The sequence below is a fragment of the Ambystoma mexicanum genome, chromosome 3p (assembly GCF_040938575.1).
Source record: "Ambystoma mexicanum isolate Mex_15411 chromosome 3p, UKY_AmexF1_1, whole genome shotgun sequence".
In the NCBI taxonomy this organism is placed as follows: domain Eukaryota; kingdom Metazoa; phylum Chordata; class Amphibia; order Caudata; family Ambystomatidae; genus Ambystoma; species Ambystoma mexicanum.
In genome coordinates this window covers 661,602,137-661,674,225 of record NC_090925.1, presented here as the reverse complement: position 1 = coordinate 661,674,225, position 72,089 = coordinate 661,602,137, and positions in this window count along the sequence as shown.

Here is a 72,089-nt window from a genome sequence, read left to right as displayed (position 1 = left end):
TGTTGGCGTTCATTGTCCAACATGTTTTTGTATTGCGTAAAGTTTATATCTGTTATGGTGCTTTCACTTGCATTGAAAGCATCTTCATAGGAGGCATGGGTGTCTAATACATCTTCTTCTTTTCTCCATGGCTTAACAAGTTGCAGTAGGGCCATGTAGTAAAGTTCTTTGTGTTGAGGAGTTTTTAATGACAGCTTGATATGAATAAACAGGCTGTGTTTGGTAAGTTTCACCAGGCTGCCCTCACAACTTTCGACTATGTATTTACCTTTCTTCTCATCTGGTTTAATGTTATTTTTGTATGAGAAATGTTGGGCTATGTGGTATAGGCACATGATTTCTAAAGCAGTACTCCTGTTTGGGTAGTATGTGTCCAATATGTTGTTTTTCAAAATGCTCTGGCTGTTGGGATTGTTTTTGGCTATTGTTTCTATGTCTTGATACGATTTGAGAACTTGTTTTCTGGATGCAGTAGGACCAAGGCTTAGCCAGACTATGTTTTCAGATTTCCCATATAAGGCGGTACCGGTTAAACAGTCTGCGGCTTCATAGAAGCCACATTATCTATGGCAGAGCATTTTTATGCCAACACTGTAAAATTTCTGTGACAGTGTTTTGTCTGATGATATGGCATCCCATCGGTCTTTGAGCTATGTTTTCTCTGCTTTGGTTAAGTAGGCTGTGACATGTTGTGCAACTGCAGTTGAATTGTCTGCAATGTACTGCACATCTATATATGCATTACATAGGAGGGCAATGATTGCATTGTAATCATTGATGTACTTTGATGCTTCAGTTCTTTTGAGGAAAGCATATGTTCTTAGAAGATTTGCCTTTTGCACTGTGTCTAACTGAAGACATGAGGCTGTTTACTTGTCCTGTTGCTGAAACGAGTCTAGGGAAACCAAAGCAGCATTTGGTGTAGTATTTGACTTTGTTTTTAAATTTGTGCCGCCAATACTTGCCACACTTGTGTTTTTGAAACTGCAAAATGTGTGCATGTAGGTCGCTATGTGTATTTTCTGAAGGGATTTCGCAAGTGACATATTTGTGAATTAACTGCAAAACAGTTGCATCACTGTCCTGGTCAAATTTAGGAGCATGTTCTATCCACACAAGCATGTGGATGTGTGGTGCTCCTCTGGCTTGATATTCTTTTCTCCAAATGAAGAGTTCCATTTCTCCAAGGGGAGGAAGTGTTTTATTACAAATGAAGTGCAGCATGGCAATAAAGCGATGATGGAAGTACCTTGATTTCATTTACAGTATCAAGAGAGCAGAGTTCTCCTGGTGTTTTCATGTCCATACCTGTTTTGTTTTTGTTTGCTATCCATAGGAAAGTGTGCAAGTCTTCTGATGTATACTCTGCACAACTTAAAGTGACAAACCATGTGGGTGGGCCAAGGTTGCGTAGCATACACTGTACATCTGCGTTCCATCAGAACCAGTATTCTTTCGTTCCATGCATGTTTGCCAAGAGATTTGTAATAATTGTCAGTAAAACTTTGTTTTTCTCTTGCACCTTTTGAAGTAGCTACGTAGCAGACATGTTTTGAAAATTGGAAGCTGTTTTTAATGTGTGTGCAACTCCATAACATAGAGTTGATAGTTTAGTTTCAAAGAGGAGGTGGAATATGTACTCCACATTTTGTCTGAACCTAGGGTCTTCAGAATACATTTGTAAAGAGCAGAATTCTTATGCTGTTATTTGTGTGCATCTTCCATTGTACCTTCCACCTTTTCCAGTAGGAAAAAGTAGAGGAAAGGCTTGTGCTTCTACACTTTTTTCCAATATACTGATTGGCGATCCTTTGGATTGCTGCATTTGATATGTTTCCAGTGCATCGTCTATGGTGTCTTTGGAGTGCAGTGGGTGAATTGTATAGTGGTCTAAATATTGGAGGCTGCAGTAGGATAAAGAAGTTCAAATTGGCCAGTTGTTGACGAGTCCTGAATGATTTTGGTTGTTTCTCTCAGGTTTTCTTCAATGTTTATTTCTTTGTAGTATTCATTGTTCTCTGTAAGATATTGCAGGGCTTTTCTAACTTTGTTTAAGTCCACTAGTTGCTGCCAAATTCGTTTGTCTTTTGTAGGTACACCATTCACCCGAATAATCAAAGATTGTTCTATTGGCTGTTGCACTCCTGGAGTGTCTACATTTTCTTTGAGACCTAATGGCAAATAAACTACTTTGCCACAAATGCCTCTCAGTAATTCAGTGGGAGACAAGTTTGCAGTTTTTGGTTGTAGTTGTATTATTGCTTGAAATGGGTGTGCTGTTTGCATTATAATGCTCTCAAACAAATTAAGCTGTTGGAGTGGTTTTGGGAGTGGCACTATTTCCAAATTATTACTGATAGCCCATGAAGGCATTTGGTTATTGTCAAGTTTTGCAGTGCAGTCTTTGCACAGTATTGAGGGTTTAGTAATTTCATATTTGTTTTCCGCTATAAGGTAGAGAGCTAATTGGAACCATTGGGATTCCTCATTGTCTTTTATGTTGTACAATATATCTATAGTTTTTCTGCTCTTTGTATAAAAAGTTCTGCAACAACACACACATACTTGGTTTGGTACTTCGGCAAATGTGCTTTTAAATCAGGCTAATTCTTTTTTGCGTGTGTGTAATAGAAAGTTGACATCTGCAAGTTGTCGCTACTGTTTTCTGAAGTTACTGGATTTTGTAAATGCTATTCAGTTGCAAAATATTTTCTTTGGATGTGGTCTATCTGTCCGAGCAGTTGGTTGGCTGTACCATGTAGGAGAATGTCATTTAAATGCTCCAGTGCTAAAGCAGTACTTTTTGCATTGTACAGTTTGTGAACAAGATTTGTTACATTAGAATGGTGTGTTGCGAACATTTTGATATGGTGCAAGGTGCTTTTGCAAGCAGGTTCAGAAATGCAGGCTAATGATTGTCCTCGTAGTCCTCTGTATTTGCGCACTGGACAGGAGTTCATAATTTGTAGTATTTTCATTTTTCCTTTGTGGTTGGCTTTCACATAGTAATTGAGATACTACCGCAAAGATTTAATAGAGTTTTGGCGTACGTTACACATTGATATGCATGGCCAATTGTAGATGGGGCGTATTGGTTCGGTGGAATGGAGAGATGATTCTAAGTTTGATGGGGATATTTGTGAAAGCAGTGTTTCTTCTTCCATTATGGTATTGTCTACCTTTTCATACCCTCGCCCACTGCTATGTTTGGCAATTTGGTTTGTTTGCTCTTGTTTGTATGATTCTTCATTGAAATATGGCTCTGTGCTGGTGGTGTGACTCCACAGACCTGTACAGATGTTGCCAAAGGTATCTATACTGATATTGCATTTGTTGTGAAGTACTGGTTGTAGGTTACTAATTAATTTTGTTAGTGGTTTCATTCTGTTTAAAATTAATATAAATAATGTCCTTTTGAGGAGCATTGCAGTGTCTACAAGAGCTTCCACGATCAGTTTTATGCGGTAAGTTTTAAGGGTTGAGCGTGATTTTTCCCTTGTATTTATAAGGTTCTAAAGAACTCTGTGGTGGAAAACGTTTTGTAAAATGTATTTTTTGGAATGCTTACTTGTGGCTACGTTACCATTTGTACGTGCTCTGTTAGCAGTAGTGGTAGTTGCAATGTTTTTAGTACATTTCTTTTTATTTTTTCATTTTGAAAGAGGAGTTAAAGTTTGTTTCCTGTTAGGTGCTTCCATTTTTTTTAGTGACTGTATTAGCTGTTTTGTTTAAACTTTATGTACAAATTCTGCTAGAGGCAGATGGCTATTTTGTATGCTTTTAGGTTGATCTGTTCTATTTCTGTGTTGTTTTCTACAGAGTCGCTTTTTGGTAGGCATTCTGTAGTGTCTGTTGGTATTAAACTGTATTCGTATAATACCGTCTTGTTATGAATATTGGCCTAAGCCCATTCGCGTTGCACAGAAAACTGCGTTTGAAAAGCTCTGATGCAAATCGATTTCGCCGCCGTTTTAAGAAGCATCCGTCATTTTGATTTTAACTCTTGCTTTGTGTCCTAAAATGGTGGATTGTGTTTTCAACTACAGCCGAGCCAAATGACCTTTGAGATACCTCAACATCTAGTCGGCCTAGAGCAGAATGTTTGTTCTATGCAAAGAAACCTTGCGACACGTATGAACTGCAATCTAAGTGTTGTCTGCGCCCACAAGACTCATCCTCGTATAACAACAAAACAATGTAGAACAAACTTAAACCGTGTGTTTTTGCTGAACTGCATTGTGTTCATTCTTGAAACAAGGCTTACTGTGGATTGGAGAATCAACGTTACCATTGAATTTTCATGGACAAGCAAACTTGCTAAATATGTTAAACAATATTGTCATATTTGTCATGTGACCTGGACACAAACCCTCACATGCAAATTATTAGTTTGGAGAGGGACTGGACAATGATTGAACTAATTTATAAAAGAGCCTCCATTGAGATGTCCAGCACTCTTACCCCTCACTGTGTCTGCTGGTACACACTGTGAGGTGTTGGGAGCCAGATAGCTATCTTTTTTGCTTTGAAATCTGTACAGAATTAAAGATACTTGTATCTTTCGACCCCTGATTGGCGTATTTCATTTTGTGGTACTAAGCCTCGATATTTATTTGGTCTTTCATTGGAGAAAAAAGTGCAGGTTGTGCAATGTATATGTGTGCACTGTGCATGAGTGTTTGAATATGAAGGTAGGCATACACATAGAGGTGTGTGATTGTGTAATGGGCTGTTACTTTAGATTGGGAAGGCTGCATTGGTATCTGTGTGTTACTATAATGGCTGGTCAGATGACAATAGGAATTGGGCACCTGTTGAGGTGCAATGAGTAAGAATGAAGCAAATACTGTTGGGTTGATGAAATTATGCATCCTACAATACAAAAACATTGCACTGTCTGAGTAAGAGGCAGAACACTACGATAGTATTGCACTTACTTTGTTGGATGTTGAGAGTAGGTTTCTTCTAGGTTGTTTTTTCCACTTGAGACGCCACTGGCTTTCAGAAGAGAGGTGTTCACTGCAAAAGAAAGAAGTAAGAACATATATTTGTTAATGGCATAGTGATTGCATTTGGAGAATACATTGTTTAACATTGTAGGAGAATGTCTTGGCAAGAAGAGTTAGTGTGTGTGTGAAATTAGATAGCTATGTACATGAATGGGGACTTGGGAGCATCAGCATTTTTGGTAAGGGGGTCAGTAGTTTATTTATAAGTGTGCTGTATGAGGTTCACTTTAGCAAGTGTGTTTGTTGCTGTAGGGCTATTTAGTTTGGAAATGGATTAGTGCAAGTTGTAGTACAGCGAGAAAAAGGTTCGGAAAATTGTACAGATTGAAAAGGAGAATGTTTTCGTGTGTGCAATTCCATTAACTTTTCTGCAGATATATCCTTGCTACATGAGTGGAGCAATCATTTCAGTTGTTTGATTTATTTATCCACATGTATGCATGGTACTATTCTCAAAGCACACATACTTTTTTAGCTTTTTAAGTAATGGTGCATTCTGTGAACTTTGCAAGGTAAGTGGCAGGCACCATGTTGATATGCATGCGATGTATGTACTTGGTATGCTTTGTTAAAATGCATTCAGTTTTCCTTTTTCTGTGTGCCTTTTAGGAATTTTATACGAGGTGTGTTAGTGGGGGAAGAGGTTGTAAAATGACAGAAGGAAAGAAGAAAATAACAGTTTGAACATTACAATGAGTGATATGGGTAAATGAAAACTTTCAAAGCACATTTCACTGTAAGTGCCACTTGATAGGTGATGGGACAAATGTCGGTATGCTTTTTAAGTAGGTTATGGAGGGTAAGTGGCAGGTACCCTGTTCACAGGCACTTATAACAGAGTTGCAATGTACTGTAAAACAAATATTCATACCAGTAGTTTATGTTGATGGATGGATATGTGGATGAATCTGGAAGCAGAAATCTTGGATAGTTTTACAGTACTTGACATTGTAGTAATTGACATTGCTGGAAGTGCTTTGCAATCACAAGAGACCTGTACTCTGACTGTTTAACGGTAAATCTGGAGTTTTGAACAGAGATGATACAGTTAGATATAGAGGTCTTGGATGTGATTGGTGGATGGTTGTGTGACTGCTTACCAGTAGCCAATGAGATAGTGGTGTAAAGTGTAAGTGGAAAGGGAAGAAGGGCTGCCCCTGTTTTACGAGATGCACGGACAACGTGGTAGTCCGCAGATCACACGTGCTGCATCTGGGGCTTGTTAGAATGATTGACATGGAAATGGGAGTGTACTATGGGGATTATCCAATCAGGTGTTCATGGTGTGCTTAACAGGAAAGGATGGCAATACTTTGTTTCATTGCTGTGTTGGTTGTGTAGTGATGATGGCTGGAGTTAATGTATGGATAGTGGTAGATTCATGTGTATGTGATCTGAAGAGCTATGCAAAGGCAAAAGGTTTTTCTGAAGATCTTGGTTTTCCGGGCATGGAGGCTTTATGGTGCAGTGTGCCTGGCCGCAATTCGCAGACACTGCTTGCTGTTTGTAGAAACATGGCTACTTTTGGTCATCCTGATGTTTTGGTGGTGCACTGTGGAGGAGACCATTTGGGCTACATCAGTGCCCCAGGTTTGGTTCCTGTATTGAAGTTGTTAGTGGAAGTGCTAATGGTGCTTTTCGCTAAAGCAAAGATGGTTTATTCTCAAATAATACCAAGAGCACTATGGAACAATCCCAATGTCTTCAATCCCCAGCAAAATGTTGCAAGGTGCCTTGTTAATGGCGGCATGGATGTGGTTTTGGAAGTGCTGAGATGTCTGTTTTCTCCAATGAGAACATTGATAATCTTAGTGCGCATTACTTTACTGGAGATGGCATTTAGTTGTCCTTCCTTGTAAATGCTTGTCTTTTGTGAAATCTAAAGGATTATTTGCAGAAGTAGATGTAAGGAGGAAAAGAAGATAACCCCCCCCAAAAAATAGAAAATAAAAGGTGTTTTCTTCAGTAGATCCTAAAAAAATTAATTTAAAAAAGGCTCTTTTCAGAGCCACCACTAAAGAGGAAATCCCTTATCATGGTTGAAATGTGTTCCCCCACCCCTACGCAAAGTATGATATGTCCAAGGAACCGCAGTAGTTCGAGGATCGCACGTGCCACATGCAGGGCTTTTGAGGATGGCAGACATGGAAATTGGAATGTGGATGCCAGGGGATTGGTCAATAAGTTTTCCTGGGTGTGGTGTGTAAGAAGAGAATGTGGAAGAAGGTATGTTTGAAGAGAGGAGTTCAGATGGCTATGGTTATGGCTGTGTTGTTCAGGAGGCAGAGTGTATGGATTTTGGGGGACTCCTAGATACATTGGTTAAAAGTGCATGCAGAACACTGTGGAATGGCTGCACATCTTGGATTCCATCACCTGGATGTCTACTGGAATAGAGTGCATGGAATGAAGTGGCTGAATTTGGTTCCTCTTTGAGCCACTTTGGTGACGATCGATCATCCAGACATTATTATTATTCATTGTGGATGGATCAGTTTAGGACATGTTACCAGAATTTCTCTCTAGTTTGCGATGAAGGAGGCACTTGGGCAAGTCATGGACATGTTTCCAAACTCCAGAGTAATTTTTTCTAGCATTGCCCAGAGACAGATGTGGCTGCGTTCTTCTTCATTTGGTCCACAAATCGAGAAAGCGAGACGCAATCTCAACAAGGCTGTTTGTGCCTTTTTGAGAGATGTTGGCATTTCCTCCTTCCAGAATGAAGATATTACGTTTCGTAGCACGAACATTTTTTGCAGAGATGGAGTCCATCTTACTGATGCTGGCAATCAGCCTTTTCTGCAAAATATCCAAAATGCATTGTATTCCTTTTTGCAAGTATAGAAAGCATTTTCCGATAGGTGTTAGCCACTTCAACCCTTCCAAAAACAAGCACCACTAAAATGCTATTTTCAGAACCACCATGGTCTCCCTGAAAGAGTGCAATGTTTTTGACGGAGCCACCCCTCGCATTATTTTGGATGTCCGCAGACTACTGCGCTGTCCGCGGACTTCACAGGCTGTGCAGCGGCCTGCATCATTTCATTGGCAATTCTATTTTTAAACCATGAAAGGTGGCTTTTTTTTACACACGAGACACAAGGAAAGGAAGGAAAGGAAGGGAAGGGAGGGTAGGGAAGGGGCACCAACCACAGGGATAAGAAAGGGCAAGTGGAGGGAGGAAGATGTTGGGTGGGCCTTACAGTGTTTCTCATGCTCCCGGACGGAAGCCTTGAAAGCACTTCGAAGTTGCTCCCCCCTGCAGAGTACTGCATCACAGTACATGCACAATACAGTGACCTTCGAAAGGTAAGGGTCTGCTGCAGTGCCTATGGCCTGCAAGGCTGGTTCCGGGATCTGCTGCCCCACAGGAGTGTCCCTTGTGGTGGCAGGAACAGAAACAGAGGATGCTGCAGAGGAACTCAACCTACTGCCTTGTTCGAAGGGGATGATGTCATGGGTGTTAGTCCTTACAGTGCACAGTGGTGGCGCGGGTTAATTGTTGCTTATTTTACCATAACTGGCGAATTTTTGTGGATTTTGGTTTTACTTGTAACCATAATATGGATAGGTTGCTATTAGGGCAAAGTAACTGTAATATCCCTTTAAAAAAGTTTTTGCACTGAATTTGATAGGTTGTTCTTAGGGCAACCGAACCTTAACTTCCCTTTAACAATATTTTTTAACTGTATATATATATATATATATATAATATATTAATTGAAAAAACTTTAGTTAATAGAGAGTTGTGGTGATCAGATTTAACACCAAAAAGCCCTTGAAATTTAGCAGTTGTGGGAAGGGAGTTCCATCTTAACTCGGTATGCCCAAGTTGCAAAGCCCATGAGCACATACATATTATGACAGAAGAAATTCATAATAACATAAAATGGCATCATGGATAATTAATTAATGAATTCATTGATTAATTCATGTAATGGGGGAAATATATGGGCAAACACCGAGTTAAGATGGCACACACTTCCCACATCCAATTTCAAGGATTAAGTTGCATTTAATCTGATCACTTTACATTTCTCTTAACTAATGTGTTTCCACTGAATGTCAAGTATTTTGTTTTACTATAGTTTCCATCGAGCAAAGAAAAAAATCAGCTGTTCTTTTCAGAAAATCCTCTCAGCCTCTCAGCTACAAAGTACCGCAGGATATATATCCATCTTTTTTGTGAGAAAGGGGCACCCTCTTCTCCATCAAATATTTAAAAAACTACTACACGTATTTAACCGAAACCATCCAAAAAATATTTGCAGTACTTTGTGCCTGCGTGGTCTATTATTTGGTACAAATCTGTCCATCGTTTTTTGCGAGACAGGTGTTCAAATGATGCACATTTTTGCTATGGGAAAATTAATGGGACTAGGCCGAAAAATGTTTTTCCTTTTCTTATTAACTTTTATTCTTTTGACACATTTCTATCAAAATGTCCAGTTTTGAGGGTCTGGAACAAACCTTTATTTTAGAAAATGTGATCCATATCCACCCAGGGAGTCAAATGTCATTTGTTTGCATATGAAATTACCATAAAACAACCTAAAATGTACTACAAGATTACCTTGGGAATCGCTTGCATCAATGGAAAAAGAAGATGGCGTTTTTCATTACTGAAAAGCCTCAGCTTCTGAAAAGCACCATAGGAGATACATAAATGATACAAAAATGTTTTTGGGTGCAGGGGGCACCCCGTTCTCTGGTGAATATTTACAAATGTACTGGATGGATTTACCCCAAACCAGTCATGGGAATTAAGTGAACGATCTGTGACCATGGGGTATCTTATTTGTACCAAATATGTGCTGCAGTTTTTGCGCTATGGCTTCCCCCAAATTGCACTTTTTCTCTATGGGAAAATGAATGGGAATAGTCCAAAAACTGTGTTTTTTGTTTTCTAAATAACTTTTACTTTTTGTAACAAATCTTTCCCAAAATGTCCAGTTTCGCAGGACTCACAATAACCTTTTTGTTTGGAATATTTCATCCTAATTTGTCCAGCACATCAAAGGTTATTAGCAATAAATACATTATGATTAAACAATCTGATGCAACAAAGCCCTTCAAATTTGGTCAAATAAATGTAGTTGAAGTGACATTAAGGTGCTGATTTAATGCCACAAAACCCCTGAAATTTGGCTGAAGTTGTGCCACCTTAACTATGATGCCCCCATTGTGTGACCCCTAGGTACACTGATGACATCATAAATTACATTACTGAAGATATCAAATATGACTTCATGGGCTTAAGGGTGCAGGGTGCCGCTGGAACTTCATTTTGACCCAGGTGGGCCTCCATCTATTCCACAACGGCCTACTGACCACATCCACTCTATTTTTGGCTGAAAAACCCTTAGGGCTGAAGCCCGCGGGGGCTCAATGGCCCGGGGTCCCACAGGAACTTCGTATTGGCCCAGGAGGGCCTCCATCCATTCCAGCAACAGGCTACTGACAGCGCCCACTTTACTTTATTCTCTGCTGCAAAACCCATCAGGGCTTAAGCCGATGGGGGCTTACGGGCCATGTGCCGCAGGAACTTTGCTTTGGTGCAGGATGGCCTCAGTCCATTCCAGCAACGGGCTACTGGCCACGCCCATTTTACTTAATTTTCAGCTGCAAAACCCGCCAGGGCTCAAGGGCGTGGTGTGTATTGGATGCTGCACCTGACACTGCACCTGTGGAACCCTATTGAAAGATCATTACGAGGTGAGGTGAGCGTTGAAATAGGCAGGGGGCTATAGTGTGGCGACTGTATGTTTTAAGGTCAGTGTGTGGGCCATATTGAATACATTGACTATCTTCTACAGAGGTTGGAGCACCCCTCCCCTCTCTCAGCCTCCCTATACTCTCACCACACATAGCCCACCCCTCAGCTAATTATGCAAGCCAGCACTGAGCTCAAGTGCAAGATCCTAACTGTGAGGTGAAAACTGGGAACTTACCCCCTCGACATGGTGTGAGTGTGGAGTGTGAAACTGACATCAATACAGTCTGCGCAGAGAAAGACCACAGCCTTATCAAGCTCGCGGGAGAGGCCTACTCCTTGATAAAAGAAATCCACCGGTTTCTGGGGTTAATCAGGAGGCTTTTGTGGGATAACAAATAACTAAGGAGTTTATCATGGAGGAGAGCCAAATAGCAGTTCAGGGGGTTCGATTGGCATATGCCCTGCAGAAAATCCAACAGATAAAACCCAAATTGATCCATTAATAAAGGCCTGTTGATCACCTGTGGAACCCCAACCTACTTTGCTAATGATAACGACAAAGACAAGAACATTGGCAGGGGAAATAGCTTTTTGTTAAAAACTTTGACTTAAAACCCCCCATATCTCAAACCTTTTGTTGCCCTCCTGGTCCCTACTAATATGACTATCCCCCATTCCATACCAGAGCCAACCAGCTATGAGACAGAGCCATGATTGGCACCAGTGGAGGGAGATGATAGACCAGCCTTTCCCTTAAGTTGTTTTCCTTCTTGGACTCTGGGGGTTGGGGGGTTACCACTCAAGAACACTTTTAAGAGCAATTGTTTGGCCCCTAAATTTCCATCTGTGCTTGGTCTAACTGAAGTCGCTAACACTTTGCCTACCCCAGCAGATAAACGTTGTCCCCTGGAACAAACGGCCCAAACGAACTTGGAGGCTGACGTATTTGAAGATAGATCCTCCTTTACTTGTAGCGCCTGGAGTGGGAATTTAATGAACATGTGCTCAGGAAATAGCTCTTTTCTCCGCCTAACCCTTTTTAGCGGACCTGAACAAACAAGCCAATGCATCCAACCTAATGTTATTAGCCAAGGAGGTTCACACTGTCCAAGGATGCAACTGCAAACAAGTGCTCTCATGACTTGCAGCAATCAAAACATTGTTATTGGTCCTGGTAGAAACTCAAGGGAGGGGAGGAGGGGGATTTATGGGTGGGGCACCATACTGGCCCTTTGGATGTTATGGGGCTTCAAAAAGTATCCCTGGAACTACCTGAGAAGCTAGATACATATGGCCCATTCACTATCCAACATTAGGCTGATTCCTGTGAAGGATTACAATTGGGCGTCACACACCAGACCAGGACCTTCGCCCTTAGCCTCAGATGTAGCGCGCAAAGAGAATTAATTTTGTTTATTTTCTACAAATTCGAATTGAGCCGATCCCCAACCTGTCTCAACCCCCAAATACCACGGGACACAATGGACCAGGAACCAGGCCGGTGGGTTGTAATACAATATTTATTTGTTTTAATTTAAATGAAAATCACACACTTTTTATATTGGCCAGCAATCACCAATGGGGTGATAGTTACAATGAAAACCACTGAAATACACTAGGGTAACCTTCTACAAGAACATATCCAAAGCACTAGTGAATAGGAACACTTTGTCAATTAGGATAGATAGCACCTGAGTTAGGATTTCCCCCTGCAATGTTCCCTCAAACCACAATTAATCAAATTCTGAGTGGATAGAAAGAAGCAGCAAGGAGTCAGGGATATGAGGCAGCTCGGACCCTCAAACACCTTTGCAATTGCTTAAAATGACACTCGGACTTAGACAAATAATTAATTATATGTGTGGTTAAATAATGAGATACCTATGTTTTATCACAGTATCAGGGATGTGATATCACTAGCAACTATAAAGCAACGTATCACAATAGGTATACAGTTAAAAAACAATTTGAAAGTGAGAACCCCAGTGCAGTCAAAATCACATGTGTAAAAGTTGCATTTTCACCTTTTTCCGTTTTAAACGTCAAAATGTTTTTTTTTTAAACAGGTGAAATACACTGAATTAGAATGCAGCTTTTAGGCTGGGGAATAGATCCACATCGCAGGGACAATATAGGAGTGAAAGAGTGACTCAAGCTAAAGAATTGGCTGAGGTTTTCAAGATGGAAGAAATTCGGGTTTTGGTAAAAAAAAACAGTTTCAAAGAGAAAATCAGTTTGGAAAGAAAGGCAAGTTTTACTTAAACTAGATTATCAAGACTATATTGTTAAACAAAGACACGGTACGCTCCAAGGTTAATTTTCAACTTAACCTTTTTACCCCGCGTTCAGCTTTATGTGGGAATTAATTTAAATTATTCAAAATATCACTAAGGATCTATGCAAGACAGAACTGAATAGAAAAGTGGTGCTAACGCTGGAAAATAAAGGACAGGATGCACAGAAAATTCTAACAATCTTAAACAAGTTACCAAGGTATGGAGAGGATTACTTAGAAAATAGGACAAAGACAAAGTAGCAAGATAGGGTAGACTATGTGTGGCTATGGGATGGGGAAATACTGACAATCTGCGCATGAATTTGGGATTTGCAACAGCCAACCGGGTTTTGGACTCCCAGGTTCTGGTCACAGCGAGGCGGGCGCCCCTTACCGCAAACAGCTGGGCAAGTCTGGTTACTGGATGGCAAGGGTACAGCGGGCATGCAGGTAGTGTGCAAAAAGCCGGTCTGGTCACAGGATACTTCCCAAAGGGTACCACAGCTTTTTCCCTTTGTTATTGGGATTTTAGTGGGGTTTCTGGATCAATGACCTTGCTGGGATAGGGTCAGCAATGCTTTGGCCTGGCAGTAAGGTTTGGAAACTTGCAAAGGTGGATCTGGAATGTCTGGATATGCAGGCGCTGGAAATTAAGGAGAGAGTCTGTGTGTGTGTGTGTGTCAGCCTCTCTTATTTATAAGACGGGTGACATCACAGAATTTATTGTTGGGCAGAACTCAGCTAGACCTACTCCCAAGAACCGCATAGGTAAGCCTATGCTGATCGCCTCCTCCAGGAGGGGACTCAGTTTATGGGGTTGTGTTTTTATGAGGTGCAAAGCCATCCCACAGTTCTATTTGCCAAAAATCAATCTTAACATAAATCACACATTTGTACAGTTGTGGCATTTTTACAAATTACATAAGCAGATTACATATTTCACGCAGAGCATAACAGTCCAACTTTCCAGTTTGTAGGACTTTGTTTCGTCCGTCTAATAGTTTTTCGTCCTTTTCAGTGAGAAATGTTATACCTACAATTCTATAACTTTATACATGTGTACATATTATCATAAGGCATGTTAATATTGAATTTCAAAGTGGCACCATATACACTTTCTGCAGAATATCCAATTATCTGCCATTTCTGTCCCTTATATGCCTGTGAAGGCTACCACGTCTTAATTTAAAGCCAACAAAAGTGCATCTTAACTGTGAAACTTTCGCAATTCTGCGTTATTCAATTGCAGAGATAACATTTTCAAAGTTTTATTAATAAACTAGTGTTTTGAGCCAAAATGGGCTGGCCTTTGTCCTCCAACCGGGACGTTTTTTTTCTTCAGGCTACCACCAAATGTCAGTTTAGCCCAGGGCTGCCCTGGAGTTTCCCCAGTTTGAGTAACTGGTGGTTGTCACTTCCAAAAGTCGCACGTAGGTGTCCCAGATCTATTGTCTCAAGCTGAAACCCAGACAGAAGTCTGATGAGCGTGTGATATTTCTTTATCTTTGTCAAACAAAGTTTCAAAAGGCAACAGTTAACATGTATTTGTCCCAGAAATCCCTTGTGGCTCCTGTTGGGGGAAGCCCCAAGGCCCCCAACTGTCCCTTGAGCAATAGTAGATCCCTGTTTGCTAAATGTCCAGTGTAGCCAATGCCTTTATTTCTTTATTTCATTTTGTTCTGGATGCAGCAAGCCTGTTGAAATAAAACATCCCATATGTGTTTCCCAGCAAAACCCCCTTTACATTGCTAGGCCAAGACAGGGCCTTCTTTCAACATTAAACTTTTAAAACAGGCTGTTTTCCTTATTTGCAAAAGCACATTTTAACACATGGTGAAGTCTGCTGGGCTGACCATTTCAAAAGGTTTTCTCTTCCTTCTTACTTCCCAACATTGTTTTGCAGTCCTAGTCAGTTTCACTTATAATGCAATCTGTTTAAGACACAGATCCACTGCAATTGGCATATGCCCTTATAGCTAGGGTTTCTATTGAAGTAATGATTTTTGACATTTTGTAGCACAAAGGTCAAGCGTTTTTCCGTGCGGCTGAAGTGAAGCTTCTGTTGATTTCCTGGATCTGGTCTGACACAGCCTGTTATTCAGGGATAATGCTCTCTTCTGCCAGAGCACAATCTGAATATGGATGGACATGGCAGGGCCTCACTGTTAAAAGCAGAGTAATGTAGAACAGATGAAAAGAGAATCAGAGCGGCATCATTTTAAATGTAAAATATTTCCTTTTTTCAATGGGAAACTTTGAACTCGCAGCAAAGCTGCGCTGGTTTTCACTTCGCTTCTTTAGTACACACAAGAACACACCCTAGCAGCCTTTCTCGGTGTGCTCCCTGTTCCAACTTGCCCAATGGTGCTTTGCAAAACAGTGGAGCCATCCTTTTGTAGCTGCAAAAAGCAGTTTTGATGCAAGGCAGTGGTGCTCAAAGGAGCCAGCGCAGCCATTTTTCTGTTACCTGCTGAAGTGCAGCTTGGTTATGGATGGGAATTCTGCCAAGTGGGTCAATGTATCCCACAAATCCCCCCCCACCCGACTCTTCTGAAACTTCTTGTAGAGGGAGAGTAGGGCAAAGTAGGATTCATCAGTAGGGCAGGGTGCGGTTCATCAGTAGGGCAAAGTGGGGTTCATCAGGTGGAGTCCTTCTTCCATCAGGGAGCGGTACGCCACTATCCTCCCGTTGTCTCTCGTTGGAGTGTGGAGCGACACCCACAGCTTTCCTTTCGGTCTTTATTTGTGGTGTGGAGCGATACCCCCAGATTTTTCTTTCATCTTTTCTTTCCAGGTCCCCGGGGAGTTCCTCCTTGTTCTCTGAATGGGTGGAACCCGTACAAATCTAGTAAATAAATAAGAACCGGATACTACATTTTCCCACTGACTGCCTTCCAGAAAGGTTGACAGCAGTGGGATACACATGCATTGAGATCATTAGAATACTTAGACGATAAAGACAATTAATCACTCACAACACATATAACAATTGGTTTTACTAGAATTTTTGGATCCCTTTCGTACTGACAATGAAGAAAAATACTCCCTGTTAAATAATTATACCTATACCTACCTGTTCCTTTCTGGTTCTTCTTTTTCTTGTTCTTATTCTCCAGATGTCTCCTGTATTTGACTTTCTCTTGGCTCCTCAATCCGCCGCAAAGTATATCTGGGGTGACAACTCTTTAACTGATTAATATGAACCCATTTCTCTTCTGCCAATTCTCCTTTGGTGATGGAGATTCTATAGGCAACAGGTGAAATGTTATCTACAATTTCAAAAGGACCGCACCAGCTGGGGAGAAATGTCTGCTCCTTGGTCTGGTTCCTTTGGAAATTGTACACGTAGACCCTGTCTCCAACTTGGTATTCCTTTTTAGTTGTTTTTAAGTCATATTGAGTCTTCATCCCCTCTGCAGATTTTTCCAGATTCCGCTGAGCGTATGCAAAATCATGTTGAAGGTGTTTTCCTAGATTCTCAACTTACTCATGTGTTGTGGAGGCGTTTATCAGTGTCTGCTCTTGTGTTCTATAGAGCAAATGCTTGGACAGCTACCAGGCTGCATGAAACTATTCAAGGCAATGGGAATGATCACAAAGGTGCTGTATGTTACCAATAAGTTGCCATCTCTGATCGCCCTAAGCCCTGAGAGTGTACATCCTGCTTTTAACCTGTGTAGTAATTGTATCTTTCCACATCTGGATCAATGGGAACATCTTTCCTCCATCTACCTCGAGTGAATAGGCACTGTCCTACTCTTCCAGGTCACGTGTGTATGTACCACGAAAATAAGCTCTTCTGCTTGTAATTATGAGGATTTTATGCTATATTCCTTTCAGGTGTCTTATTTCCTGGTAAAATGGAAACCTCCCATCTCTGCTTGTCCTTACCTAGGATGTTCACTGTGTCTGTGCTGGAAGTTCTGTCTGTTTGCTTTAGCTGATTCAGGTTGTCAACCACTCCATGTATTCAAAGTTCATCTTGCTTTCCCATTCACTTCAATTAATCTATGGCTTCCAGATGGAAAGGGAATTCGAGAGACAAAGAGGCTGTATTGCCAGGAGAATTCCACGAAGAATATGGGATTTCTGGTAATTAATAATGAACCCACAACCCCCCAAGGGAACCACCTAGACTGGGTTGTCACTAACAATCTGAAATCCCAAAATGTGGTCACAGAGCCATGCACATGGTCAGACCACTATCTGGTAACCCTAGAGATTCATCTTAATTCATTGATCAAACAGATAGAGAATTCCCATATCAAGGTTTGGAATAGAAACTTCAAACACTTAGGCCCTGAGGTACTAAAACCATGTCTACAGAAGATTTCAGAGTCTTTTAATGAAAAGGATGTTTGTGAGAGCATGTTACATAAGTACAACAAACCTATGCAGGTCATAATGGATGAAATTGCCCCTATGAAAATGAAATAGGTGAGAAAAAATAACAACCACCATAAGTGGTACAATGGAGATTTAAATAAACTTAAAAATAAAATAAAAGAGCTAAAGAAATAAAATGGCGCAAGAACCCCACCCAGGAAAATAAAGACAACTGGAAATGCTCAAATCTTAGCTACAGGAAAGGATTTAAAGAAGCTAAGAAAAACTATTATAATAAAGAAATAGAGGCAGCCTCTAGTACTTCAAGCAACATTTTGGAGATACTCAAGGGGATGGAAAAACCCAAGACGCTTTCTCCTCCCTTTACACCCACCAGGGTAGACTGTGATAAGGTTCAAGAAGCTTTTGCTCCCAAGATCCTGAAAGCTAGAAATAACATTATTTCAGCTAGAACTGGTGGAGATATACTAACTCTCCGAGGAGACTCTTCTAAAAGGGAAGAAAGAGAGAGTTTTAGTTTCTCCCCTATCTCAGAGGAAGACTTATGCCAGGTTATGGCCAAAATGAAGCCAACTACATGTGCAGAGAAAATTCTGCCCACAAAAATCATTCTTGACCATAAAGAACTCTTCTCTCCAGTCCTGACCAGGATGGTTAACGCATCTTTTAGAGAGGGTGTTGTGCCAAAGGAGATCAAGGATGTAACAATAACACTGTTAGTTAAAAAAGTGGGGCTGGACCCCAAAGATCCCAGCAATTTACGTCCCATCACTAACTCAAATTTCATACTGAAAATCCTTGACAAATTTGCAACAAATCAACTGCAAAAACATGTGGAAGCTCTAAAGCTGCTGCATGTGCAACAATCCGGGTTCAGGGCCTCCCATAGCACCGAATCCGCTATGTTGGATCTTCAGACCCACATGTTGGATCTGGTAGACAAAGGTAAAAAAGGGATTCTCATGCTTGTAGACCTTAGCGCTGCTTTTGACTTGGTGGATCATCAGCTTCTTCAAGCAGCGTTAGACAAAATAGCAGGATGTTCTCCAAAAGCTTTGGCATGGCTTGCATCATTTCTGAAGGACCGGAGCGCAAGAGTACACTGGGGTGACAAATTCTCTGAGGCTGCCCCCATCATATTTGGAGTCCCTCAGGCAGCAAGCTTGTCTCCTTTAATGTTCAACCTCTATATGAGAAGCCTCTGTGAGCTCTTAGAGCATATCAGTGTATTTTTTACGAATTACGCTGATGACACACAGCTCATCTTTGAATTTACAGGCGACACCATTGATAGTGCAAAAATAGCAGAGGTTTACCATATTATTGACATCTGGATGCAACATCACTGGATGTGTTTAAATAATACAAAGAATGAATTGATGATTTTTGGCTCCCGACAGGCCAGATCTAAGCTTGGGGTGGAATATAATGCTTTCACCATCAAAGAGGCTAATATCCCGGTAATGTCCCAAGTTAAAACCCTTAGGATGATGGTTGAAGCATCAGTGGGTTCTGAAGCACAGGTTAACTACCTGCACAAAAACAATGCCTACTACCTGTGCCTCCTGAGAGCTATTAGACCTTACTTCAATGAAGAAAACACTGCCACTATTGCAAGAGCGATCATACTGTCACTCCTAGACTATGGCAACACCCTATTGCTTGTGGCCACCAAGAGGGAAGTGGAAAGGTGCCAGGTAATGGTAAATGATGCAGTCCGTACAGTTAAGGGCATTAAAAAGAGAGAACACATATCAACAGGGAGAAGAGCCCTACACTGGCTCAGAGTGGAAGATAGAGTCAAATTTAAAGCTATGATGATTGTCCATAGGAGTTTATTTGGGGAGTCTCCGAGCTACTTCAAAAGCAATTTTCCTATTACACCCGTCAGAGATGCCTTAGATCAGCTGACACTGGATTACTGAATATACCGCGGGTAAACCGTGCACTAGGAGGAGGGAGATCCTTCCCGGTTAAGGCAGCACAATATTGGAACAAACTGCTGATGGCTCTTAGGCAAGAGGAAAACCATCTGACTTTCAGGAAGTCGCTGAAAACTTTCCTGTTCCAATAAATGCGGTAGCCCTTATCAGGCGGGTTTCTAACTGGTAATTTGAGATCAAATGTGAATTTGTCTTTTCTGGCCTTCCGCGCCCTGATGCCTGTGTGCTTTTGGCGTGTTAGAAGTATGCACATAACATAACATACTATAACATCTATGTTCTTATGGCCGCTCACTTTAGTTGCAATTTAGCATGGGTAAGCTGATTGTATGTTTTCTTTGCATCTTGCTGTTTCCCGCATAGCTAAAGATTTACTGGTGTAAGTGTGTCTGTCCTCTAACTACTATGAGTCATAAGCATTTGTTTCGTATCTAGCAGTAATAAACTAAAATGTTTGTGTAGCTACTTGCATGGATGCCTATATGCTTCATCTCTAAAGCATCTGTCATGATGTCAGTGATGGCGTAATCAGCTATTCGGGGTTATAGTTAGTCAACTTGTTCAATCGATGACAGCTGCATTTCTTCCATATTGTCAATTGGGTACGGCTTGAATGGCTGTCTAAGCGAATAACGTTTCTCACATCTGCGATGCAGCAAAAATGGCGATGAAGGACCTAAGAGTGATGTACATCTCTCTTCCTCTGCCTTAGGGCTGCAAGCCAGGTAGGGGTTACGAGGGTCAAATGTGAATATTCCACTTCAATATCATGAACAGTCAAACAGAGTTCAAAAAGTATGGCATGGCACAGTGCCACCACAAGGTCATGTTTTTTTTTTTGTTGCATACTCTAAGCACCATACAGTTGTTAATGGTGTTTCATTCAGACAAAAAAAAAATGTACCTTTTGGCACACCTCAGCACCACACCCTAATTTCTGAAATGTATTTTCTCTGTTGATGACTATGACATCATCAAAAGGTAAATGGAATTCAGAAAATACGTCACAGCACAATGCCACACTGCAAAGTCATATACATATTTTTTTAAACACACATTGCACCCACATAGTAAACTACAAAGGTGCTAAGAGGCGAGGGAGGAGCGGCAGGGAATCAGAGGGGAAGGGGGCTGGCCAGGAGCAGGAGCTGCAGAAAATACAGCCCTCATTCCAAGCATCCCGATTGGCTAGCGCCCCTGTACATAAATGTAATTATAAGTAGTGACACACAGCCGTTCAATACTCCTGTAGTTTTTTTCATATAAATATAAACACAACAAAGTTAACCCAACACCATCAATTTCTAATATACAAATGTACAATCTGAATCGAAAATCACAACTTCACTTTCAGAGAATAAAATTCACCTTTTTTACATTGTGAACTTGTCATTAATCGTGTCTTACAAATCGAGAAGTAATGTGAAACATTATAAATGTATCTCTGTGCCCACTGCCTCTTTGACAAAACTAGAAACATTACTCTACCTCCATTATACCCCTCACATCCACCCTTCAAACAAATCAACCTTTAAACAATTTAAATATAAAGCAACTTTTTAAACCTCTGATCAAATTGCGACTTTGAATAACACTCTGTAGCCCTTTAAACAAATTAAAGATTATACAATCCTGCAAGCAACTTTTCAAACTTCTGTCCAAATCCCAACTTTGAGAATCGCTCCTTAGAGAACATTGGATTGAGAAGCACCTTTTTTACATTGTATGCTCTTCGTTAGTTATGTCTAACAAATTGAGAAATCATGCAAAATAGTGCAGGTTTATCTCAGTGCCCACAGGCTCTTTTCCAAAACTGACAACACTAATCTGCTTCCTTTATACCCCTTGCGTCCTCTCTTCAAAGAAATCAAATGTTTAACAAACCTAAAATTGACTTTTACAACTTCTATACAAATCCCAAATTCGAGAACTTTTCCGAAGAGAACACTGAATCAAGAAACATTCCTGCAGATCACGTGAAACCTTACCCAATCAAAAGAAAACACAATGTAACTACGGCTCAGCCATGAACGTGTCTCAGTGGTGCACTTTATATTCATAAATCAATGATAAATAACACAGTTATGCATCTCAATACACAAACACAAGATGTTAAAACTACCTACTAGAACCCCCTACACATTTTAATTATTTTGGAAAGCATTTGTTTTTAAAAATCTTTTGTAAATTAATACATTTGCTTAAAATACACATCTTCCCCTAACTAGCAACAATACTGATTACCACATGTCAAAGTATTATTGTTTATGAGTATTTACCCTTTATTTTCCCTGTTAGTGCTACTTCTCGATCTCCGCAAAATGTTTGAAAACAAATCCTATGCTATCCCCAAACCCCAAACCTTCACCAATCAACCTTACTCACTAATTAACTCCCTAATTAACATACTTTATATCATTGTATGGCTCTTTTAAATGTTGATTCTGAACTTTATTCTCAAATCACGTAATCGCTGCCTTTCAGAACTGAAAAAACCTGGCAACAGCCATGCATCATGGGAGATATAACTCGAGGGGCATATAGCTTGAGGGGCACCCCACTCTGTGCCAAATTAAACAAAAAACACTAGACAGATTCACGCCAAAACAAGAAAGGATTTCCTTAGGGCACTTTGTGCCCAACTTCTTTTATTATTTGGCACAAATCTGTCCACCCATTTGGGTTGTGCATATGAGCAAACATAGGGCATTTTCATGAAAGTTCCATTCCTGGTTGGCCCGAGATCTAACGCCATGCCTATCTGTAGAATGGCTTAAAAGTTATTAACCATAGAATCTTCGATTTTCCTGTGGATGATAGGTTTCACCTTAACTATAGTCCACTATCGCCACCCTATAATCTATATATGGGGCTGATTTACAAGGGTTATCAGTTGTGTGACATGTAATAGGTGGGCAGTGTGGTCCGACAACTGTGCCTAGACTGAGTAGCCCCTACTGGAGAAAGAACCAAGTAAAGCCAAGACACAAGGATTTGTGTTATGATAAGTGCTGATCTGAGAGAAATCATTTGTTTGAACTATTAAAGAATCTAAAAGATTACAAAGTGAACCTGGAAGTATCATTGAAAGTCAAGAGACTTGAACTGGTTGTAGTTCTGTTGGAAGAGCTGCCTGCTTGGGGAAGGGAACGATGAGATATCTTTGAACTGTGTTGAACTTGGGGAAAGGAACCCTGAGACCTTTTTGAACTATTGTGAACTTGGGGAAGTGGAAGCTAAAACATGCCAGAGCTGGAAGAAGCTCAGAGCTTTATTTTGAACACTGTTTCTTTTGCTGCTGACATCCCAACACATTGTATATCTTCAGTTGTAAGGGCAAGCATAGGTTTTTGACACACACAGACTTTTAAGTTGAACTTACTGACACAGTCTATCCTTAGTTTCTTTAGGTAGGGAACTCCCACCTTGGCGTAGGGCAGGTTAGGCCTTACTCCATCCTGACAATGAAGACACATACAATGCTTTTTCTGTGAACTGAGGTGCTTGGAATTTGGGACAGGGAATCCCAGAGATTGGTTTTGAACTGTATCACCTTGAACTGGAGAAAGGCAATCTTGAGAACATTTTCATGGAACTTTCTTATACTTGGGGAAGTGGAGCTGAGAGAAAGCTGCAAGCTGAAAGAAGCTCAGGTCTTTCAGTTTTAGTTTTGACATCCCTACACATTGGTTAGCTTTTTTTGTGGGGGCAAGTGTAGATTTTGGACACGGACAGACTCCTAAGTTGAACTCTTTGACTCAGACTTTCCATAGGTTCATTCAGGTAGGCAAATCCCACCTCAGGATAGGGTGCGTTAGGCCTTCTTCCATCCTGACATTTCATTTGATAAAGTATGTTATTTTAAACGTTGAGGCTGTTGTGTGTGTCTTGCATCATGATGCCTTCACACTCCTATGCGAAAAAAGATTTTTTAAATCATTTTTCGTAGGTCAAAATGTACTAGTCCTGTCACCCACTTCAGAGAACAAACCAATATCTAAGTGGCATGGGCCATATGCGGTACTAGAACAAATGGGACCTGGTAACTATTAGATCTCTCAACCTGATAGTTGCCTATAAACACTAGTCTACCACATACATCTTCTAAAGGAGTGGAAGGAAAATCCTTCAGAATCTAATGCCACCATTTTGTCCTGTTTGTTACCAGTGGATTCTGATAATACCGCCCTAATTCCACCTGAACTCAGTAACAACCAAAAGCAAGATCTATATGATCTCTTAAGACAATTTACCAACGTATTTAGAGAAGTGCCAGGAAGGGTGAAGGATATTTATCATCATATCCTCACTCCAGAAGGCAAAGTGGTACATTTAAAACCCTACAGGTTCTCTCAGTCCTGAAAAAGAAACCATTATTCAGGAAGTAAAGCAGATGCTGGAGGCTGACCTCATCAAAACATCTACCAGCCCCTGGTCCTCCCCTATCGTGTTGGTGGCAAAGCCCAACAGGAGTTGGAGGTTTCGCATCGACTTTTGAAATGTAAATGCCTTTTCTGCCTTTGACGCTTACCAAATGTTGCGTATTGATGATCTTATCAATTGGCTGGGTAATGCTGTCTATTTTTCCACTATAGATCTTATGAAAGGCTATTGGCAGATTCCATAACACGGACCTGACAAAGAGAAAACTGCTTTTGCTACTCCTTGAGGCCTATTTCAATTCAAGGAAATTGCCACTTGGTCTGCATGGGGCTCCAGCGAAATTTCAAAGATGAATGCACCATATTTTCAATCCTATTTGAATTTTTCCGAGCTTATATAGACGATATTGTGAGACACAGTAAAACTTGGGATGATCATTTGTACCACCTTTACACTGTCATGTGGGCACTTAGAAAAGCAGGCTTCCAAGAAAATGCAAACCTCAGAAAATGCAAACTGGCTCAATCTGTGGTCAAATACCTAGGGTTCTTTGTGGGTAAAGGTACTATTTAACGCCAGCATGAAAAGGTTATGACTGTCCTGGATACCCCCACCCCGAAAACAAAGAAAGATCAGAGAGCCTGTTTGGGGTTGATCGGCTACTACCGCTGGTTCATCCCAAACATTTCTAGCAAGACCTCATGCCTCACTGACAAATTGATTTCAGAAAGTACTTTGCAGTTTTATTTGATATTCAATAGTCTTCCATTTGGCCTCCAAGCCCCATTCTTAGAAGTTTCATTTTGATCGCTATGAGTGCTCTCTTTCTCACAATCACCAGTGCTCGGTCACTCCTCCGGGCATCCTTCTGCTATTCTCCAGCTTCCACTTGCGTCCTGGGTATGCATCAGGAGTTCCAGTGAGCAGCGCTCGCCACCTGTGAACCTCGCTGCAGTGGCCCATGGCAATTCAGAGTCTTCTCTGTTCCCCCGCACCAGCTTGGAACACGTGGCTGAGGGGACTAGAGGGGCTCTGGCGTCCTCTTCACTGGCCCCTCTCCAGCCTGCGCCTCGCCGCGCAGCTGCATCCTTCTTACCAGGCAGGATCCCCCTTCCCCTCTGCAAATCTCTTCATTTATGCACATGTGGCCTCCCAATTGGTTGCAGGTGCATAAATGAATTACACCTATTAATGGGACATGCCAGAACCCTGCAATGCTTTTCCTCCATAGTCCTCTTCCTCGTCTCAGTACTAAAGTGGTGGAAATTGACTAGAAGTGTGCATCACTCCAAGTTGCCTCTTCCTGGTCCCAGTCTTAAAGGCATATCAGTGTGGGACAGTGGATGTGTACGGAAGGGATACAGACTGACAATACCCTTCGAAGGCAGGGGGAGGGGAGGGCTTATTCTCACAAGGGAAAGGGGAATACCATGCACCTGAAGACATCCTCTCCCCATTCCCGAATGTCCTTCCACCGAGGAGATCCTCCCTCGCATATCCATCCTCAGGGTCAGGATCTAAGCGCGATAGCCATTCCCTGGCCACCTGAGAGTAAGATCCAAGGGGAGTAGATGGGAGGATGCCCTCAGGTTCCTCACCCTTAGTACATCAATCCAATATATATTTAAAGTAAACATGATTTCACTAAAGATTACAGGTTAAACAAGCGAAAGCTTTAAGTCTGCAAACATCAGGAAGCAACATAATAAACTTTATTAATACATTTAAAAAATATTTTATTAAAGTCCAATATCATGATAACCTTAACTCACCCTGTTTTTGTTTGCAACAATTACTTTTTGCTCTAAAATGCTCGATTGTGAAATTATTCTGTGTTGTGTGAATATTTGTTTTTAATAAAAACGTGAAACTGTTATAATTTAATAATATTTTTAATATGTATTACATATGTGCTGCTTTTGCTAAATTTAATTTAGCACACGTTACATGTTTGCATTTTTATGCACATTGTAATGACTACAAATGTTGTGTATATACTGATATTTGTAAAAGTAAATGTTGTTAAATATTTACTCTATATGATATTGTGATATTTTTTTTTAGTTTAGTGTATGTTTTCTTTTTATAAAATTATGTTTATTTTGTTTAGTATATGTTTTCTTTTTATAAAATTATGTTTATTTTCTAATACATTATATCTATTAACAATGATTACATCAATCTTATTAATTAATATTTTTGTATATGTAGAGTATGACACTTGAATGCTTATCTATATTTTATTATTTCAGATTTCTTTTTAATATTAGGTATTTTTTTCAAATTGCAATTTTTTGAGAGAAATTATACTTGTGCATATTACATTTTAAGCTTGTTATAAAGTAGTTGTTTTGTATTTCAAACATATTGTATACTTTCTTTTGACATATATTATAGGTCTACATTTAATGTACTTTTGAATGATATTACATTTTATAGAATTACGTGTTTTTATGCGTGAAACTGTATCCATATTTGATTTTAATATATTTTTTTTTAATGTATTAATAAACTGTATTATGTTGATACCTTAACTTTATTATGCCTGATGTATGTAGATTTTAAGTTTTTGTTGGTTTAACCTTAACTCTTTCTCAAATTTCTTTTTACAAATAATTGCAACTTTTTTACAGTTAAGTCATTATTAATTTTGAATATTTGTTGTAATACTAGTGTGTGTTGTAAGAGTATGTAGTATAAGTGTTTGTGTGTTGCATAAGGACATGTGTCCGATCTAGGTGCATGCGTCATGAAGTGTGTGTCATAGGGGCACAGGTCATAGGAGTGCACATGATATAAGAATGTATTGTTGTAGCATGTGTTCTAAGAGGGTGCATATTAAGAGTTTGTGTTATTAGTGTTTTCGTATACAAAATGTTGATCTCACACATGTCCGTGTAGGGTTTTAATGTAAAATGGAGCTCCATTCTGCTTATTCATTGTACGCCTCCTATCCCTATAAAAGCTGAAATTAAAGTCAACTTGAACTTTAATGTCTGTTTTTAATACAGATGAGAGGTGTATAAGGATGTAAAACTCCTGAACGTAAAACAGCTGAACATCCGTTATCCATTGCCGTACGCGCGGGCCCTCAGGACATTTCCACGATATTGCTTGGTGCCGGTGTTGGAACTGGCTGTGGTACTTTCTGGAGGCAGTGCAGCTTGATGACCTACACATGCAGTGGTGCTTTCCTCTAGTGTCTTGTTTGCGCTTGCTCTTGCCATTCCACCAAGGAGATACGTGGAAAGACAGAGACACGGAGAGACAGCAGTGTTACGGGGGCTGCATGAAAAGGTGAGCAGGTGTTCCACGACCCAACTGGACCCCAGGTGGTGATGTGGTGTCTCATTGAACTAGTGCGAGGTAGCCTTTCAGGGCAATAAACACTAATAGCCTTGTTTCCTTGCAGCCCCAGGACTCTCTTCACTGGTGTATAATAGTGTCTCTTTGCCGCGAATTGTGAGCTGCGCATTGCAAAATTCAGGGCACACTGTTAAGCTCCTTGTCTTCCCCACTTCAGTGGGGGAGGTGACAGTGCTCGGAGCGTGAAGGGCTGAGAGTTGGTTTATAGCTCCCTCCAGTAAATGCTGGTGAGGACTGTAACCCACAGCCTCTGACACTGGCGAGAGTCCGGTGGTAGGCCATGTTGGACTGTGGGGCAAACAGGGTGACTGTCGAGGAGGACGCTGGTAATTTGAACCTGATAACACGCTGTTAAACCATATTCGCATAATACCGTCTGGTTATGAACATTGGCCTAAGCACATTCGCATTGTACAGAAAACTGTGTCTAAAATGTCATGAATAGAATTGACTTTGCTGCCATCTTAGAACCGTCCGCCTTTTTGATTCTAACTCCTGCTTTCTGTCCTAAAATGGTGAACTGTGTTTTCGGCTGCAGCTGAGCAGAGTGAACTTTGAGCTATGTCAACATTAAGGCTGCTGAAAGCAGAATGTTTGTTCTGTGCAAAGAAACCTTGTGACTAGAATGAACTGCAATCTAAGTGTTGTCTGCGCCCACAGCCTCATTCTCATTCAAACAATGGAACAGAATACAAAACAACTAAAACCGTGTGCTTTGGCAGAGACCCTTTGTGTTCAATCTTGAAACTGGACTTACTTTAAGCTGGAGAACCAACATTGCCATTGAATCTTCATGGACAAGTAAACATGTTAAATGTGTTAAACAATATTGTCATATTTGTCATATGAACTGGGCACGAACCCTTGTATGTAACTTATTAGTTTGGAGAAGGGATGGACAATGACCGGGATGGTGTATAAATAGAGCATTTATTGGGATGTCCAGCACTCTCTCCCATCACGGTGTCTGCTGGTACTCACTGCGAGGGGTTGGGAGCCAGATAGCTATCTCATTTTGCCTTTGAATCTGTACAGAAATAAAGATACTTGTATCTTTTGACCCGTGATTGGCGTATTTCATTTTGTGGTACTAAGCCTTGATATTTCTTTGGTCTTTCAATGCCTCCGCTGTGCTGCTTTTGTGTTTGGTGGATGCCGGTGGGAGACGCTGAGCACTGGTACCTGGGAGCCTGCAGTATGTTATCCTGCTTTATTTTTTGGAGGAGGAGCACAATTCACGCAAAACAACTGTGCCCACATGGAGAGCGGCACTGTGTGCGGCTTGTGTGTTTGGTGGTCGGCGGACAGTGTCAGGTGTTGGGGGAAAGCTAGAAGTTTGCTGTGCCAATGTGCCTCTTTTATTGTAAATACCTGCCCTAGTGCACGTGGGTCACCGCTTCTGCTGCAAGGAATGCTTTCCCTGAGTCATTGTTTAACCTTTTTCTGACCTGCTGCTACTATGTCTGCTTGTAAAAAACATTGTTACGGGCTGTGCAGTGCAGCTCCTAACAGAGGAAAACCGAAACACCCTGTGACAAAGACTGCTAACAATGGAAAGAAGGGTAAAGAGGCATGGGGCCGCTCAGCACAGACTTAAATAACTCGTTTCTTTGATAAGCCCATTTCCAATGTGCCAAATGGAGTAACATTTCCCCTGAATCAGGAAATTCCTGTTGGTAATGGAAATCAAGATGGTGGGACCATTGACCAAGCAGTTTGTCTTGGAAACTCAAAAACCATTGATAACAACAAGTCTCTTTTGAATCTTTGCCTTTCGCTAAAAAGAAACTCTTTGGGTCCATCTTGCAACATACTAAGTAGGGACTTGCCTCCTAATCTTTCGGCCTCCCCGGATTTGGAGACATCTCTATCCTCTGCAGACTATACTAGCACAAACAGTGAAGATGGAGTCCCTCCCTCGTCCATTGCTGCGGGTGGTCATAAGTCTTTTCCCTCTATCACTGCAGGCTTTATGCAGCATATAGAAGCTAAGATAAAATCTCTTCTGCAATTAAGTTCTAGCCTGGCAATGGGACAGTATGATATTGAAAACAGCATGGGTCAGCTGACCGCTTATGTGATTGGGTATACTACTTTTGGTAACCAGTTAAATCCAGGGCTGTCTGTAGCAACTCTCGGCAATCAGAGTGGGCCTGTAAATGAAAACACTGATCTCTCTCCTCAGGTACATTCTCTAAGTCAGTTTGATACTGTGAATATCATCGCTTCCACAGAGCACCAAGCTCTGGACGCATTATGCGTGAAACTATCTATGCTGGATAATGGAATTAAATGAAATTAAATTAAATGAAATTATATTTTATTTATATTGCGCTTATAGACAAGTGTTCAGAGCGCGACCAGGCAAAGGGGGGGTGGGGAACAGGGAGAACACTAACAACGATCTTACTAGGCCCGGAGACATTGAGAACACGCAAGTGCATGGGGAAGGGAAAAGTGGGAACGCGCATGAAAGGGGGGAGAAATTGGAAAGTGTGGAACAGAGGAGAGAACAGCATAAATAATAATAAGTAAAACAAATAAAGGCGATAAACAGTGGTAGTGCAGCGGGAAGTGGCAAAGTGCTAGGTTAGTCAGATAGGGTGTATCTGATAAGTGCAGAAGAAGAGTGGGTGGGGTGCTGTATGGGTACAGATACAGGCCCCAGTGCAAGGGGTGGCCTGGAGTCAGTGCAGGAGGGTGGCAGAGTGAGCAGATACCTGGGCCCGAAGGACAGAGGGTGGTCAGGTGCACAGTGCCGAGAGAGAAAGCAAATCAGCAGGGGAGAAGAGGGGCAAAGGCAGAAGCAAAGAGGAAGGTCTTGAGGTGCTTCCGGAACCGCAGATGGTTCTCCTCAAGTTTCAAGGTGGCAGGGAGCCCTCTGTCTCTGTGTGAGGAGTCTACAAAAGATCTTAGTGCGAAACAGACTTGCGAAATCAAGAAAAAACAAGGGCAGGTCGAAAGAAACATCCTAAGGTCAAGAGGGAAACCCATCCCCTTAAATACAGACAGCGTGCCCTCTCCACACCATCACCCCTGTTGGACGTTATACCATCACCAAGAAGGGGGGATATGGCAAGGTATGGCAAGTACTTTTGCATGGCCCTCTGGATAATTGGTTGGGCGAGGGGCATCCACTGGCGACAACACAACTGCCTACCATTGTTTCATCTGGTAAAGGCCCTTTGAATCATGTGCAGTAGTCTGAGCAAGAAAACGGCAAAACTGGGAGTCGCCCGTTGGGAGGCTTATGTATGGGGGTTAAAGTATCTTTGCAGCAAAAGAGATTATACCTGCTGGCCTTAAAGAATATTTATTTTGTGTGGACATCACTGGGCTGCCTCTCTGGGATGTGAATTTGCTGGTGATTACATTGTATGATCCACCCGATGGTCCGCAGACCGAAACATTGAAGAAGGCTCTCATCAACATCCTTCACTATTGGCAACTGCAGTATTTATTTTTCATTTGTTACACGCCCAGACCCTGGGGTATCACGGCGTGGTTACAGACATCAGATCATAAAAGAACTAATAAACAATAATAACAGATTTAAGCAGATATGGGTTGCACTAGTTGGGAATCAGAAGTGTACTAGTATTAGTTGAACAACCATGTTTTCTGCTGCTTTTTAAATTAACAAGGGGGGTCCTGGGAGTCCCTCTGCCAGATATTAGTCCTGGTTATGAGAGACTTACCCAGAGTCTTTAGCTCACTATCCTTCACAGAGAAGAAATATCCCAGAGAGGCACAGCTCCACCCTACTGATGAGGTTCAGCAAGAAAAGATTCCACCCACATGTTGGCATCATTAGAGAAGTTGAAATCATTGGCTAGTGATGTGCAAAGCTTATCGTGATCCACAAGGTCAAATGCTGCGGCTAGGTCTAACAGCAGGAGGATACGGAGATTGCCTGAGTATCTGATGGTGCCCATATGGATTTTGAGATCCAGGAGGATCCTGGTTATGTGAGACGTACCCAGAGTCTTTAGCTCACTATCTTTCACAGAGAAGAAATATCCCAGAGATGCAGAGCTCCACCCTACTGATGAGGTGCAACCAGACTGAAACACGTGACTGGGGTTGCTGTTGGTACTCTTGTTCAGAGGAGAATTGCCCAGCATTTCGGTGATGGACTGCTCCAGGGCAGGACAAAGACTGATATGTTTGGGATATTTCTCCTCTGTGAAAGATAGTGAGTTAAAGACTCTGGGTAAGGCTCTTGTAGCCAGGACTAATGTCTGGCAGAGAGTCTCCTAGGACCCCCCTTGTTATTTGCATATTTTAAGTAACTTTGGGTCTCACCCTAAGTTACTTGGGGAATTCAGACGTGGACACCTTGTTCACTATTCTTAGAGAGGCACAGCTCCACCTTACTGATGAGGTCCAACCAGACTGAAACACGTGACTGGGGTTGCTGTTGGTACTCTTGTTCAGAGGAGAATTGCCCAGCATTTCGGTGCTGGACTGCTCCCGGGCAGGACAAAGACTGATATGTTTGGGATATTTCTCCTCTGTGAAAGATAGTGAGCTAAAGACTCTGGGTAAGGCTCTTGTAGCCAGGACTAATGTCTGGCAGAGAGTCTCCCAGACCCCCCTTGTTATTTGCAGCTGCTTTTTAAAGCCGAGAAAGGAAGTCTCTTTTTTGATGTTGATTGGGAGGGAGTCCCAATGTTTGGGGGCTAAGACATGAAAGCTGCTGCCGCTTGCTCTGGCATTTTTGCAGCGGGGTATTGCTAAATGTTGGCTGTCGTTAGATCTCAGAGTTCTAACGTTTTCTTTTTTCCTTAGGACGTTATTAAGATAGATTGGGGCTTTTTTAGCAAGACATTTGTGCGCAATGCAAAGAGTTTTAAAGATAATTATGGCTTTGACAGGCAGCCAATGGGCATCCTTCCTGATCTTAGAGATATGATTGCACTTTTTTATCCCTATTGCTGCCCTTAAGGCTTTATTTTGCATCAGTTGCAGTTTTCTGAAGTTGTTGTTGGAAATCCCTAGTAGCAACACGTTGCAATAGTCCAGCTTACATAATACCAATGCTCTAGCCAAGGTGAGGCAGTTGGTCGGGGTCAGGAATTGTCGACTGAGTGCTATAAGTTTGGATGTGTACGCTGTGGAGGAGGAGAGGGCATTGATATGTTTAGTCATTGTGAGGTTAGCTTCTAGGTATATGCCTAGTGTTTTAACTTGCTTGAGAACAGGGATCAGGGTACCATCAATGTTGATGGAGGTGTAGTCTGAGTGAAAGGCTGCTATTTTAGTAGGTGATCCCACAATGAGAACCTCTGTCTTCTCATCGTTGAGACAGAGGCTATTTAGGGCCATCCAATTTTGGATGATGGAGTATATTTTGTTAATGTTTAAGGTGTCCTGGTCATAGTCACCTGTAATGGATATGAGGATCTGGGTGTCATCTGCAAAGTTGGTGTAGATGACACCCATATCCTCTAGAGCCAAGAAGAGGAGCTTTGTGTAGGCATTGTAGAGCGTTGGGGATAGGCAAGAGCCATGTGGTACTCCTATGGGTACTGGTATGGGATCAGCTGCTTCCTTACCTATAGCCACCCTAGAGGTACGTTCAGCAAGGAAAGATTTCACCCGCATATTGGCATCATTAGAGAAGTTGAAATCATTGGCTAGTGATGTGCAAAGCTTATCGTGATCCACAAGGTCAAATGCTGCGGCTAGGTCTAACAGCAGGAGGATACAGAGATTCCCTGAGTCTCTGATGGTGCCCATATGGATTTTGAGATCCACGAGGATCCTGGTTATGTGAGACTTACCCAGAGTCTTTAGCTCACTATCTTTCACAGAGAAGAAATATCCCAGAGAGGCACAGCTCCACCCTACTGATGAGGTGCAACCAGACCGAAAAACGTGTCTGGGGTTCCTGTTGGTACTCTTGTTCAGAAGAGAATTGCCCAGCATTTCGATGCTGGACTGCCCCATGGTAGGAAAAAGACTGATAAGTTTGAGATATTTCTCCTCTGTGAAAGATAGTGAGCTAAAGACTCTGGGTAAGGCTCTTGTAACCAGGAGTAATGTCTGGCAGAGAGTCTCCCAGGACCCCCCTTGTTATTTGCATATTTTAAGTAACTTTGGGTCTCACCCTAAGTTACTAGGGGAATCCAGACGTGGACCCCTTCGTCACTATGCTTAGAGAGGCACAGCTCCACCCTACTGATGAGGTCCTACCAGACTGAAACACGTGACTGGGGTTGCTGTTGGTACTCTTGTTCAGAGGAGAATTGCCCAGCATTTCGGTGATGGACTGCTCCAGGGCAGGACAAAGACTGATACGTTTGGGATATTTCTCCTCTGTGAAAGATAGTGAGCTAAAGACTCTGGGTAAGGCTCTTGTATCCAGGACTAATGTCTGGCAGAGAGTCTCCCAGGACCCCCTTGTCATTTGCATATTTTAAGTAACTTTGGGTCTCACCCTAAATTACTTGGGGAATTCAGACGTGGACACCTTGCTCACTATTCTTAGAGAGGCACGGCACCATCCTACTGATGAGGTTGAACCAGACCGAAACACGTATCTGGGGTTGCAGTTGGTTCTCTTGTTCAGAGGAGAATTGCCCAGCATTTCGGTGCTGGACTGCCCCAGGGAAGGACAAAGACTGATATGTTTGGGATATTTCTCTTCTGTGAAAGATAGTGAGCTAAAAACTCTGGGTAAGGCTCTTGTAACAAGGACTAATGTCTGGCCGAGAGTCTCCCAGACCCCCCTTGTTATTTGCAGCTGATTTTTAAAGCCGGGAAAGGAAGTCACTTTTTTGATGTTGATTGGGAGGGAGTCCCAATGTTTGGGGGCTAAGACATGAAAGCTGCTGCTGACTGCTCTGGCATTTTTGTAGTAGGGTATTGCTAAATGTTGGCTGTCATTAGATCTCAGAGTTCTAACATTTTTTTTTTCTTTAGGGCGTTGTTAAGATAGATTGGGTCTTTTTTAGCCAGACATTTGTGCGCAATGCAAAGAGTTGTAAAGATAATTATGGCTTTGACTGGTAGCCAATGGGCATCCTTCCTGATCTTGGAGATATGATTGCTCTTTTTTATCCGTAGTGCTGCCCTTAAGGCTTTATTTTGCATCAGTTGCAGTTTTCTGAGGTTGTTGTTGGAAATCCCTAGTAGCAACACGTTGCAATAGTCCAACTTAGATAATACCAATGCTCTAGCCAAGGTGAGGCAGTTGGTCGGGGTCAGGAATTGTCGACTGAGTGCTATAAGTTTGGATGTGTACGCTGTAGAGGAGGAGAGGGCATTGATATGTTTAGTCATCGTGAGGTTAGCTTCTAGGTATATGCCTAGTGTTTTAACTTGCTTGAGAACAGGGATCAGGGTACCATCAATGTTGATGGAGGTGTAGCACGAGTGTAAGGCCGCTATTTTAGTAGGTGATCCCACAATGAGAACCTCTGTCTTCTCATCGTTGAGACAGAGGCTATTTAGGGCCATCCAATTTTGGATGATGGAGTATATTTTGTTAATGTTTAAGGTGTCCTGGTCATAGTCACCTGTAATGGATATGAGGATCTGGGTGTCATCTGCAAAGTTGGTGTAGATGACACCCATATCGCCTAGAGCCGAGAAGAGGAGCTTTGTTTAGGCATTGTAGAGCGTTGGGGATAGGCAAGAGCCATGTGGTACTCCTATGGATACTGGTATGGGATCAGCTGCTTCCTTACCTATAGCCACCCTAGAGGTACGTTAAGCAAAAAAAGATTTCACCCACATGTTGGCATCATTAGAGAAGTTGAAATCATTGGCTAGTGATGCGCAAAGCTTATCGTGATCCATAAGGTCAAATGCTGCGGCTAGGTCTAACAGCAGGAGGATACAGAGATTCCCTGAGTCTCTGATGGTGTCCATATGGATTTTGAGATCCAGGAGGGCCGTTTTCATGCTGTAATTCAGCCTGAAGCCTGATTGGCTGGTACCTAAGAGTAACTTCTTTTCGAGGTGTGATCGAATTTGTGTATATGCTATTTTGTCTATGAGTTTAAGTAGAAAAGGGACCGTTTTTATTGGTAGGTAATTAGTGGGTACTGTGGGGTCCAGTGTTGTTTTTTTAGCAATGGGGTGGCTGGTACTGAGTTAGTATTGAAGGAAGAATTGACAAAGTTAGTGATGGTGGAGGCGAGGGTGGATGCACAATCTTTCACTAGTTTAGCTGGGACGCTATCTCCTTTACAGTTTGAAGCTTTTAATTTGGACATAGTGTTGAGCACCTGTTCTTGGGTGACTGGGAGGAAGTGGAATGGGGCGATAGGAATTTCAATGGGGGTTGGTGGTAGGGGCGTTTTTGTCTGCTAGTAATTGTTTTTTGGTAGAAATTTTGTTTTGCAGCAGAGCAATTTTAGCAGAGAATGCGTCTTGAATGGTGGTGCACCATTCCTTGCTGGAGCTGGTAATGGTCGTGTCAGGAATGGGGTTTTCTAATTCTGTAAGAATGGTGAAAAGTTTTTTAGAATCTGATGAAGCATTGCTGATACATGTATTGTATGCGTTTTCTTTGTGGGAAATGATGGCAGTTTTATAGATCTTGATAGCGTCCTTGAAGGCTTTGGCGGAGTCAGGGGTGGGATGTTTGATATCGGTATGTTCGAGGGAGCGTTTAGTCCTTCTCAGGGACACTATTTCTTTGTCAAACCAAAAGTGATTATTCTTTGTGTGAGGCATTTGTGATAATAGTCTGCAATGGTGCTAGGGTCATTGCTGGTGACTAAGTTAGCTTCAAGAAATGTGTTAAGGATGAGGGTGAATTTCTCTACCATAGGTTTACAGGGATTTCTGGCTTCGAAGGTGTCCGTTGTTTTAGCCTTACAGGCCTGGGGTTGATGACATGGCTCATGAGGGTGAACTTTATACAGAAATGGTCCGTCCAGACAAGGGGGTGATTGAATCTATGGTTAGATTTGTGTTCAGTGACAGTATCCAGTCCAGGATACTGCACTTGACATGAGTGGGTGCATTCACTAGCTGGGTAAAGTACATGTCCTTGAGTGCAAAATGTAGGTTTGCAGCTTTGTAATCTTGGTCATCGTTGGACCCTAGATTCAGATCTGCAAGGACAATGCATTTCGTGTTGGGTTTGATGAGAGGTGTAGGGAGTAGTGGGATATCTATTTCATGGTGGCTGTTGGCACTGGGAGTTCTATATATCACTACAATATTAATCGTGGTTTTCTCATTCATGGCGAATTTGACTAGCCGAAGTTCGTAACCTGAGATTTCATCAATGGGACTTGAGCTGAGTTGTAGATTGCTCCTCGCTATGATGGCTACACCGCCACCAGTGGTATGAGTTCTATCCATCCTGAAAACGCTGTATTCGGGTGGTATGCCCAGGGCTAGTAAGGGTCCCGAGGCTTGGTGCAGCCAGGATTCTGTGATTATCAGTAGGTCTAAATTATGTTCAGTGATTAGTTCATGAATTTCAATCGCATGTGCTCCTAGAGACCGGGAATTGATGAGGGCACTTTTGAAACTGGAGGGTGGCTTTGGTTTGGTTGTAGTGGCCATCTTGGGCGTCTGAAGTTGATGGGCATTTGGGGTTCTATTAGTGGTCAGAGTGGTGAGTGGCCTGTGTTTTTTCTTTTGCCCTGGGTCATTCAAATTGGATAATTTAGGTGTCCTGGTGGAGGGGGTGGGATGCAGGTGGAGAGGTTTAGTGTGTGATCTTAGGCGCAGTGTCCTATTGATGTCAACCAAGGGGTGGGTTTTGATGTCTGGTAAGATCTTGGGGGTTGATGGGTGGTCATTCAAGGATGGGGGTTCTCTCATGGGGATCCTGGTGGTCAAGCTAATGTTGTGTGAGTGGTCTTTGCTAATAGGAAAGGGTGAGGTGGGTAGAAGGAAGGGCGTCGGGCAAGGTATGGGGTGGTGACTAGGGCATGCCAGTCTTGAGAGGCCATATGTTAATACCAAAAAGTGATTGCCTGTGCAAAGAATGCTGTCTGGTAGGTTGCAGTATGGAAACATGGTGATAAGTACCCAACCTAGCGTAGCTAAATTCAGTGTAGGATGATACTGGAAAGGGGTATATAAGCGGTTGGGGTTGGCGGTCGTGGGCATGCTATATATTGAGATGCTCATTTGGATGGCCGATAGGCATGGGCGAATTGATACACGGCGCTATAAAGAAAGTGCTATCAATAGCACCAATGCTAAGTGCAGGGTGCTACCAATGCTAAAAGTTGGTTGGGATACTGTCAGTGGCACAAAAAAGGCATAGCAGGCTAGAGTGCAAAATGCTGACAATATATCAGAATGGCTGGGTGTGCTGAACACAATGGGCCTCATTACAAGTTTGGAGGCAGCCTGCTACCCCCAAACTCGGGTCTGGGTCTGGGTTCCCTGAATGGGGAAATACCGGGCCATTCCGTCCTTGGAGGGCCCGGCATTTCCCCATTTAGGGAACCCGGACCCGGTCCATCACCATTCCCATGGAGCATGCTAACAACGGGCCCGTTAATGACGGGCCCGTTGTTAGCATGCTGGGCCGCTCGTGGGATCCGCTAAGGACGTCTGTTAAAACCAGGCATCCTGAGCGGGTCCCGTGAGCGGACCTCGTGATAGGGCGATAAGGGGTTAACGGCTCCGACACCTTTACCGGTGCCGTTAACCCCTTACCACCCTCCTCGTAATGAGGCCCAATGTGTTTTCAATATCATAAGAGAAAACACAGTAGGCTAGATGCAAGATGCTGCCAATATTACAAGTTCACTGGAATGCTAACAATGGCACACAAGGCATAGCAGGCTAAATGCAAAATGCTAATGATATGGCAAAATAGCTGGGTGGGCTAGGCGCATGTGTTCTCAATAGCATGTAAAAACACTGTAGGCTAAATGCAGAATGCTGCCAATATTACAAGTTCACAAGGATGCTGATGGTGGCAAGCAAATGCATAGCAGTCTAAGTGGAGGATGCTAGCGATAAGTCAGTATGGCAGGGTGCACTAATCGTGATGTGTTCTCAATAACATAAGAGAGCACAGTGGGCTGAGTGCAGTAAACTGCCCATCGGTAACAAAAGGTGGCATGGTTGGTTTGGAGTAGTATGCTGCTAGTAATGCGGCATGGTAATGCGTACTAATAATAGTATGCTAGGATATCATAGTATGGTAGTATGGCAAGATACTGGTAAACGTACTCTGGCAAAGAGGTACAACAGACATTCGTGATCAGACCGTTAGGCAAATTAGGATAATCAGTATACAAAAGAGTTGGCCGTGAAAGGGATCCAAAGGGAGGGGTTCTGGTGGCAGGTTATTTTAATGCGGACTGTTAAGAGTATGAGCGGTCAATGCCCAAAGGTAATGTAGCCACTAGAATGAAGGCCCAAAATCAAGGTCGTAAATTGCGGGACTTGCTGCGTGAATTTGATTTACAGATTCAGTATCTGTCCATAAATGATGTATTTTATACATGGACTAATGGTCGACATTATAGTTGTCTCTCTTTTATGTTTGTAAATGGTCCACTATGTAAACATTTGTTGAATGTTATGCGAGTACCAATGAGTGACCATGCTATTTTGAACATGACCTTACAGGTCACTAAGACTGAAATCTCTCAGCAAATAGTAAATAAGCCCGCAGTCAATGCCCAGGGAAACAGACTTCGCTGGACAATGGGCCACATTCAAGAACTAAATGCTAGGTTGAATAGGGCAGAAGCAAGGGGGATCTCAACACTTCAGTCTTGTAGATGGAAGCTAGACACTTTGGTCGCTAGGTATGCGCCACAATTTGATAGGTCTATTATTGCCAGGTGTGGTACTAAAAAGCTGGGAACTCGCTACGATGCAATCATTGCTTGTAGGAAGAGAGAGTTAAGGGTGGCCATTTGCTTGGTTAAAAAACACTACTATTCCAGTCTTAAAGTTAGAAACCAAGGAATTTCTGCCTTGAAAGGCACATATAAATGCTGGCTTCTAAATCATCGTCATAGTAAGGCCAGAGCCACTTGGATGATCATGAATAAACTTATCCAAGAAAGAGACTGTAGAAAATGTTGGCACCTAATACGATATAACCTGTTTGAGGATAGAGCCCTTGAAATATGTGCTGTAGATGGGTCCCATTTGGGAAACTTTCATCAAGGACAATTATTGGGTGGTACAGGATTTTTCCCGACCCTTCCTCCTAGGTCTATGGTTAATACGGAGGTGGGGCAGGTGATCAATGAATCAGATTTGTGCCTGATTATTAGTAAACTGTCAGCTTCCTCGTCAGCGAGCCCGGATGGGCTCTGTAACATCATCTTTAAGAGCAAATCTGAGTATTGGGCTGTGGCTTTGCAGCAAATGATCCTTTATATTTGTGACACGGGTATCATCCACAGAACTTGGGAGCAGTCTGTCCTAATCCCGGTCCATAAAAAGGGTCCCAGGCATCTGCCAGAGAATTATAGACTACTGGCAATGCTGGACGGTACCTCTAAAATATTTGTGAAGTTGCTACTTTAGACACTGTCAAAATGGGTAGAAAACGGTGCCCTTCTTAATCTCACTGAGACAGGTTGTAGGAGAAATTGCTCCACGAGCCAAACCTTGTGGGTTTTACTCACCTTAATTTCAGATACTTTATTAGCTCCGGACCAGGCACTGTTTATGTGCTTTGTAGACTATTGCTTGGGTTTCAACAGTGTGTATCTGGGAATCTCTGGTATAAGCTGGAGAGTTGGGGTATAGATGATTCTGTCCTGTTTTTTTTGAAGCTGCTACATACTGACACTAAGGTACAGATTTGCCTTTCACAAACTGTCAATTTGAGTAAATCTATTTCTACCAATAGAGGGCTGAAGCAGGGTTGTGTGCTTGCCCCTACTCTATATAATCTGTATGTATCCGATTTATAACAATGCTTAAGATCAGTGAATAATTATCCCCCCAGATTCGGCTCTGAGGCCATTCATTGCCTCAACTATGCCGATGATACTGTTATTCTTGACCGCACAGCTATGGGGTTACAACGTTCTTTGGATACCCTTCCTTTTTATGCAAGGGAAAATTGCCTTAAGGTAAATGTCATCAAGACAAAAATCATGACTATCGGGAAGGGAGTGTGTGGCGCTCAGATTTTTGTCTGGAAAATAGATGGCCTGCCCCTGGGACAAGTTGCTGAATATAAATATTTGGGCATGGCAGTTAGGGCCTCGAAAGACCAGTCCCATATGGGACAGATTGTTTTCAGAAAGGCCGGACTAAATGGTTTTCTCTTAGGATTATTGTCAATAGGTTGGGTGGCGGGTCTATTGAGGCAAGGCTGAAGGTTTATAAGCAATCTATTATACGGGTGGATAAGGTATGCCCTGGTGGTACTCCCGTAGAGGTCTGTTGGATGGCTGAAACGGCTTGAGGCGAAAATACTTCGGTCTTTGTTGGGCCTACCGTGTTCGGTCCCAGTGCAGACATTTAGGCTCGAACTTGGATTACAGTCACTGACCTCTCTGTGGAACCTTGTTGTTTGCAGACTGTGGGCCAATATCACTTTGGATGTTTCCTTTGAGGCAAATCTTTTGAACCTTACAGTAGAACATTGACAGAGGGTGACCAGGACTCTGTGGTTTTGTGGGTTGGAGAAAACTGTACTGTCTCATTTCTCAGTCATTGGACTGAGTGCTGTCCCTAAGTCAATGATTGAATTCCATCTAGCTAAAATTGAGGATAAGATGTAAGTTTATGATCATGCTCTGGCTATTGATCAATTGGCCTTGCAACCTAGATATGTGAAATTTACCCACCAAGGCCTGGGGACAGCGCTCTCCTGGATTGATACACTTTGTACTTTACCTAAGGTTCAATATTTTACCGGTCTTGGCTTATACTGGGGCCTAGGCAGGAATGACTCGAGAGATGAGAACTTGTAGGTTATGTGGAGAAACAATTGAGAATGCTCGGCACGTCCTGACCTAAAGCTCCAGTTTACAATCTATGTATGATAAGGGGTACGCGATATACCGAAATATAAGATCTGATCAATTCTGGAGCCTTTTGTATGGGTCTGAATCTCTTGTTCTCACTGCTGAGGCATATCACATCTGGGAAAAAGTGAAAACAAGATTATGTGATTGAGCTTTCATGTTACAGTTTTTTTCTTTTACACACAATGTTTACAATTAATTGTGTTATATTTTATGTTGAAATATGTATTTTTTATAAATTGTTCTAACATTTTTATGTATTTATGTAGTGCGAAAGGTTAAATTAACCATATGCACTTAATACGTTTAAAAAAAAAAAAACTCATACACTCTATGTATGTTACTGCAGCACATGTTGTAGCTACCTGTGTGGCAGGAGTATGTGTTGTACGAGTGTGCATCTTAGGACAATGTGTTTTAGGAGTGCATGTTGTAGGAGCATGTGTTGTAGGAGCTTGTGTCATAGAAGCAGGTTTGTGTAGTTGAAGCATATTTAGTAGCTGCATGTATCATAGGAGCATGTGTTGTAGGATGTGTGTTATAAGAGTGTGTGGTAAAAGTGTGTTGTAAGTGTGCATCGCAATAGTGTGCATTGCAAGAGTGTGTCATACGAGTGTTTGTGGTCAGAGCATGTGTGCGAAGAGCACGTGTTGTATGTACATGTGTTGTGTTGTAGGCGGGTAGTAGGTTCACAAGTCATAGGAACATATATTATAGGAGTGTGTGTTGAGGGAGCGCATATTATAGCAGTGTGAGTCTTAGGATCACGAGTGTGCATGGTAAGAGTGGTAGCAGCGTGTGTCATAGGAGCATGTGTCGTAAGTGCATGTTTCATAGATAAATGTTTTCTAGGTGCATGTGAGAGCATGAGTCATATGTCCACTTGTTATATTGGCTTCATATCGTTGCTTGAATTATGCATGTCCTTGCATTAGTGTAGGTTTGTAATGTGTACGCAGTGGGGGGAATGTGTATGGTATGTATGGTCATGATAATGTCTGCATATTGCTGCTTGAATTATGCATTTGTTTGCTTGAGTGTTTGCAATGCGTATGCAGTGGTGGGTGAGTGCATGTAATGTTGGCTGCATATTGTTGTTGGAATTATGTATTTCTTTGAGTTTATGTTGTAATGTGTACGCAGAGGGGTGTGAGTGCATATAATAATGGCTGTATATTGTTACTGGAAACAATTATTTCTTTTGTTGAGTGTAAGTTGGCATGTGTACGCAGTGAGGCTGAGGGCATGATCAATTTGTGTGGGCATGATCATTTTGCCAGCATATTGTTACTTAAATTTTGATGGGTGAGTGTGTATGCTGTGTGTGTATGTTGTATGTGGTTGTGTGAGCATTATAATGATGGCTGCATATTGTCGCTTGAATTATGTATTTCCTTACTTATGTAATACGCAGTGGTGTAAATGTGCATGTTGTGAGAGTGTTGTATGTAGTTGTGAGGGGATCATAATGCTAGCACCATATTGTTTCTTGATGTTCCTTGTTCAAGAGTATGTTGGTAGAGTTTACGGAGAGCGGGTGAGCGCAGTGGGGGTGAGTGCATATGCTGTATGTGTGTTGTATATGACTGTGTGGGCATGATAATATTGGCTGCATATTGTTGATTGAATTATGTAATTCCATGCTTGAATATATGTTTGTAATGTGTATGCAGTGGGGTAAGTGAGTATGTTGTGAGTCAGCATGACCATGTTGGGTGCCTATTTGTCACAATCACACTTTGTAAGGGAAGAGAGTTCGACATTCCCTCCCGAACCACAGAAGCCGAATGAATCGACCCCTCCCACCGTGGTTGGAACAGGTAACTGATTAGATATATACAGGACACCACGTGGCAGCCAATGGGGGGGAAAAGGGATTAGGGAGAGGTTGTGGATGGGGTGGGAATTAGGAACACAGGAAAGAGGGTAAGGAAACACCTAAGTTGGATGGGACAGGGGAAGCACAGGATAAAACCTACCCTATATGAACTTATCATGCATATCCAGTAACTTAATACCTGCGTGCCTCAACACCTAACATACACATGACTGATTTGAAAAACCTGTCTCCTGTTCCTTCCTGGTTAGAACCACTTGGATACTTGTCAAACTTTAACAAGGACACATGGATAACATATTAGCATAAGCGGGATGAACCAAACTGGGAAGTTTCTTTCCCAACATGGTAAAACGCACACATGGCCTCTTAGGCAAGTATAAGCAAGACGTAACAAAACACAAAAGTTAAGTTCATGGGTTATTCTTGGCCAAAAGTTCCCAAACAAACACTTAAATCATATATGCCCGCTGGCAGCCTCAGAAGGGCTTCTTGGTTTCATAAATCAGACTGTAGCAAACCAGACTTCATACCAGCCCCTCCAGTACTTATCTTTAGTCTGGGAGCCCCAGGGGACTACCCGGACAAAGAATGTGCTGCCAAATGGAGGACGCAGTGGAGCTTCTGTCTTCCTGCTCAGAAATAAGCTGTGTCCTCAGCCTGTCAGCATTATAGTGTGTGAAAACACACCATGAACTGCTTCTTCATCCGACCGTAAGCATGCTGAACTCCCAAAATAAACTGCACCCGCTTAATCCTGTTGCCAACTAATAAGCTGTCCCTAATCATAGGCAGCTGGCAGCGCGCTTGTTGAAGGACTACAGGGGCACGCTAAGACTGCTGGGAATTGTAGTCTTTGCTTCCCGCAGCTCCCAAAGCACATTATCGTGAGAAATGCAATGACCCATGTCTGCCCCAACCTCCATTCCTGACACTATTGTTGTGCGCGTGTTGTATGTGGTTTATTTATTAATTTTTGGATTTGTAGAGCGCACTGCAGCCCAAAGGCATTGAGGCGCTATTGAGGATACTTAAGAAGGCTTGCTTGAAGGTTACAATAAAGCTTAACGACAGTTGCTTACAAGTTTATATTACATGGTACAGTACTCTGCATAGCATAGTGTCATATTCAGTGGTTAACGAGAAGTAACATATGCAAAATATCGCTCATAGGGATAAGCCCTTTAGACAAAGAGCCTTTTTTTACAGCCTTGCGGAAGGCAGCATGAGAGTCGATTGATCTGATCTGGTCTGGGAAGTTGTTCCATAGGGTGGCAGCCATTGTTGGGAAACTAGAGCCCCCAGCACGCATTCTACGCGTGTGAGGAACCATGATGCGGTTGGCATAGGTGGACCTGGAGGGTCTGGGAGCTGTTTGTTTGGAGATCCTTTGCGCTAGATACCTAGGTGCGAGTCCGTGAAGACATTTGTGGGTTAGGGCCAGTGTTTTCAAGACAACCCTTTCCTTGATAGGTAGCCAATTTACCTGCCTCCTGACCGCTGAAATGTGCTCCCGGCGTGAGATGCCTGTTGCGGCCCTTATTCTGGGCTATCTGGAGTTTGGTCAGGTTTCTTTGGGAGGTTCTGGCATGATGATGTTGACTGCATAGTGTTACTTGCATTATGTATTGTTATGTTATCATGACAATGTTGGCAGCATAGTGTTGCTTCAATTATGTATTACCTTGCTTGAGTGTATGTTTATGTGTACGCAGTGGGGGCGAGTGTGTATGCTATGTGTGGTCATCATAATGTTGGCTGCAGATTGTTGTTGGAATCATGTATTTCTTTGCTTGAGTGTATGTTGGAATGTGTTCACATGGTGTTTTGTAATGTGTTCACAGTGGGATGAGTGTGTATCTTGTGTGTGTGTGTTGCATGTAGTTGTGTGGGCATGGTAATGTTGGCTGCATATTGTTGCAATGCTTGAGTATTTGTTTGTAATGTGTACTCTGTGGGGGTGATGTTGTATGCTGTGTGGTCATGGTAACATTGGCTGCATACTGTTCCTGGATCATGTGTTTCTTTGCATGTGTGTATGTTGGAATTTGTGCGCAGTGGGGTGAGTGTGTATGTGAGTGTGTATGTAGAGTGCGTGTTGTATGTGGATATGTGGGTATGATGATGTCAGCTCATATTGTTGCTTGAAATATTTATTTCCTATCTTGAGTATATGTTTGTAGAGTGTAGTGTAGTGAGTGTAGTGGCAGTGAGTGCAGTGGGGGTGAGTGTGTATATGACTGTGTGGCCATGATAACATGTATTTCCTTGCTTGAGTGTATGTTTGTAACATGTACGAAGTGGAGTTTAGTGTGGACAATGTTGACTGCATTTTGTTGCTGGAATGATCCATTTCTTTGCTTGAGTGTATGTTGGGGATGTTTATGCAGTGGGGTTGAGTGTGGATAATTTTGGCTGCATATTTTGCTGGAATCCTGTATTTATTTGCTTACGTGTAAGTTGGAATGTGTATGCAGTGGTGTTGTGAGTATTTTTTGTGTTTGTTGTGTGTAGTTGTGTGAACATGAAAATGTTGGCTGCATATTTTAGCTTGAATTATGTGTTTCCTTGCTTGAGTATATGTTTGTAATATGCAAAACAAGGGGGTTTCTGGGAGTCTCTATACCAACACGAACACAGCCCGTTGATCTGTTCTTGGGTGGATGGCCCCCGGGAGAATCTCAACCAAGTCTTTAGCTCACTATCCCTTTCACAGAGGTGAAATATCCCTGCAAACCAGTCTTTGTCCTGCCCAGGGGCAGTCCAGCACAGAAATGCTAGGCAATTCTACTCAGAACAAGAGTACAAACAGCAACCTCAGACACGTGTTTCAGCCTAGTCGGGCCTCATCAGTGAGTTGGAGCGGTGCCTCTCGAAGAACAGTGAGCAAGGGGTCCACGTCTGGATTCCCCTAGTAACTGAATGTGAAACCCAAAGTTACTTAACATGCAAAACATGGGGGGTTCTGGGAGACCCTCTACTGGCACAAACACAGCCCATTGACCTGTTCTTGGGTGGATGGCCCCGGGGAGAGTCTCAAACAAGTCTTTAGCTCACTATCCCTTTCACAGGGGAGAAATATCCCTGCAAACCAGTCTTTCTCCTGCCCTGGGGCAGTCCAGCACCGAAATGCTAGGCAATTCTTCTCTGAACAAGAGTACCAACAGCAACTCCAGACATGTGTTTCAGCCTTGTCGGCCTCATCAGTGAGGTGGAGCTGTGCATCTCTAAGAACAGTGAGCAAGGGGTCCACGTCTGGATTCCCATGGTAACTCAGGGTGAAACCCAAAGTTACTTAATATGCAAAACAAGGGGGGCTTTGGGAGTCCTTCTACAGGCACGGACACGGTCCATTGACCTGTTCTTGGGTGGATGGCCCCCGGGAGAATCTCAAACAAGTCTTTAGCTCACTATCCCTTTCAAAGAGGAGAAATATCCCTGCAAACCAGTCTTTGTCCTGCCCAGGGGCAGTCCAGCACTGAAATGCTAGGCAATTCTCCTCTGAACAAGAGTACCAACAGCATCCACAGACACGTGTTTCGGCCTATTTGGGCCTCATCTGTGAGGTGGAGCTGTGTCTCTCTGAGCACAGTGAGCTAGGGCTCCTCATCTGGATTCCCTTGTCAACTCAGGGTGAAACCCAAAGTTTCCTAATATGCAAAACAAGGGCAGTTCGGGGAGACTCTCTACTGGGACAAACACAGCCCATAGACCTGTTCTTGGGTGGATGGCCCCCATGAGATTCTCAACCAAGTCTTTAGCTCAGTGTCCCTTTCACAGAGAAGAAATATCCCTGCATATCAGTCTACGTCCTACCCAGGGGCAGTGCAGTACCGAAATGCTAGGCAATTCTCCTCTGAACAAGAGTACCAACAGCAACCCAAACAGACAGGGGTTTCGGCCTAGTCGGGCGTCATCATTGAGGCGGAGATGTGCCTCTCTAAGAACAGTGAGCACGGGGTCCGGGTTTGGATTCCCCTGGTAACTCACAGTGAAACCCAATGTTACTTGATATGCAAAACAAGGGGGTTTCTGGGAGTCCCTCTACCGGCACAAACACGGCCCATTGACTTGTTCTTGGGTGGATGGCCCCCGAAGAGTCTCAAACAAGTCTTTAGCTCACTATAACTTTCACAGAGGAGAAATATCCCTGCAAACCAGTCTTTGTCCTGCCCAGGGGCAGTCCAGCACTGAACTGCAAGGCAATTCTCCTCGGAACAAGAGTACCAACAGCATCCCCAGACACGTGTTTCGGCCTATTCGGGCCTCATCTGTGAGGTTGAGATGTGTCTCTCTGAGCACAGTGAGCTAGGGGTCCACGTCTGGATTCACCTGGTAACTCAGGGTGATACCCAAAGCTACTTATTATGCAAAACAGGGTGGGGGGTTCTGGGAGTCCCTCTACCGGCACAAACACAGCCCTTTGACCTGTTCTTGAGTGGATGGCCCCCAGGAGAATCTCAACTAAGTATTTTGCTCACTGTCCCTTTCACACAGGAGATATATCCCTGCATATCAGTCTTTGTCCTGCCCAGGGGTGGTTCAGCACCGAAATGCTAGGCAATTCTCCTCTCAACAAGAGTACCAACAGCAACCCCAGAAACGTGTTTCTGCCTAGTCGGGCCTCATCAGTGAGGTGGAGCGGTGCCTCTTAGAAGAATTGTGAGCAAGGGGTCCGCGTCTGTATTCCCCTAGTAACTCAGTGTGATACCCAAAGTTACTTAATATGCAAAACAGGGGGGGTCTGGGAGTCCCTCAAAAGGCACAAACACAGCCCTTTGACCTGTTCTTGGCTGGATGGCCCCCGGGAGAGTCTCAAACAAGTCTTTAGCTCACTATACCTTTCACAGAGGAAAAATATTCCCACAAATCAGTCTTTGTCCTGCCCAGGGGCAGTCCAGCACCGAAATGCTAGGCAATTCTTCTCTGAACAAGAGTACCAACAGCAACCCCAGACACGTGTTCAGGCCTAGTCGGGCCTCATCAGTGAGGTGGAGCTGTGCCTCTCTAAGAACAGTGAGAAAGGGCTCCTCATCTGGATTCCCTTGGTAACTCAGGGTGAAACCCAAAGTTACTTAATATGCAAAACAAGGACGGTTCTGGGAGACTCTCTACCGGGACAAACACAGCCCATAGACCTGTTCTTGGGTGGATGGTCCCCATGAGATTCTCAACCAAGTCTTTAGCTCAGTGTCCCTTTCACAGAGAAGAAATATCCCTGCATATCAGTCCACATCCTACCCAGGTGCAATCCAGTACCGAAATGCTAGGCAATTCTCCTCTGAACAAGAGTACCAACAGCAACCCAATCAGACAGGGGTTTCGGCCTAGTCGAGCCTCATCAGTGAGGCGGAGCTGTGCCTCTCTAAGAACAGTGAGCATGGGGTCCGGGTTTGGTTTCCCCTGGTAACTCACGGTGAAATCCAATGTTACTTGTTATGCAAAACAAGGGGGTTTCTGGGAGTCCATCTACCAGCACAAACACGGCCCATTGACCTCTTCTTGAGTGGTTGGCCCCCAGGAGAGTCTCAACCAAGTGTTTGGCTCACTGTCCCTTTCAAAGAAGAGAAATATCCAAGCATATCAGTCTTCGTCCTGCCAGGGGGGAGTCCAGAACTGAAATGCTAGGCAATTCTCCTCTGAACAAGAGTACCAACAGCATCCCCAGACACGTATTTCGGCCTATTCAGGCCTCATCTGTGAGGTGGAGCTGTGTCTCTCTGAGCACAGTAAGCTAGGGGTCCACGTCTGGATTCCCCTCGTAACTCAGGGCGATGCCCAAAGCTACTTATTATGCAAAACAGGGGGGGTTCTGGGAGTCCCTCTACCGGCACAAACACAGCCCTTTGACCTGTTCTTGGGTGGATGGCCCCCAGGAGAATCACAACTAAGTATTTTGCTCACTGTCCCTTTCACAGAGGAGATATATCCCTGCATATCAGTCTTTGTCCTGCCCAGGGGCAGTCCAGCCCTGAAATGCTAGGCAATTCTCCTCTCAACAAGAGTACCAACAGCAACCCCAGAGACGTGTTTTGGCCTAGTCGGGCCTCATCAGTGAGGGGGGAGAGGTGCCTCTCGAAGAATTGTGAGCAAGGGATCCACGTCTGGATTCCCCTAGTAACTCAGTGTGATACCCAAAGTTACTTAATATGCAAAACAGGGGGGTTCTGGGAGTCCCTCAACAGGCACAAACACAGCCCTTTGACCTGTTCTTGGGTGGATGGCCCCCATGACATTCTCAACCAAATCTTTAGCTCAGTGTCCCTTTCACAGAGGAGAAATATCCCTGCATATCAGTCTACGTCCTACCCAGGGGCAGTCCAGTACTGAAATGCTAGGCAATTCTCCTCTCACCAAGAGTACCAACATCAACCCCAGACACGTGTTTTGGCCTAGTCGGGACTCATCAGTGAGGTGGAACTGTGCCTCTCTGAGAACAGCGAGCAAGGGCTCCTCATCGGGATTCCCTTGGTAACTCAGGGTGAAACCCAAAGTTACTTAGTATTCAAAACAAGGGCAGTTCTGGGAGACTCTCTACTGGGACAAACACAGCCCATAGACCTGTTCTTGGGTGGATGGCCCCCATGACATTCTCAACCAAGTCTTTAGCTCAGTGTCCCTTTCACAGAGGAGAAATATCCCTGCATATCAGTCTACGTCCGACCCAGGGGCAGTCCAGAACCGAAATGCTAGGCAATTCTCCTCTGAACAAGAGTACCAACAGCTACCAAACAGACAGGGGTTTCGGCCTAGTCGGGCCTCATCAGTGAGGCGGAGCTGTGCCTCTCTAAGAACAGTGAGCACGGGGTCCGAGTTTGGATTCCCCTGGTAACTCACAGTGAAACCCAATGTTACTTGATATGCAAAACAAGGGGGTTTCTGGGACTCCCTCTACCGGCACAAATACGGCCCATTGACCTGTTCTTGAGTGGTTGGCCCCCGGGAGAGTCTCAACCAAGTTTTTAGCTCAGTGTCCCTTTCACAGAGGATATATATCCCTGTACATCAGTCTTTGTCCTGCCCAGGGTCAGTCCAGCACCAAAATGCTATGAAATTCTCCTCTGAACAAGAGTACCAACAGCAACACCAGACACGTGTTCCATCCTAGTCGGGCCTCATCAGCGAGGTGGAGCTGTGCCTCTCTAAGAACAGTGAGGAAGGGGTCCACATCTGGATTCCCCTGATAACTCAGGGTGTAACCCAAAGTTACTTAATATGTAAAACAAAGGGGGTTCTGGGAGTCACTCTACCAGATCAAACACAGTCCTTTGACCTGTTCTTGGGTTTATGGCACCCGGGAGAGTCTCAACCAAGTCTTTGGTTCACTGTCCCTTTCACAGAAGAGAAATATCCAAGCATATCAGTCTTTGTCCTGCCCAGGGGCAGTCCAGCACAGAGATGCTATGCAATTCTTCTCTGAACAAGGGTACCAACAGCAACCCCACATACATGTTTTGGCCTAGTCGGGCCTCATCAGTGAGGTGGAGCTGTGCCTCTCTAAGAACAGTGAGGAAGGGGTCCACATCTGGATTCCCCTGCTAACTCAGTGTGTAACCCAAAGTTACTTAATATGTAAAACAAGGGGGGTTCTGGGAGTGCCTCTACTGGCGAAAACACAGCCCAGTGACCAGTTCTTGGGTGGATGGCCCCCAGGAGAGTCTCCACCAAGTCTTTAGCTCACTGTCCCTTTCACAGAGGAGAAATATCCCTGCATATCAGTCTTTGTCCTGACAAGGGGCAGTCCAGCACCAAAATGATAGGCAATTCTCCTCTGAACAAGAGTACCAACAGCAACACCAGACACTTGTTTCGTCCTAGTCGGGCCTCATCAGTGAGGTGGAGCTGTGCCTCTCTAAGAACAGTGAGGAAGGGGTCCACATCTGGATTCCCCTGATAACTCAGTGTGTAACCCAAAGTTACTTAATATGTAAAACAAGGGGTGTTCTGGGAGATGGCCCCCGGGAGAGTCTCAACCAAGAGGGACGCCTATGACTCCATTTTGATTATTTCAAGGGCTTTAGGTCAAGTTTCCCAGGGTCATCCAGACGTGGACCCCTTGCTCACTGTGCTCAGAGTGGCACAGCTCCACCTCACTGATGATGCCCAACAAGGCTGAAACACGTGTATGGGGTTGCTGTTGGTACTCTTGTTTAGAAGGGAATTGCCATAGCATTTCGGTGCTGGACTGCCCATGTGGGTGGGACGAAGACCAATATGCAAATGGATATTTCCGATCTGTGAAAGGTACAGTGAGCTAAAGTGTGACTGCAGACTCTCGAGTGGGTACCTTCCCAAAGAATAGGTCAATGGGCCATGTTCGTGCTCGCAGAGGGACGTCTATGACTACATTTTGATTATGTTTGTAATATGTACGCAGTGGTTCAGTCACTATGTTGTGTTTGGTCAGGATAATGTTGGCTACAATTGTGGATTTCCTTGCTTGTGTGTATGCATGCAATGTGTATGCAGTAGGATGTGTGTGTATGTTGCTGGTGGAAATGAAAACATTGGCTGCAGATTGATGCTTTGCTTCAATATATGTTTGTAATGTGTACGCAGTAAGGTGAGAGCGTATGTTGTTGGTGGTAATGATAATTGTTGCTGCATATTGCTGCTTGAATTGTGTATTTGATGAGGGTATGTTTGTAATGTGTATGCAGTGGGGGTGAGTGTGTATGCTCTAAGTGGTCATGATAATGTTGGCTGCATATTAATGCTGGAATCATGTTTCTTTTCTTGAGTGTATGTTGGAATGTGTACACAGTGGAGTGAGTGTGTATGTTGCATGTTTCTTGTATGTAGTTGTGTGGGCATGATAAAGTTGGCTGCATATTGTTTCTTGAATTATGTAGTTCCTTGCTTGAGTGTATTTATGTAGCGTGTATGCAGTGGGGGTGTGCACAGTGGGGGTGAGTCCATATGCTGTGTTTGTGTTGTATGTGGTTTGAATGGGTCTGATAATGTTGGCTGCATATTGTTTATTGAATGATGTATTCTGACGATCCTTCAGATAATGGCAGAACGATGGACCTCGGCTAGTGAAAGCTAGTGGGGTTGCACACCCTTCATCTAGCTAAAGAGCCAGAGCAATGTACCTTAATGGTGTTGGTGATCTTGTTTTATTTATAGGTTTAAAAAAGTAAATAACTACAAATTGTTGTTGAGACAAAACAATGTTGTATTTAATCTATTGACCACTATACTATGGCCAATGCAAAAAAGCTACAAAGCCTATTCAATTCGGACCAGTGGTCCATCGTCAGGGCATATATAGCTGACACATAGAATGGGGTCAGGGTGTCTCAACGTATCACAATCATTGGCCAATCTGGCTGCTCACCTAGTGGGTTGAGCTTGTCAATGAGAGCCAAAAGTCAATCAAAGCATGTGTCAGGACAAACTGCTTCTATTGCGGCAAGTAAGGTAACAAAATAACACAATGTTATCACCACAGTGCAACCTGCCCCCAAAACTAATGGCCCAATCCAGGTCCGACATTGCCTTACCTGTGAAAGCAGTGGGTGTGTGTTCCGCTGACTCGCCTAGAGAGAAGTGCCTCACTTGTAACCTGCTTTAAGTCTAGTGTGTGTCTAAACAAGAAAATATGAGGATGACTCTGTAGTGGCTGTGAGACCCCCTCGAAGGTGTCCTCAGCAGTGCCTGTCCAGTGTGCGCATGTAATCATGAAGATGACTAGGTAGTTGCTCCGAGGCCTTCAGATAGCGTCACTTTTCCCCAAGGAGGAGCCCCTTCCCATGGGGCTAGGGAGGTGAGACCACTAACCAATAGTCCCCATAGGGGTGGTAAGATGCGGGAGGACCTAGACAGGAGGGACTCCTGCCCTGGGGATAAGCAAGTGACTGGGAGACACAGCCCATTACACCCCAACCCTGCAGGTCTTCTACACAGAAGCTCACCTCTGAAACGATGTCTTATTGTAAAATATCAAAAACTTTTTTAATGCCATACTTACAGGGACAAAGAAGAACTTGAGAATGCTACGATCTAATTGGAGGAATGCTAAATCGGCTGCTGTCAATTGTACTAACATTACCCTGGGGCCATCCCTGATATTTACATTGAACAGCAAAGAAGAACCAAATTCTTTGTCCTTTACTGACCCGTCCGAAAATGTCCGGTGTAGTTCTGGTATGCTGAGAGCTGCTGTACATCCCAAAAGAGAACCCGTTGAGGGAGGTGGCCATATTGAAGCCTGAAAGGGTGAACTTGGAATTTGAGAGACTGCAATGAAGCACATCTCAAACGTGAAAGAGACGAACAGAAGGATGCCCGAGAAGCTTCTTGCGAGTCGGTTGGGAACCAGCGCAGTAGACCTGGAGAGACAGAAAGGTGGTGGCTCGACTTGTATTGGGTGGACTGTCCGGTCCGACAATGGTGCAGAGACCGCCTACCGTAGCCTGCAGCAGAGCAAAGTAGGCAAATGTGCAGGGTTTACAAGAGACTGTGGTGGTGATGTGACCTGTCGTGGATGGAGCAAGGGGTTCGACAACTGCGCTGAGACCACTGCAGTAATTGGCCATGCAGAGAAGCAGGCCTCAGAAGTAGCGTGAAAATAGAATATATAGAAGAGAGGGTGGACCCAAGACCCCTGGCAAAGTCGGTGAAGAGTTCCCAAAGAGAAGGTAATGGGAACAAGTACAAGTCCGAGAGGGGGCTCGGAAGACTCAAGACTGACAAACCATGAAGTAGTAGATGAATTGTGAATCACTTTGTAGCACAAGTCCCTGGGCAGTTCCACCAGAGTGTGGTTCTGCAGAGTCAAGAAGGACTCAAGGATTTTCGTCGTCCCAGTGGGGGCAGGAAAAAGAGTATAAAGGAAGCAAAATGTGTTGAAAGATCCTTGAAGGAACTAGAGGTTTTGTTGAAATCTATAAGGAACATTGGGAAACCAGCGATAGAGAAGGGAGTCATTCTTCTAGTCCCACAAGGATCCTGTAGAACTGTTTCTTTGCCGCAAAAAGCCTGTTACTTCAATGTAACTTTTACTTTGAGATGACATCAGTCTTTGAGACACTTCACATCCAGGAGAAGGGAGTCATTCCCCTGTGTCAAGATCAGAACTCAAACTTTATTATTGTTTATTGTAGTGATGGGGATAATGTAGGTGCTTTTTGGACTGAGACAGTGCCCTTAGATTTGGCATGTCACAGACTTCCTGATGAACACCAAAGTTTCTTTAGTTTAAGTAGGGAAACCCCATTGGAGTTAAGGAAAGATAGGTGTATCTTTCCTTTAAATTAAAACATTACAGCAATTCATCATAGCACCACTTGGTCAGTCTCTTCATTCCTTGTCGCCACAGTAATTCTTTGCCTGAGTTTATGTTTGCACTGTGTACGCAGTGGGGGGTAGCACAAATGTTTTGTGAGGTCATGATAATGGTGGCTGCATATTCTTGCTTGAATGGACCGGTGTATTTCCTTGGCTGAGCGTATGTTTTTAATGTGTACGCAGTGGGGGTGAGTGTGTATGCTGGGTGTGTTCATAGCTGCTCCGCATATGGTTGGCGTGCAAGCTGAGCATATGGTTGGAGTGCTTTTTTAACTTATTTTGAATTTTATTGTGAAAAACTCAGTTGGCCTTGTGCATGTGTCATAAATAGATATATTTTCAAATCTTAGTATACTCAGTGATTTAAGCTTGTCATGACTTCCCACATCTGCTGAATTTCAAGGGTTTTGTTGCATTAAATCTGCACAATTCTGGTTATCTCTTGCAACGAAATAAAAAATGATACCTTTTTTTTAAAAGGCTCTCAGATGCAAACCACCATGGGAGTAACACTATCATTTTGGGTGAAGTGCGTACCCGGTTCCCCGTCAAATATTCTAACAACTGCTGGATGGAATAACTCCAGACCCTTTCCAGAAATCAAGTCAAACGCTTTGTGTCCAAGTTCTTTCGTACTTGGTCCAATTCCATCTAGTGTTTTTTGATGTATGCTGCACAGACATTTTGACTTTTTCTCTAAAATGACATGAATGGGACTAAGCTGAAAATAGCATTTTTTTTCTTTCTTAATAACTTTTTTCATTTTTCAATGAATATTTGCCAGAATTTGTCTGTGACAATACTTTTGTTTGCAAAATATCAGCCAAATCCGTCATGCGAGTCAAATGTTATTAGCAATTAAATGTTCAGGTTTCCTTTGGAACTGGATACTCAACTAAAGTGCAGCGACTGCTGCACTATATCTTATAAACAATAATAAATCATATATTAAAACAATAAACATCATTCTACTAATTTACCAATTGTCTAAATTTTTTTTAAATGAATAGACAATGTCATTTGATGTTTTTAGATAATCAAACAAAAACATTTAATATATTTAAAGTATGAGATCATGTCACTTTGGGTCTCAAGAAACTGCTGCTACCTTGAAGGATTTCAGGAGCTTTTATGTAGGTTTGTGAGGCATAGTTGCTGTTTGGTGTTGGTCGTTTTTGTAGATCTTTTGGTGATTAGTGTGTTTGTGTTGGACATTTTTTTGCTGCTTTGTTTTAGTGTGTGTTGATAGTAGATTGTTTAAATCCCCTCTTATAAAAAAAGAAAAAAAGAAAAAAACATTCTGCCCGTTCCACTTGTGCCTTTTCTCTTTTGGTACCCTTTTAATAATAAAACGCCCAAAAGAAATAGCTGGCTCCTAATAACATTGCCCCCAAAACACAAAAAAGCAAAATACGTTTTTGCTTTTACCAGGTTTTGCCTGGTGTGTTTGTTGTTTTCCTCTCTTCTCACCTTGATGGTTTGGTGTGCATTGTTACAGTTAAGTATTTGTTTACTTGTTGTTTTATATGGGTTGTGCTTTCATTCTCCGGTCTGCTTAAACACAATTCTCCATAAGCTTTGCCCCTTCCCATTTGAGGATCTCCTGGAGTGCATGTGTCACTGGCAGGGGAAGGGGATGAAGGTTGAAGGGGAGGCAGAGGAAGAGTGGCTTAATTTCTCCTTACAGGAGAAGAAGTATTCTCCCATGGATGATGAGGGTAGAGGGAACGAGTGTAGTTTGTGGATGACAGTTGTACACGCCTGAGCTAATCTTTATGCCAAATTATCCAGGTCAACGAGGAGGGAAAGGTTTTGGGGAAGCACAAGAGAATGAGTGGATAAGGAGACAGGGCCATCAACATTGAGGAGGCCCTGAATGCTGACATGGAGGATGAGGTTGAGGTTGAAGGGCCTATTGGGAATGCTTCCATGGAAGTAGAGCCTCTAATGCATGTCATTAAAGCGTCAAGACCAGAGGAGGAGCAGGAGGTCATGTTTGTCATGTGCCAATAGCGGGCACAGGAAAGACCCTGGAAGGGTGGGCACCATTTAGGAGAGTGTGATCACCGCCCAGCTGGCTAGGGCTCTTCTGATGAAGGAGATCCATCAGAAGAAGTCTTAGGGGGAGGAACCAGTCTGTGGAGGTACAGGAGCAGGTGGTCAAATTACCTGAGGCAGAGGATATGGGGCAGATGGAGGAGGGAGACAAAGTGCAAGAGGAGAATGTTCCTGCAACTGCCATAATGGAGGGTCAAGCCAGGCATAAGATGCGTCCCAGGGTGGGGAGTCATCTGCCCCTACATAGCTCCCATTTTTGTTGATGAGGAACTATTTTCCCAAACCAGCTGTGGAAATCATCAGAAGGTAAATGTTTTAGGTGGCATATATAGTGGAAGGCTGTGGGAAGAGAGTCAAGTTTGCCTAGAAGATAAGAGGCAAAGGCTGTGACCTACGGACAAGGCCATAAGAAACCACAATCATGGATGGCATATGCAAGCTTACCTGGCAACGGATCCTTGTTCCTCTGTGATGATGTTAGCATCCTGGCTGCCACAACTGCCCCATTCAGTGGAGATGAGGGGGAGAGAGAGCGTCCTTACATTCCCAGGCCCATGCTGCACCATGGAAGCAGCATCCGGCATGCAATGCAAAACCCTATACCAGTTCAGCCTCCCCAGTTGGTGCCAGTGGCACCAGAAAATGTTGCCAGTGGGACATGCCACTGCTTCTGGTGCTGTCCTGACAAGCTTTTGGGTGCAGTGGGTCACCGGCAAAGTGTGGCTTATAGAACAAGTGGGTTTAATATGTAAAAATCAAAAACGTAATTGCATATGATAACACACAGTTGTATTCTATTAAACATACTTGGTTATTGTGGCGATTAGTACTCAAACCATTTTCTTTCTTTCTCTTTTAGAATGCTGTGGTAAATCAGGTTTAATTTAAAATATATATTGTTTGTCTCTCAACGTCTGGTAAAACAACCCCTACATCTGTGTTGTAATAGTTAATGAATTGTAATGAAGATGTTCACCCACCCATGAAATATACTTCAAATGTACCTCAGAAGGCAGGTAATAATTTGAGCTCCAGTGTTCTGGTGAATTATGTTTCTGAGTGAGTTTCAGAGTGATTATGTGAGGTACAATAGTGTGTGAATAAGCAATGCAGTGCACGAATGAGTGCATAACCACGAAAATGAGTTAGTGGGTTCATGAGCTTTTGAGTAAAGAAGCATATGAAATAGTAAGTCTATTGACCCTGAATGAGGCAGTGAGTGAGCGTTATTCAAATTAGAAAGAGCATGAGTTAGTATGCAAATTCTGACACATTTCACTAAGTGATTGTGTGGTGATGTTACTGAGTGAGCAGGTGTGTGGAAATGCGAGTAAATCAGTTCATTAGTATGTAAGGGTGTGCCTGAGTTAGTCTGTGAGTGTATATGTTTAGTTCACAAGTGTGTTAATTAGTGAATTAGCAAGTGAGGGAATTATTAGATGCCTACATCACTGAGTCAAAAAGAAGTTTCATGTGTGAGGGTATGCGTGAGCATATATGGGAGTCACGCGTTAATGGTCAATGAAGATCAGTAGTAAGAAGATTAATACACTAATAATTAGCTATAATGTAAGTGATCAGGGATGTTACAGTGAAAATGTGCATACTTGAGTGAATGCATGCATTGGTGGGAAAGTGACTGACTTACATAGTATGAGCACAGAAGATCCAAGTGGTGTCATGTGTTAAAGTGAGTTCCAATGCAAACAAATGATTACGTACGTCAATGATGAGGAATCAAATGGGTGAGCATGTAATTGTGCAAATGTGTGATTAAGTTATGGAGGCAGGTATTGAGTGAGTGAGTTTGTAAGTGACTAAGTATATGACTGTGTGGTTAAGTGAGCGCATGGTGCTTGACGGAGCATATAATTGTGACTGAGTGCACAAATTAGTGCATAAGTGAATGAGTGAGTACACAGGTGAATAAGGGATTTAGGTGTGTAAGTTTTTATGTCAGAAACTGTGCCAATGTCTGTGCAAGGCAGTGAGCGAGTGTGTGTGTACATCACTGAGTGAGTGAAGCACACGCGTTAACCTTATTTAAATTTGTGTGCTAGTAAAGTTAGTCCGCTGGTCAATATGCACATACATATATGATGAAAGGAATGCTTGAATGAATTGGCGAGTATGTGTGCACATGCTTGATTCAGTGAATATACATGTAAGCCAGTGAATGAATTAGTATGCATATGCAAACATAAATCAAGCCATGTATGGATGACTTAGTATGTGACTGTAGATGTGAGTGGTGATATGCATGAGGGAGTAAGTAGGCTACTGAAAGAATTAGTGAAGAAGGGACAGTGAGCAGGTGTGTGAGACTACCAATAAGCGAGAGAACACATATAACTAGCACAGTCCGCTGACCTAAAAAGCTCTTCATGTTATTTGTTATAAGGGAACCTGTTGTTGTGGGGTGGGAACTTATGAATCAAATGATCGTCTTAGAACATGGAAGCTAATAAAGACTTAATTGAAGACATTGACATTATTTTATTTCTAACATTTCATGAGGATTTCTCTATTGATCTTCCAAGGGTCAAGTGAAAAGAAGAAATAATTGCATTGATTCCATGAGTTATGTTTTGTATATTACTTTGGTAAACTCTCATACTGTACATTTTCGAAATTTCTTCCAGGAGAAAATTGCGGTAAGGACATACTTATCTTTTTTTTACAGTATTACCCATGGTACAGTCCTGGTAAGCCAGATGCCAAGATGACTTGCCTCAGGTGTCAGCATGCATTATGTAATCAGTGTTAAATATGCTGCAGGGCAAGCAAAGCCTATTAGACCGTGTCCGTAAATTGCTCGATAAGCTTTTTGTGAACCAGCTTGTGAGCTTTTCAATTCACTTTACAGTGATTCGAAGTGTCTCGCAATTCGAACGATGGGTTTGAGTTGCGAGACAATCGCACCAGTTCAATTCAATCGCACCATAATTTGGTTCAAAGTGTTTTGAATCGGCTCAAGCATTTACATTGTGCGCAATTTGTCTAGTGATGTGACTCAGTCAGATTTAAAAGTAGCTATGGTCAAACCCTGAAATAGTACTCCTATGCCTGTTCAAGCACCACAAAACATGGTTAAACTCACTTAAAGCTTCTATAGCGATGGCTCAAGAGTAGAACCAATGTCTGTTTTGACTCAGACATGGTTCGAGTCAGCTCAGCCCTCTTAAAGACTGTAGGTCTCTCTTGCTCAAATTAAATTACAATTATTTTGAACTAGACATACAGATTTGAAACGGCTTGATCTTTTTGGAAACATAGGAATATATTGGTATCGGGTGTGTTGAGTTGGCTCCACCTAGAAGGAGAAAGGGAACTAAACAACAAACTCCCTGTACCCTGTTGTTTCTTTTTTGAGCGGGGATTGAGAGAGTGGGAGAGGCAGAGGCGTCACAGAGAGAAGGTGCTGGCTGGTTGTTGGTTAGTGTTTGGTGTGTTTGTGTGTGTGCCTGTGTATGTCTGTGTGTGCATGAATGCAAGCTTTGCAAACATTGAAATAGGGGGAAGGCCTGGGAGATCGGGGGACAAGAGGAAGAGCAAGTTTAAAAATCAGGGGCAGAGGCGGCTGATTTCCTTCAATTCCCCAAGCTAGTGGATCCATGGTCAGAAGAAGCAGCAGTCACTGCCTCAGGCTGCTAAGTGCTGCTGCCTCCACCAGACACACCTGTGCTGCAGCTTGGGGACCCTGAAAAACCACAAACACGAGAGCAGGTGGGTCCAAAGGGGAATTCAGGGTTGGGGGAATGTTCATATTTCACCGCCACTGTATGGAGGCTCACCAACAAAATGTTTGCAAGTGGTGTGCAACCTTTATAGGGAGGTTGTAGGTAAGGGACTATGTTTCCAGTTCACCACCACTAGCATGCTGAGGCACATGAGTTAGAAAGAGAATGCCAATGTCTCTTCAGGTACCTAAGCAGCAGCCACATCTAGCTCCTGCACCCAGATAAGGAGCGGCCAGCAGCAGCTTGAATGGAAGCCTTCCGTCCTGAAGGGCACAGGAACCGCCCACTGTCTTGCGATTATTTTTCCCAAGTTTGCAGCATTTGCCACACAGTAGTGTCGAGTCAAGATTGAGAGAGACAGGTCATGCCAGTGTGGTTCAGCTTGAAACATTCCATGTGTCTACATGGCACACATATCTCAGCCACACTCTACTAATGAAGTTATTATTATTTCTGCCCAGTTCAAAGGTAATAACCTTCTGGTTATTTTTTCTTAAAGTGATCAAAACCTCTGCATGACTAGCTCCTATGAGAAACACATACAGCTTATTTTCTGAGGGCCAGAATGCAACCATGGTGTGGCTGAGCTATGCTTTTAGGGATCCCAAGACATGTTAGATCCCATGCAGGCTCATTATTTGTAGCCAAGATACTCATTGAAAAATTGTTTAGGGTCATCTCGTGTACGAAAGCTGATTAAGCTGGCTCGGCCAACCCTATTCGAAATTCTTTGAGCCAATATATGTCTATATGTTTGAAGTGTGTTGAATCGGCTGACCTATTAAATTCACTCTAAGTTAGAATTCGCTCCTGCCCTGCAGTCTGCTTACACGATTATGTTTTTTTTTTTTTACTTTAAGAAATAAGAAAAAAATAAATACTTATTTTTCGGAGCGACCAGAACATACAGCAAACAACACCTGATCATTTTTTCAGGCAGGCACATGCAAACATACTTTTTTTCCTGGGAGACCACTCAAGAAACTCAGCCCAGTAGACCTTAATTACATTGGCAGAGAACCCTACATTAAGCACAGATAAAGTAAAATGTAGAAAGATGTGTTTTTCCTGAATGACCATACAGGAAATTCAGCCCAGAACACCTGAAGGTTTTAGTCAGGCAGCGAACTGCAGTCGGCCCAATGAAGTAAATGTGGAAACATGCACAACATTTTTTTTTTCTGAGATACCACAAAAGATGTGCAACCAAGAACACCTGCATTTTATTTCAGGCAGGGAAACACATATTGAGCAGTACCACTGAAAAGATGAAGATACCATGTAACATTTAACCATGTATCACCATCAATATTGTAATCCCTCAAGGCTAAAAGAAGGCAGAAAAAGAGAAGCGGAGTACAAGGGAAGCAACAATAGCGAGAAAATACGAGCAGGGTGGAAGGCGGAAAGATAGAGGAGAGGAAAGCCGGTATGAAGGGGAACCAGAGAGTAAGTAGAGGCACGAAAGCCAAAACAAGAGGTCTAGCATGTTAACCCGAAAGGGCACAAAGCGATAGGGTTGCAACGCAGCGAAAACCAGGAAGTGACGGGACCATAAAGGCACAGTGAACATAGAGAAAGGACTAAAGGAAATAGGCTACAACGCTACCAAGAAGATATCGAAACCAGTGGATATAGAAAATGGACTAAAGCAGAATCAGAGAGCAAGACCCAAACCGAAGGAGGATTTGAACGGTGAACACAGAAGATGCATAACAAACAAATACAAACAGAGAATGGGTTTACCGGCGGTGCAGTTGCCAGGATCTGCATAAGCGCCAGGTTGCAAGGTGCGTGACAGTATACCCCCTCTTTAGGGATTGTCAACCTGGCTTGCTCGGATATTTCTGATGAAACTACTGAACCAGTCTGGAAGCATTTAGGTGTGAGGTGGGTTCCCATGAGTCTTCGGTATGGGAATAACCTTTCAAGTGGACTAAAAACTCCAAGCGTCTCCTTCTGTACCTGGAGTCCATTAATCTTGCTACCTCGTACTATTCGGTGTATCATCACCGACTGCGCAGGTCTTGGGATTTAGGCACCCATAGGGATCGAGTATATGAGCTTTAAGTAATGAGGAGTGAAAGACAGGATGTATGCGTTTCATATGTTTGAGTAGCTGCAGATGGAAGGCCACTGGATTGATGCGTTCCAGGATTGAGAAAGGGCCCAGGTATCTAAGGGAGAGTTTTGAGGGTCGTAACCATCGGGGAAGGTACTTGGTGGAAAGCCAAACCTTGGTGCCCTTATCCCACTTTGGGGAAGGCTGGCGATGAGGGTTGGTCTGGGCACAATACCAGTGTTGGCTGTCCTCCAATCCCGCTTTGGCAGTTTCATGTGCTTCCATGATGTTAGAGAGGAGGGCATCCACCGAAGGTACCAGGGTGGCTTGACTGTTCTTCTGCAACAAAAAATTAGGATGATACCCTTAAGTACAATAGAAAGGGCTAAGTTTGGTGGCACTATGTTGGGCATTGTTATATTAGCACTCAGCTAAAGTAAGCAATGCGACCCAATTATTTTGTTGTTGGTTAATGTAGCAACAAAGATATTGTTCCAACAAGGCGTTTAGTCATTCTGTTTCCCATTGGTTTGGGGATGAAAACCAGAAGACATGGCTCTTTCGATACCCACTTTGTCACAAAAGGTCTTCCAGAAGCGTGAAGTGTATTGACTGACCCGGTCGGATATTATTTTTTCCGGTTTCCCATGCAGATGAAATATGTCCTTCGTGAAGACTGTTGACATCTCCACGGCAGAAGAAATACCTGGAAGGGGGGAGAAATGTGCCATCTTGGTGAAAGCGTCAACCATAACCATTATACAAGAGCACCCCTCAGAGCGAGGTAATTCAACGATGAAATCAGTGCTGATCACACTCCAGGGCCTTGTCTGTGATGGATCTTGTTGAAGTAGACCGATAGGTCTTTGGTTATTGTATTTGACCCGGTTGCAGACCGGACAAGTCTTTACATACTGGGTAACGTCCGCTGATAGACCTTGCCACCAGAAATGTCATTTCAGCAGATCCATAGTGGTGCGTGTCCCTCAATGGCCGGCCAAAGGATCATCATGGCACCATTTGAGAGCATTCCTTCTTGAAGCAAGGTCGAGCTGAAACAGGCGGTGATTGTGGAACAACAGTCCATCCCGCTTATATACGACACCCTTGTGGTTGAGCTTAGGATTGTAGGGTGTTAAAGCAGCCGCGTCTTTGACCCTCTGAAGGAAGTTGGATAAGTGATTGATGATCCTGTTCCGAGGAAAAAAACGTTCTGGTAGATGGTCCGATGAAAACCCAGGAATGGGTATCCTTGAGAGGGCATCAGCCAGGATATTTGTTTAACCTAGTAAATATGTCACAGAGAAATCGTATTGAGCAAAGAAGTGTGCCCACCTGGCCTGACGGGAGTTGACACATTCCATCTGTTGGATCACGTTTAGGTTCTTGTGGTCAGTCCTCAGGAAGAAGGGGTGAGCAGCACCCTGGAGGAGATGGCGCCACTCTTCACAGGCTGTCTTCATGAAATATAATTCTTTTTCGATGACCGAATAGTTGGTCTGACTGGGGGTAAGAGTCTTAGATGCATAAGCCACAGGATGTTCCTTTCCGTCAAATTCCTGTAAAAGGGCAGCTCCTATTGCCGCGGCCGAAGCGTCAGCCTCCACGATGAATGGTCAGGACTAGTCTGTTTGACGTAACACCAGAGCGGAACAGAAAAGAAGCTTTAGTCACCAGAAAGCCTCATCAGCGGCTTCAGACCAAGTGAAGGGAGCCGTGGATTTCTTGAGCAACGATGTGATGGGTAGGGCAGTCTCTGAGAATCCAATGATGAATTCCGATAAAAATGAGCAAGGCCTAGAAACCGTTGGATCTCCTTCACAGAAGTAGGAGAGGGCCATTTTAGAATTGCTTCAACCTTCCGAGGGTCCATTTCGACTCTGGCTTGGGACATGATGAAACCCAAGTAAGGAACAACAGCGGCTTGAAAGACACATTTCTCGGGATTACCCAGTAGGTGGTGATCCTTAAGGCGTTGGATGACCAATCGCAGATGTTGATGATGGGTTTGAAGAGAGGAGGAGTAGACCAGTATATCATCTAGGTAGACAATAGCACAGTGATAGAGAAGGTCAGAGAATATACGCTCCATAAATCTTTGAAATATGGAAGGAGCATTGACCAGCCCGAAAGGCATGACCCGATACTCAAAGTGTCCGTATGGGGTTAGAAAGGCGGTCTTCCACTCGTCCCCCTCACGGACACGGAGCAGGTGGTACGGTCTTCTTAAATCCAGTTTAGAAAACACAACGGCTCTTTGTACTGCTTCCAAAATATCCATTATGAGGGGCATGGGGTACTTGTCCCGAATGGTTTCTCGATTAAGACCTCTGTAGTTGATACACGGCCTTAACTCTTGAGTATCCCTTTTAGGAACAAAGAACAAGGAAGCCCCTGCTGGTGAACATGATGGTTGAATAAGGCCGTTGAGCAGGTTTGAATCTAGATATTTCCTAAGGACTTCCTTTTCCTTTATTGAGAGTGAGAACATTCGGCCAAAAGGAACCAGAACATCCGGGAGTAAGTCTATCCCACAATCCTCAGGGCGGTGGGGTGGTAAATCCTGCGGATCTTTATCCAAAAATACCTTGCTGTATTTGCCTAAATTGGTCGGAATATTGTGAACCCAAATGGTATTCTGGGGTACAGAAAGGTCCACTAAAACCTTTATCGTGGAGTAGTTGGCACCAGAAAGACATGACTTGAGGCAATAGTCTGAGGTAAAGACCATTTGGTTTCTTGTCCAGTCTATTGTGGGGTTATGTTTGCATAGCCATGACACTCACAGGATGACCGGAAAATGGGCTGCCCTGATGAGATCGAATTGAATCGTTTCTGTGTGTTGTAGCATTGTCATGCTAAGGGGGCGGTGGTGTGAGTTATGGGTCCAGAGCTCAAGGGTTTGCCGTCAACCGCCTCGACTTTCTGATCCTCATCCTTTTCCAGAAGGACAATTCTGTTCTTGTTAGCCCAAACTTTGTCCATAAAACACCCAGCAGCGCCACAGTCGATAAGGGCCAAGACGTCAACTGGTTGAGTTTACACAAGCAATTGAATGGCTACCACCATCAACCGATTGTCATCAGTGGCTAAAGAAGAAGAAACCGACATGGTAGCATAGGGACTGATAGAGCTACCTCGGAAACCTGTCCCTGTTAGTTCCGAGGTCGATCATTTCCCGCCTGCCTACGCGGAACTTCGACTCAATCTCTGAGCAGGTGTTTGTCTGATCCGCAGTACATGCATAGATTGTTCTCCTTGCGCTTCTTTTGTTCTTCTGGGGTCAACGGACCTCGGGTGGTTCCAATCTGCATAGGTTTGTCTCTTGGAGGCCTTGGTGAGGAGGGAACTGACAAAGAGGAATCTGCAGGGAATGGTAGAGTGCTACCCTTTCTTCATTCATAACGTCTCTCAGAAAGGCGGAAATCTATCCAAAGTACAGCTGCCAGCAGATCTGCAAAAGTAGTAGGTCTAGGGGAGCGCGCCAACTCGTCTTTCAATTCGTCTTTAAGCCCCTGTCTGAAGATGGTGTACTGTGCAGTCTCTGGCTAACCAGTCTCTGCTGCCACCCTCTTGAACTGTGAAATGTAGGACAACAAATCAGAGGAGCCTTGACGGATATCCAGTAGTTCTTCGCTAGCTATTTGAGCCGACCCCTGTCTTTCAAAGGTCTCTTTGAATTGGGCTGTAAATGCCCCATAGGCCTGCAAGAGGCTGCTGGCACTGGTTACCAAGAGTGTAGCCCATGCTAGTGCATTCCCCGTTAAATTAGACACGAGAAAGCCTATCCGGGCTAGATCGGAAGCATAGGTTTGTGGCCTAAAAGTAAAGTGAATGATACACGCCTCCATGAATTATTTGAATTTCTTGGGAGAACCATAGTACTTGCCAGAGGCTAGGGCCATTGGGGGTAATTCGTTACGCTGCTGATCCCTGTTGGTCATCATCTGTCGGAGGGTAGCATTTTCAGTTTTGAGGGTTTGGACTTCCTGAGCAAGACCCTGGACTGTGGTTACCAAGTCCTGTAACTGTTCCGCAGTAGCCATCGTGTTTGAATTTGGGCATTGCAATCTGTCAGAACTTAAGTCAATCCTGGCGATTTCTTCCTGATCGTCACTTAGCATGAATTCCCCCTCCTCCTCACCTGCATCGTCGGTAGAAGAATAGTGTAGGTGTCTCTTTTTCCTGCAGTGTTTTGCCTTTTTTTTGAAGAGATACAGCCGTCCCCGGATGGAAGCCACTCTGCTGCCTCAATTTACCAGGCAGGCAAAGGACCCCCTTCCGAGGGGGCCAGAGAGAGGAAAAAGCCAGGGCTAAAAAAAACTCTCTGGGATGTTACTGGACGTTCCTTCTTCCAATAGTGTAGTTGTTGCTGCTTCAGGAATCCGCTTGTTCAGGGAAGAGGTAGGTTCTCCAAAAACAAAAGCAAACGGTATCCACAGCGTTCGGAGCACAGCCAAAGCAAGAGGAGAGGTCCAGCGCCGAAAATCAGGTAAGCAAACAATGGACAGGGAAGGAGGCAACCGATACCAAAAGGTAAGCAGGACCCCCAAGGAGCTGGTAGCCAAGGACGGGCGGAGCGGGGGAAGGAGAAGAGCTGGAGCTGTAAAAATAGAGTAGGAAGGGAAGAAGAAGGCAGAAAGAGGGAAGCAGAGTACAAGGGAAGTAAAAATAGCGAGAAAATACGAGCAGGGTGGAAGGCGGAAAGATAGAGGAGAGGAAAGCCGGTATGAAGGGGAACTGGAGAGTAAGTAGAGGCATGAAAACCAAAACAAGAGTACTAGTGTGTTAAATCGATAGGGTTGCAACGCAACGAAAACCAGGAAGTGAAGGGACCATAAAGGCACAGTGAACATAGAGAAAGGACTAAAGGAAATAGGCTACACCGCTACCAAGAAGAGACCGAAACCAGTGGATATAGAAAACGGACTAAAGCAGAATCAGAGAGCAAGACCCAAACCAAAGGAGGATTTGAATGGTGAACACAGAAGATGGACAATAAACAAACACAAACAGAGAATGGGTTTACTGGTGGCGCAGTCGCCAGGATCTCCATAAGCGCCAGGTTGCAAGATGCGTGACAATAAAAGAGACAAGTTGTGGTCTACTGACCCAGGAAAAGTTGCTTTCAATTATCTTTTTTTGGTCCTGATGAATGTAACATAATGGAAGTAATTGCAGAAACCGGTAGACCTGATGGGATATCCTTTATGTTTGTGAGATCCACTATCTTTAAAATGTTTTACTTACATGCAATCATTATGTGCTGATGCACAGGCAGACACTGACTAACACATGTAAGAATGGCTTAGTTTTACAGGACAGCATGAGGACCTTTGGACAGTTGTGAAAACACTAGGATGGTAACACTTTACTTACACAAAATGTAATGACATGCCCTCATCAACAGCAAGTCAGCGTGTGGTAATGTCCTCTCAGTCAATAACAGAGCTCTGTTTCCCAAAGCACATGCACCATGAAATAAACCCACTCAACAGTTTTTTTCTTAGACATGTAGTGGCGGAGGGGTAACAAGTTATCGACTTCATCCGAGCTGATGTGTTGGCTGTAGTTATATGAATTGTCATAGTCCACCACAATGAAGTTCTCATTCATTCTTTTAAATGTCAATTGTTCTACATGTGGCACAGATAGACTGATTTCAGCGACAATACCCTGATGCTGCACTGAAAACTCTAAATGCAAACTTGTAGTGGGACAAGTTAACTGTCCTACAAATCTCACATGTGCTGCTTGCCATATGGAGTGCTTCCTCTTCCAACACTATAACAGGTCATCATTCAGTCCCATGGCTGAAGTGCTCAGTAGACAGTCATCGAATTCCTGTGCAGTGGATGGTCGACTAGCTTTTCTTGTTGATGTATTATTATTATTTGAGTTACCAGAGTTTGTGAAAAGGGTGCCCACAGCACTGCCTATCCATGGAATTTGCCTGCAGTGATCATGAAGTTTTCATCTGGAATGATGTGGTGGCAATTGGTGCTGTCAATCTGGGCATTTGTGGTGTTTTTGGCAAACTTTGGGGACCGTGCAGTTATTCTTGCTGCCTTCCTTGTGTCTCCAATTGATGCTGCACTGTGTCAGTGCATGCTTGCAAAATAATCCCTCCTTTGTATATTACTTACACATTCTCCTCCCCTGACACCGAGTAACAGTTTTTCAAAATGGTTGCTTTCAAAATGAAACGTGAGTCCAAAAAGGAACCTGCCATGTACTCGTTGTTACATTTCATTCTGAATATCCGTGAAACACCATGCGAGGTTCTAAGATGGCCCCTTACTAGTTGTCTCGGCATCACCTGCCAAGTCACGGGCATGTGCCATTTTGAAAATGCTTAGTTCAAGCAGATATACCAGAGGAAGAACCTCACTGAGTGTCACAATGTTAGGGATAAGCCTCTTTGTAGCTTGCACAAATTGTTGCAGCAGAGAACAGACATTGGAAAGCAGCTGCCAATAGCTTAATGTTAGGAAAGCACTATCTAGTGCTCTGCTGTGTGGTTCAATATTCTGATATAGCATTGGACTGCTACTGTTGCCTCTCCAACATTTTAAAAGTAGATTTACAGCGAATGACTACTAAAGTCTTCAGGTTATGTCTTGACAACTTGTTGTGCACCTGTACTTAGTAGAGGGCATTTTTCACAAAATAAGCCTGGCTGAAATGGGAGCTGTTCCTTTTTGCCACTATGACCATTTCCTTTACATGCTGACGGTTGTCATCAGGTTTGTCAACTCAAACATCTTAATTTTTGTCAGGCTCCTCCACTGTGTTAGGAGCTGACGAGATAAAAGCCTGGAACTTTCCACTTCATCCTGCAGTTCAAGTGCAGAGTCTGTTTTTCTGTCCCAATCTTCGTTTAATCAGTTTTACTTCTTCCCCCCTGGAATAGTTGCTGGAATGGAAAGTGCAACATCCTCTGAACGTCTGGATGCACAATCATTGATGTGCGACACATGTGCATGTAATTGTACTGCATGCATCCCAGAATAACGCTAGGGGGGTGGGGTTGGAATGTTGGGTTGATGATAACTTCAATTGGCCTCCTGATATTCTGACATCACCGGTTAACAGAAGAAGTGCTGCAGCTAGTGTAAAGGAGACCATGAGCAGCACATTCCCACCTGCCGCTCGATAGTTTTGGGACTCCAGACTTGTCGGCACATGTGCCATTAACTCATTGGAAGAGATAGACCCACATGGGTACCTCTTGCATCCCTGGATGTCTGTAATATCCTCTTACGACTAGTGTCACGTAGCAGTGTCAACAATAGCACAAGGTCAAGTGAGGGATTGTCTGCTTCTCCCTCACCCATGGACACCTGCCTAATTTCTTCAGTACAAGGGATGTTATCTCATGTTGCAACTCCCTTAATGTGCACAGGAGTGTCAGCCAAGGGCACCTGCACAGTTTACTTTAATCAAGATATGGACAATCATTGTGTGATGAAATGGACCCTGTAGGAGTGCAAGGGTGAGTAAAGGCTAAAGTGCCAACTCAGCCATCAATCCAAGAGCCAACACAATCATAAAGTTAAAACAGGCACAGTTAAGAGCTATAACTTGTTTGCCTGTTGTGGTAACGTGGGCCAAGGGATGGCTATACTCCCAAGAGTGGTGTGAATGTTGTTCAGTAGCAAACCAAACATGCAAGCACAAATCTCCAAAATTAAGTGTAGGTTTGGACCTTTAGCTCTGCCCCTTTACCAAAATGTGGCAAACCTCTAAATTTAGTAAGTGCACCTTTTGTCCATGAAGCAAGTTTATTCTACAACGGCTGGGAGGGGGCTTAGATGACATCTAACAGTCAAACTAACCCTGGTCTCCCTGAACCACACAAAGAACACATATTATATACAGTTTGCAACAGTTAATACACTGCCCCAGATACCATTACAAAGGCATTGCCCCAAACATGATTGGTTGCCCTGTTGTGATGATGGAAATGCATTGGAGGGACAGAGCCTCCCTGTCCTTGTCCTGCAGTCCTTTTTCATTTGTGTTCTGTATTGTTTTCTGCCCAGGAGTCCATGTGGGACTCCTGGCAGTGCAGCTCTTCCTATTTTTGGTTTGGTGTACAGACCCATGGGATACCTTTATGGCACCCATGGGTGGGGGTGCAGCCCTGTGCCCCTAGTGTATGTTTTTGGGCACCTGTGGGTGGCCCACAGAGCAGGGTATAGGCTGGTGGCAGCACCATGCTGAATTTGACAGGTGCTCTGAATATCCTCCATTTTGGGACACCCAGGCCCTGCCATTGGAATCAGTTGATTCCTGATAGAAAACAAGATGGCCCCTGTGGCCTCTTGCTTTCTATTGCCTGTTACCTTGTTTTCCCAAAGTCCTGGGAAGCCCTGACTCTGTCCCTTCCCCCTGACTGGCTGTTGGGTGGAAGTTCCATATATGGTGTTGTTGTGAAGGCCAGGCCAGACTAGCTGGAGCCTTCCCAGTGACTGTATGTTGTGGGTACACCCTGTGGGTGGGACCTGGGTGAATGGAGTGTGTGACCAATATGCACTTCTTGTTGTGGTTGTCTGGTTTCTGGCATGAGAGACAAAGACTGAGACAGCCCTGCCCGAAACTGACCTGAATGCAATGTGTAGTGTTGAATGGCTGGGTACTTGTCCCAATCCACATTCCTTGTTGTGAGTGTCTGAAAGGGAGGAGTATGGCCTGAATGCACTGTGCGCCTGATTGGCTGACTGACTGCATGAATGGCCTTCTGTATGATTGGCTGCTGAGTGTGACCCAGCAGTGTGGATGAGAGACAGAATAGTATATCTGGGGACCTCTCACCACTGGAAATTGTTCAGAAGCTGTGTCTACACTTGAAGAGTAACTGGAACTGCTGACCCTCGACACCGAGCTGGAAGAAGAAGACTTGCTGTTGCTTTTGCTTCGACCCGATCCGAAAGCTGCCGAGTTCGTTGAGTACTGATCCGAGAGAGGACCTGGTAAGGTGCCCTCTTCCCGTGCTCCGAGGGACCATTGAGCAACGCTGACCTTTGCCGAAGCTCCCTGGATGCCAGACCTTCGAAAGGCTGCCGACCGGAGATGGGGACTACTGAGAAGACCGAAGTGAATCACCCGGACATCGTCCCCGTCAAAGTCCATTGCCATCGACCAGGGTTCAGAGCATCGCCGTAACCGCTGGAGGCCCGTTGAAGTTTTGTTGCCCAGCCGCGGGGACCACTTGACGCTGTGCCGCCGATGACCGGAGCTGCCCGCTCCTTTGCCTAAGAACATTTAAATAGAAGGACTCCCTTGTCCGCACCGTCGACCGCTTTAGTCCGCCGGAGAAAGTCGAGGACGACCAACGCGCCGAGGAGAATCCGCCGGTGGGTTTCCTGCCACCCGAAGACCACAAAGACTCTGACAACTCGACGCCCTTGCCGGGCCACAGTTCTTCAAACTCTTTGCGGTCGTGAACTATCGTCACCGAGGTGCCCCGCACGCCTCTTCCTTGCAGGACGCCAACGCTCCGTCATCGACGAGCACCGCTAGGATGAAGCTGCCGCCTCATCAACGCCGTTCACCCCTGTTCTCAGCCGGACGTTCGACGACTCGTGACTCCTGCTTTGAAGGGAGGGCACTCAAGAAGGGCTGTTGATTCCCCGATGCCGAATGCCGAGTTCCTCGATGCCTCTCGGCGATCTGTGGCTCCTGCTTTAAAGGGAGTCACTCAAGAAGGATCCCTCGACGCTTCTTTGAAGAAATCTGCTCCACCAGGTACATTGGAGGGGTAAAAACATTATAGGAGAGAATAAGACTATTGATCAATATTTGGACTGGGCTTGTGCTATATATCTTTATTTTACAGGTTGCCCAGGTGGGGGGGTTCTCCACACAGAACTGTGGTTAGGTAGCTGACTCAGAATTCTGCCTATTGTTTCAACCATCTTGCTTTCCCTCCTCTCTCTCTTGCTGGTTTCCTCTTTATTGATCTGTGTGACATTTTTTACAGTATTGTTGATGCACTTTAATGAAATCTAATAATTGTGGTACCACTTTAGAATTGTATATATTTACCATTGTTGATTTTCCTGAGCACAAAGTGAGTTATTGTGATAGTGTACATAACCTTGAATATTAATTATATAAAG